The 72089-nt window shown below is 34.1% G+C and overlaps 2 protein-coding genes across 6 annotated transcripts in view; one reads left to right on the forward strand and one right to left on the reverse strand.

Annotated features, from left to right (window-relative positions):
- Positions 1 to 14353: 14353 nt before the first annotated feature.
- On the forward strand, positions 14354 to 37713 carry LOC145296727 (uncharacterized). Of its 2 annotated transcripts, none has more exons than XM_080142734.1 (2): positions 14354 to 14999; positions 35316 to 37713. In XM_080142734.1, the coding sequence occupies exon 2, from the start codon at positions 35384 to 35386 to the stop codon at positions 36050 to 36052; it is 669 nt and encodes a 222-aa protein (XP_079998860.1). In that variant the 5' UTR covers positions 14354 to 14999; positions 35316 to 35383; the 3' UTR covers positions 36053 to 37713. The 2 variants fall into 2 exon arrangements, with proteins under 2 accessions (XP_079998860.1, XP_079998859.1); XM_080142733.1 differs by lacking the exon at positions 14354 to 14999 and adding an exon at positions 19236 to 19378.
- A 31602-nt stretch (positions 37714 to 69315) lies between these two features.
- Positions 69316 to 72089, reverse strand: part of LOC145296728 (uncharacterized) — a 52713-nt gene continuing 49939 nt past the window's right edge. For all 4 annotated transcript variants that reach the window (XM_080142736.1, XM_080142735.1, XM_080142739.1 and 1 more), the window contains exon 2: positions 69316 to 72089. This exon is cut by the window's right edge and continues 1791 nt beyond it. The gene's annotated coding sequence lies outside the window, so the exon portion shown is untranslated.

Below are 72089 nucleotides of genomic sequence, written 5' to 3' on the forward strand. Positions count from 1 at the left end.
CTTGGTAAACTTAATTGTAATTCTTATTTCATTATATATATATATATATATATATATATATATATGAAAGAAAATGGAGGTGGAAGGACCTGGATACTCAATGTTTCGCCCGATTTATGCGGGCTTCTTCAAGAGGGATGGTCATTGACGTTGAGTATCCAGGTCCTTCCACCTCCATTTTATTTCATATCGTCGGATTTAATCCAGCTCAACAATCATATATATATTGTTGCTATAAGCAAGAAATATATATGTATGTATACACACTTATCTGGTAACACGAATTCTCTCTATATACATATTCCATATTTTCATAACTTATCTATCTATCTATATATATATATATAGATATAGATATAGATATATATAATGTATATATATATAATGTATATATATAATATATATATATATATATATATATATATAATATATATATATAATGTATATATATGATGTATATATGTGTGTGTGTGTGTGTGTGTGTGTGTGTGTGTGTGTGTGTGTGTGTGTGTGTGTGTGTGTTTATATAATTATTTTTTACCCACAGACACTAGTGTTTTATCCTTATGGAATCAACAGTGCAGGAAGTTATGATTGCTTCTGGTAGCCATCTCTGTTGCTATAAGCAAGAAACAAACTACAGGTCCACCATCAACCACAACGATATTCAAGTGAAATTAAACATTTATAAAGGCATAAACGTTATACAAGAATGATCTACGGTGATTGGGCAACTAAATGTTATGAACTCGCATGCAGGCCAAAGACTAACTTTTACATTTCAACAGACAGTGCTCAACTGTTAAGAAACTTACTTTATAAAAAAGCGGAAACAATTATATAAATAATTATTTTAATGCCTATAGACACTAGTGTTTTCTCCTTCCGGAATTTTTTTTTTAATTTTTAAATATATATATATATATATATATATATATATATATATATATATATATATATATATATATATATATATACTAGCAAAAGTACCCGTCGTTGACTGGGTTCAAAATCAGCCTACAGAAAATGGACTCTGATTTATGAAAGTATGATAGGTTACGAAAAGAAAGGGTTGTAAAGAGATAGCTTCGAATTTGGGGGTATCAAAACCAAAGCAAAATATGATGAAAGTAAAACTAAAATAGATAAACCCCATAATTTATTATACCATACCTGTTCACACTGAAACACTTATCACAATATTCTGTGGATCTATATTAAAAAACCTTGTTAAACTTTATGACATATTTCCATTCTATGGTGGTCAGGCGCAAACGAACATCCCATAATTTTATTATACTATATTTCTTCAAACTGAAACATAATTATCAAAGTATACTTACGCAGATAGATATGAAAAGTCTTTATTAAAGTTTGTGCCTATTTCCATTCTATGGAGGCCAGGCACGAACGCAGACCCCACAATTTTATTATACCATCCCTATTTATGTTAAAACATACTTATCAAAGTATTCTTATGTACATCTATATCAAAAACCCTTGTAAACGTTTTTTGTTTAATTTTTAAATTTTTTATTTCCATACTTTGTGGACCAGGCAACGAACGCAGACCCCACAATTTTAATGAACCACCATTTTTCCAGATCAAACATATCCATTCCTGTGTCTCGTTACATCTTCTATCATTATATGTGATCAGTTTTCTATAATAGTCAACCATATAGGAGCCTATTTGTGACCACACACACACACACACACACACACACACACACACACACACACACACACACACACACACACACACACACACACACACACACACGCGCGCGCGCGCGCGCGTTCAGCTTTATATTATTGAAGATATTCTACTGTATTGGACATTTAAACCTTATACTTCACCAACATCTGAAGGAAGACGTGCCAAGCCTTACCATCCCCATGGCACATTAAAAAAAGTTATATTTTCCTGACGAAGATTCTGTTATGAATCGAAATATCAAATTTAATTTTAATAAATAAATATGTTTATTTATTGAATAAGATTCTGCTCTTGTTTGGCTTTAAACCATTAATTTTTTTAATTTTGTATTCCATGTCAACAGTGCTTACTATAAACAGTGAACTTTCTATTACTTAACACATACGCTTCTCAGACTGATATGAGAATATGTTGTGCACACACACACACGAACCTTATTCAATACTCACTGGTTATTTCCCTTTGTTGTGGTTGTCTGAAAGGTGGCGTCTCTACTTCCTGTTTCGCTCTCTTTATCCATTTCCATTCTGTATCTATCTCATTCTCTTTCACTCGAATCGTCGATGTAGACAGACGCACTTTTCTGTTCGCCTCGACAGGCGATACCTTCGTTTTAAGATTAAATGAAGGTACACCCTTTCTTACCACCAGACAACTCATGCATACATTAACGAACTTCTGTGAACACTAGACACACAAATTCATAATGAACTCACCTAAACTTTTCCTGTTCACATACACAACAAATATACATACACAACGAACAGCAAATGACATTACAAATTAAAAAGCTTGTTTATGCGTGTACACACACACACACACACACACACACACACACACACACACACACACACACACACACACACACACACATGCACACACACACAAACATTCTCTTGTTTTTACCTTGTTCGTTTAAATAAATATATTCCTTGTACATATTGTAACTCGGCTTTAACGTACTCCCTTTTGATGTCTCTCTTTTAAATGTACTTCCCTTAATGTTGTCGTTTTTTTTTATCCAGAGTCGTACGAACTTTTTACCCAGAGTCATATCTGGCATATACATGATCGGTGATGAATATCCCTCTCCTCAACATGCTTACCGACCTTCCACAAACTGATCAACAGTCTACGCTACGCGCTTGACTGGCGTCTTCTACTGTATCGAACGTTTAAACCTTATACTTCACCAACATCTGAAGGAAGATGTGCCAAGCTTTATCATCGCTGTAGCACGTAAAAACATAAAAACAGCATTTTTCTTGATGAAGATTCTGTTAATCAAAATATCTGTTTATTGAAAGAGATTCTGTACTTGTTTGGTTTTAAACCGTTACATTTTTTTATTGTTGTATATATATTTATGTTACTGGCATAAATACACTTGTTTTGCGTTGACAAAAATGTGTTGATTCTGATAGTGCTCATTTTGATCAATAAATTTTTGTTTGAGCCAAGATATGCTCATCTGAATTTAAAAGCTAAAACCGCAAGAACTTTCTTGTCAACCTGCTAGCAGTTCTTTCACTTGGACGTTCTTGAATTCTTTCAACTCCAAATCATTGCCAACATTTTAGTTTGCATTGCCTTAACAAATGGTCAAGAAAATTCATTATTTTGTATGAATAAACTTTGTTAAATCATCTATCCTCGGAATTCACACTTTAGATCAATTGTCTCTCTTAAAGTCGTTTTTTTTTCCATCACTCCAAACACTTTTCACACATCCGAGACTATTCTCCATCTCTACAAATCTAATATCATGAATGAAGTATTATTGTTATACGTGGATCTCTGTCTAATTTTAAGGTTCTTGAAAAGATGTAGAACTGTATCTGTAATTTGATTGGCTCCAATACTTTCTTTTTCTCACCCTCCTTCTCTCCCTCTCCCACAAACGCGAGGTTACTAGTCTTTTCTATAAGTACGCCCATGTGCTCTTTAGAATTGTGATTTATTCCCTGCTTCCTTTGTTCCAATTAATTTAGCTCAGTGCTCGGTGGACTTGAGAATTTTCAACAAATGAAAAGGATTGTAAGAGAATTCACTTGGAGCCTCTCGGAACTGATTTTTATATAAACAGCTAATACTTAACTGTTATGCAGTGAGGTGCGTTATCTATAATATAAATTTCACCTGTCTGTTTAAATGTATGTATTTAATGTATGTATGTATGTATGTATGTATGTATGTATGTATGTTTGTTTGTATGTCTGCCAAAAATTTTCGATAGATTTTCACAAAATCAGCATCATTTTGAAGATCGACGTTTCGGATGGCAAATATTGAAAAATTGGCGAAAAGTATTAATTCCTTCACCCTCAACTGGGAAGTTTTCTACAATGAGGGGTCGATTTTTTGTGAGCCACTTTTTGCAAGTCATCGTATCGTTGGATTGATGTTGTCTAATTTTAACGTCCTGAATTTCCGGTCGTGTCATGGAGTAGCGGTAAGATGTAAGATGCATCATAGGTTCGAGCCTACCTGCCTACTACCACTTTTTGTTTTTGCTTAACACACACCTCCAAACACCAGGGCAACACCGGGCACCCAGGCTAGTCATTAATCTATACTATAAATATCACTAGTCTGCTTAAATGTATGTAATCACATTCTTTTCCTCCTTCATGGCATGGGTTCAAGCCTGCTTGCCTACTACCACTTGTTTTTTTTTTTTTTTGCTCAACACACACCTCCAAACACCCGGGCAACACCGAGCACCTATACATAAGGTTAATAATGCGAGTATTATAGCTGAAAACGGACGGGAATTATCTTCGTTCCACCATTTTAAAAGTTACTCTCCTTCCCCTACTCTCTCAATTCTGGTTGTTAATCTTGTGAGAAGTTATGAGAATTTAAAGGCTTGGACTGAGACAAGCGAGGCAATTTTGCCCTAAGAGGTAAAGAGTTACTCCCCTTATATTGTACTTTTTGTATCGTCCTAATACTACCACCTCTTCCCCAAAAAAAAAGAAAAAGATTTCTTGGATACCCATTACCACCACTATCAGGAGATAATGGTGGCTAAGTTCATTCCACAGAAACACTTTCACTTATGGGTGTTGATAACGTTCATATGGTCCCTCCTGTGAGTACCTAATGTCTTTCTAAAGAGAATTCTATTTAGAAAAATATCAGGCAAACCAATGCCAAGAGTAGAATCGTCTGATTTATATAAAATGAAAGAATAATGCTGAACAGGAACAACCACCACCACCACCACCACCACCACCAATATCAAACAAAGGCATAAAGCACACTGGACTTATCACACACAAAAAATTCCATTGAGTTAGGGTTAGAATTAGGGTAAAGATTAAGGTTAGCTCTCTATGTCCAATTACAGTACAGCTAAAAAAATAAAGACCTACAAGCGCGCACATGCACACGCACACACACACACACACACACACACAATGGAACTCTAAGCAAACGCATGCATATTTTTAAGGCCTTTCTCTTAAGCCAAACGTTTGTGAACAAGGAACTTTCCAACACTGACAAACGAAATTTTCTCACACAAAATATCTTTAATATCTTTATTGTACATTTGTTAATTGTGTAAATATGTTTTGTCCGTGTTTTTATCTTCTTCATTCACAGCAACCATTTTTGTCTGTTATTCTAATACATACTAGCAGAGCTATCAGACATGGCTTGGGGCAAATGTGCAGCAGCAGCAGCATCATCATCATCATCATCATCATCATCATCATCATCATCATCATCATCATCATCATCACCATCACCACCACCATCATCATCATCATCATCATCATCATCATCATCATCATCATCATCATCATCATCATCATCATCATCATCAAAACAATAACTTTAACTGATGACTCTTTGGTAGAAACAAGTCTTTTTTGAAAACAAAACAAAAAGAAAGATAATTTAACAAATGATCAACAGATACAGAAAAAAACATACAAAAAAATGTGTGTGAAAACAAAATCTTTACAAAACAGAAGAAAAATATTTGTGTAATGAACGAAGCATTGGAAGAAAAGGAGCAGCAATAGTAACAACAATGGGAAGGTGATGGGGGAGGGAACTAAGTGGTTAATGACACGAATTGACAGTCTGGATGTGCCAAGTTCGAATGGGACAAACTTCACGCAAATCTTCCACATCTTCAGTTCCTCCTGAATAATTGTGCATACAGTTACCACACTGACATCAAACTGTGCACTTAATGTCTCCATAAACACACGGTGGTCTTATCCATGAAATTCTTTTTATACTCTGGTGTTCTGACATCCTTACTCCTCCCACACCTCTCATCATCCCTCACAAACTCCCACACTTTCCTTGAATCTCTTATGCCACTCAAAAAATTGTGCCTGATTCATGCAAGATGATCCAAAACCAATCGGATGCATTCCATACGTTTCTGTGGCATTTTTCCAAGTTTAAAACAGAATTTTATTGCATATCGTTCTTCTAAAGTGTCCTCACATCAAAATTGCATATTTTAAATTCACCAGCTGTGACAATCAGGCTTTAGTAGGGTGTATTCCAATTCCTGCTGTAGCTATTCATTTAAACCTGAAATCATAAAAAGTCTATGACAATTTTAAATGTCTGTACAAAAAAGTTTGGAAACTTATTGAAAGCACCTCAAGCAAACAACGACAGACCGCCCCCTCCGCAAACTCTCTTTTATCGTGACAGGGCCAGTGGCAACATAGTTGGGGCGATAGTTTATAATTTTGTTTACAAAAGAAAAACAGGAGACTCCTTCCTTCCATATTAGTTGTTGGTCAAGTATTCCACTTGATTTATCTTTAAATTTGAAAGTTTCAAAATGACTTGTTTTTCACTTTTCAGACTAACTTGTCAACAGCAACTCCTGGATTTACTCAGTTTTCAACACGAATGTTAGTGGAAGCCATCTTTAATTTCACCGAAAATGATGTGATAAGATCAAATCCTAATGATTGCCAACACGAAAAAAAAAAAAAAAATGGGACTTGTAGATAACATACCACCAAATTACTTATTTGGTGTGTGGGATGGAATTAAGAAGTCATTTTTATTTTTAAAACGAATAAAATAAAAATGTAAAGAAATCACACGAGACGAAAGAATGTCGAACTTACTATCACAAAAATAACTTTTAAACACCGTTGTCACTGGCTAAATATCGACAAACTATATCACACTAGTGGGGAGGGGTGAGGGTATCCGGGTTTTTCCAGTCGTAAAATACGCTTAAATATGATATTTTAATTTGTCCAGATTTCGTATATATTATGATAGTCGTAATTTCAAAAGTAAAAAAGAAAAAAAAAAAATATTTGAGTGCCATGACCTGATTAAAAATAAACTAAGATAAATGTAAAAAATGTATAACGATTTTTTAAATTTTGATTCCTTAAAAACTATTTTAACCAGCTAAAGACCCATAAAAGAACGGTCCAAAAAAAAGTCTAATCATTTGAGGCCCCTAGTGCGCTCTGTGACTTTTAGTTTTGGGAGAGATGGAGTTTGAAAATATGGAGACAAACAGACAGACAGACATAATGAGTTTCATAAATTAGATTTGGTTTGCACTGAACAGTAAAAATATTTAACTAGAGAAAATGGCTCAGATCAAAGTGCAGTCTATTAGTTAATCAAGTGAATGTTCCTCACCCCCACCGGCCAATATGAAGCCTGCCCAAATTTAAATTTTTTCTTTTTGCTCCTGGCCTCTCCCATCTTTGCAGGACATCATTCATACTCCAAATTTCTCACCTCCACACTTTTCTTTCTGTTTTCCATTTAGATTTCATTTCCACTTAGAGATTGGCATGCTTGTTTTCGGTTCCAAACAAACCGGAAAATAGTGGGTAGTCCATTATTTAGAAAGGGTTGTGTAAAGTGGACTTAAAAGTCTCCCGCGTCTGAGACCAGCGCTGAATTTATTGCACCAGATGACAACCGGTGTTCGACTTTTTTTTTGATCCGTCTCACCAGTCGTTCCCATTTTCTACATATGCAACCCCTCACTCCCCACCCCACTTTATGACCGCAACACCGGTGTTTTGAGGTAACTTGTTGGGAAAGTTCTGTGTAGTTGTGAGTTGGTCCTTGCATTTGTGGGGATAATGGTTTTGGTGGTTGTGTTACTGTCACGCTGCGTTATGAGATCAGACTCATTATTGTGCCTGATCGGTCTTGGTTATCCACCTCCATATCTGTGTTGGATATGTCGTATACCATCACTACATAATCAATCTTTGTTTTTTCCGTACTCCATGCTAATGAAATGATTATATATAAACGCTATTATTTATTTTCAAGAATGTTTTTTAAAAATAATTTGGAAAATTTAAGTAGGCGCCCTCTGGAGTAAATGTAGTAATATAGTAATGTTGGGACAATTATCGGAATCAGAATCGAAAATTGGAACATTTGAGGGCATCAAAATCGGTATCGGAATTGAAAATATTGGTGCCAAAACGATTCTTTTAATTGTCTTTTTTACTTGATTTCGTTTAAAGCAAATCCTTCTATTGCTGGTAATAACAATAAAATAGTAAATATTGATTGATTTTAAACTACCAGTAAATCAAAAATTGAGAGAACATCCCCCACAAGTGTATTTTTATGTTTAGGAAAATATTTGCACATTTAACATGTATTTTTACGGTAACTGGGGGAAAATAACAAATATATAGTTAAATATATAGAGATTTGTATATCGGAATTGGAATCAGTAATTGTATCGGAATCGAGAATTTATTAGGGAATCGGTAATTGTATCAGAATCAGGAAAAATATTGAAATCGTCCCATCACTATATTATAGTGATTAATAATTCTAGCTAAGATTAGGATAGATGTTTTTGAGTTTTGGCAACAAAACATGACCAACGACACCCATTTTCCCACACTTCAAATGGGGGAGTGACAATGTTCTACGGCAGGGACATGCAGGCGGGCGGGTACATGGAGGACAAGGCCATCAAGCCAGATATGTTGGTATGGAACGGGCCCGAAGGGATTGCACTCATTGTCGACGTCACAGTTCCAAACGACTTTGGCCTTAATGGAGCAGAACGGAAAAAAATGGCAAAATATCAGGACCTAGAGGGTGATCTAAAAACGACATGGTCTCTGAAAGAAATAGACATTATACCAGTTGTGACAGGAGCGACTGGCCTAATAAAAAGGAACCTTTATAAATACTTAGAAGCAATTCCTGGAAAACCAAGCTATAAGGAAATACAGATAGCAGCCATAAAGGGAACAGTGTCTATTCTTAAAAAGCCCTTGGATATAAATTTAAACTGTAATAGAATCAAGTGTTAGCCCCAGGAAGGAGCCCCTTGATCTCTTCAAATTAACAAAAGTAAAATCAAATGGCCTTGTGCTTATTTTGTTTAAAATGTAAATTTGTTAATATTTTTTGCAAATAACACAAAGTGTGGTATTTGTATCCATCTTTGATCCCGGCTCTTCAGGGCTTTCCACACTTTGGGTAATGAGACAGGGGAATGTTTAAAATATCTCAATATAAAAAAAGCCTTGGGTCTCTCACATGAAATCGACCTTCTTTCTTGCTGTATGAAGTCTGAATTCTACAAAGTTGGTTCTAGGTGTCTGGAAAGAATTGGTCAGAATGCACTGTATGCTCCCCATCCACATCAATTTGTGTGTTTTATAGAGGCGTGTATATATAAGCCGAAGTTCAACTCTGTTGCTGTTTAGTTGGGAAAGTTATAGATGTACGAACAAACGTTTTTTGTAAATTTTATTTAGATTATTTAGTTTAGCTTGGTTTGATTAAATTTGGCTTAATTTTAGTTTGGTTTGATTAAATTTGGTTTGATTAAATTTGGTTTGATTTAATTTGGTTTGATTTTAGTTTGGTTTTGTTTGGTTTAGTTTGTTTGATTTGATTTGATTTTGTTTAATTTGATTTGGTTTAGTTTGATTTGGTTTAGTTTGATTTGCTTTAATTTATTATAGTTTAGTTTTATTTGGCTTGGTTTGATTTGATTAAGTTTGATTTGATTAGATTTAGTTTGATTTGATTTGAGTTGATTTAGTTTATTTGGTTTAATGTATTTTGTTGAAGATAAGACATTACCAAAAATACATAAATAAATCTATCTGTATATCTGTAAAAGTGAAAATGTGTGTGTGTGTGTGTGTGTGTGTGTGTGTGTGTGTGTGTACCTTTCCCTACCAAGTAACTGTCAATTTTCAGTCTACAGACTTGAGATTTGACATTAGGTGTATTAGGATTTGGGAAAATCTTTTTAATCGGTTTTTAGCCAGAAATTTGGCTGTCAAGAAGTCAAAGTACAACGATTTGACCTTTGAAAACTCTACCAAACTCCTCCAATTTTGGGTCTAAACACTTGAAATTTTAAATGTAGGTTCCTTGGATATAGATCAAACTTTTTAATTTAATTTGAGCCCAAAACAATAAAATGTTAAGGGTTGAAAATTGGGATCAAAGTTTTTAAAAAATTGACCTCTGCGGTCTCTACCAAATTATAATGCCAATTTTTAGTCTAAACATTTGAAATTTTACATAAAGTGTATTCAGACATACGGCAAGCTTCTTAATTGTTTTTTTGCCGAAAATTTGGCTGCTAAGGAGTCAAAGTTCAAAAGATTCGACCCTTGCGGTCTCTAGCAAACTATTCAGCTAATTTTATGTCTAAAGATTTGAAATTTTACATAAAGAGTATTCAGACATGCAACAAGCTTTTTAATCAGTTTTTGGGCGAAAATTTGGCAGCCAAGAGGTCAAGGTTGAAAGATTTGACCTTTGCAGACTCTACTAAACTCCTCCGCCAGTTTTGGATCTTAACACTTGGAATTTAAGATGTAAGTTATCTGGACATGAGTCAAAGTTTTTAATATATATACATATGCACATAAAGTTATGAACAGTACTTATCCCTGAGTAGCTTCCGGGCTTTGATAAGTGGTGATCACTGTGTAAAAAACAAAAACAAAAAAAAAAACATAGGGGCCGAGCAAAGCCAGGCTGAACTGCTAGTAAATAAATAAAGTTTATTGATACAAAATAATTAATTGCTATCAATAACTTGTTATAACAATGCAAACCAAAATGTTGGCGGTCCTGGATATGACCTTAAACTATATCCGATGGTGAGGCCCCAGCTTGTGGGCTTTGGGGAGTGTGGAGCCACCCTTTAATTGCCATTGCTCTCAGGTCCACTCTGATCCGGAGTGGTAGTGCCTGTTAGGGTCCCAACTATGGGTTAAATAGAAACCGACTTAAAAAACAAATATACTCTATTAAAAAATTGTTCTTTAAAATCACTGGATTTGGCATTAAATAACCCAAAAGGGTTGATATGCCATAAAACAAAACAACCAACCAACCAACCAAAATGTTGGCAATGGATGAGAGTTCAATGAGTCCAAGAACGTTTGAGGCAAAAGACGTTGTTTTGTCTATAAGAAGTTGAGTAAGCGTGTTCATTTCGGTTGATGCTGTATGAGTGTGTGTAAATAGGATAGTCTTGTAGATGTGTGTGTATTAGCATGCCTGTTTTGCCACTGTGAGGGTGTATGTACGTATATTTATGTACTTGTTTGGTTAGTGGTGTGTGTATTCTGGCACTGTGTTTAGTAGTCCGTGTGTATCACTCATCATGTGTGCGCTATTTGCTGAGGGTCTGTAAGACCCAGGTTGGATTGTGTTGTGGGTGGGAGAAAAATCCTGGAAACTCACAAGCTTTTGGGACTAAATATTGCTTGTGCTGTGATTTGTTGAAAAAAAAAAACCCTACTGATTTGAGCTTTTGTCTAATCGACAAACAACGAATTACATTACAGGATATTTGAGCTGTGAACTAGCGAGACCTGTAGAAATCCCACAGCGGCACCCTTCATATGCAATATATTGCTGCTGGGTATTGTGTGAACGTTCAGCGTGAATTGAAACCCCGCGATATTATTGTAGCCTTTTTGTTAAAACTGTACAATTATTTATCTAAGTAATCTGGCTAATGTAGTGTCAGAATATACCTGGTTATTACGGTTTATCTCCAATATCCTTATAGGAATCTGTGACATATTTCCACTGTATGGACGCCTAGCGCAAATGAAAAACCCACAGTATCATTATACCTTCTTTAGACAGAACAAATACTACCCTTGGATCCTAGCCAGAAGACCAAGAAGATATATTTTAGTTTAACGTACAACCCAAAAGCGACATCATTTTTTTATTTTAATTTTTTTTTCACATTGCACCTTTGGTAATCGAGATATCCTATTTATTTATTAAGGAGGATGTAATTTTAATATAATTAATATCGATAATGATATCATAACTTTTGTACCATTTAAAAGAAAAAGCTTAAAATATACTACTACTACTACTACTACTACTACTACTACTACTACTACTACTACTACTACTACTACTAATAATAATAATAATAATAAAAATTTTTTTCAACCAACAAAAATAATGAAAATGTGAGACTAAAAGTGCTTTTACATTATTGACATCTTAAAACAATGTTCCTATATAGTGGATATTTGGCAATTTGGACTCTTAACTCATTGTTTTAAGGGAGGTAACTCTATTTTAGTAAGAATTTTAAGAAAAAAATTATTTTTTTCAACTACTTTATTTAATGTAACAAAGTTTTATAACATTAATAACAAACAAAAAAAAAAAAATGTAGATGCAACGATATTGCAATTTTTCTTAAACAAAACATTCAAATAATTGTAAGAAAAAAAAAAGAAGATTTTTTGCCACTACTTTAGTAAAATAGAATTACCTCCCCTAGAACAATGAGTTAAGATTCCAAATTCCTGGGTATTTTAAAGATGCAGACATACATGTGTTCAATAAATCTAACAAAAATCAAATAATGTTCAGATTTTCATGAAAGTTCCAATGCTTATCCATTTTTGGATTAATTTATTTTTAAAATACAATTTTGGTGAAATATATTAGGGGTGGGGTATATTTTTTTATCTCCCTAAACCCATAGTTCAGTTTGCAAAATCTGAACAAAATATATTATAATCGATCAAAATTTCAATATTTTGTAAGGCTTAAGAGATTAAAAAAATTGAATAATATTTATTTTTTTTATGTTTAATTGACCTACTCTTTAATCATTTAGCATGGGAATAAATTCAATATTATTATTAGTGTTGGGACGATTAATTGGAATCGGAATCAGAATCAAGAATCAAAAAATTTGTAACTTTCTGGGGCATCGGAATCGTTATCGGAATCAGAAAGTTTTATGCTTATTTTCTGATGCCAAAAACGATTCTTTTAATTATCTTTTCTAATTTGATTTTGGTTCAAGAAAAATTTTAGTTGCTGGTAATAATAATAAAATAATAAGTATTTATTGATTTTAAACTTTTAGTAAAACTAAAATTTTTAGATCTTAACCCTCACAAGTGTGTTTTTACGTTGGAGAAAATATATGCACATTTGAGATGTGTTTTTACAGTAATTGAGGCAAAATACCAATTTTATAGTAATATATTTAGAGATTTATAAAGAATCGGAATCAGTAATTGTATTGAAATTGGGAATTTAGTACGAAATTGGTAATTGTATCAGAATCGGGAAAAATAATGGAATCGTCCCATCACTAATTATTATGTTCTGCAATTTCTCATTAATATATACTATGATCAGTTGAATTGCAAAGGAAAAACATTCTTAAAATAATTTATTTTAAAAAAATTTAAAAAATATAAATTCCATTCTTCTGAAATATCTAGTTTTAAACAGAATTTTTAGTTACAGTTTTGTAATTTAAAAAATATATTAATATAATATAAAAATAACTATTACCATCTGTAAAATAGTGATTACTCACCATAAAAAATATATTACTGTAAAAACATGATTTATTTGTCACTAGTGCTGAAATGTTTTAGTGGATTCCTAACCTCCAAAATATGGAAACCCATAATAGATATCTTATTACTATGTTAGCTGTTTGAATCCACTTATTTATTGTATAAGAAAATATTAGCTCAGTTGGCAATTATATCTGTAAATATTTTAAAATATTGAATTTATAATTTTTAATAAATATATTTGTGAGGTGTGACTCAATGGTTAATAACACTAACTGAAACCCTGCATGTGCCAAGTTCAAATCCAGTTCACTCCACAAACACTTTCATCAAGTGGACACTTGACCTTTTGTCTAATATGGAGAAGAGATAAATCAAAAGGGTGCTTATCGTCAGATCGATTTTTTAAAATTGAATATGTCTTTGTAAGTAAGAATAATATTACTTAATTGCCATGTCAAAAATAGTAACATATCCAAATATTATGAAAATTCATCGAGTAGAAAGTTATTTATAGTTGAAAGCATTTTTTACGAAAAATGGGGAAAATTGCATTTTTCATATATAGCGACTCGTTACAAATGTTAAGTGATTGTACAAACAACATTTCGGCTCCACGTACATCCTTTGTCTAGACACAATTTCCACGAACACAAAACTAAAACTTATCTTGTTTCACCGACGTAGTTGAAGGCACTTTACGTCACAGGGATGTTGCGTTTTTCATCCAATCAGATTGCGAGGAAAGCAAATTCAAAAAGATTTTTTCAGCAGCCTTCGCTGGGAGCCGGTCTGTCCACAATAAAACAGGCGAACACGCCAAAAGCAATCAGTCACAGTCAGTCAACCAGCATGGTGTAATCATTGACTCTGCCGGGTCTCCTGACATTAAACAACCACCTTCGCGCGCAACATTCATCAAACTTCTCCATATGGAAATACCAGAGCAGTGAGAAGTAATATTCTTTTCTTGAACATTTTAACTTTATTACCTTCTTGACTCTTGTGCTGAATCAATACATGCACACATAAAAATACATCAACACAATAACATCATTCGCCTCTCTTCTATTGTTAAATAAAAGTCATATTGCACTTTTAAAATTCGCCTTTGTCTTAATGCCATTTCTGACAACCTTATCTTTTTTTTTTTTTTTTTAATTCTTGTTGGAGGTTGGGAAACATTTACCTATGCTCACATCGCGACGCCGCGACGGTGATACAAGGCATCGGTGAATGTCGACCAAACTCCCCACACATAGACGTTTTAAAATAGACGGTAAGATTTCAAATACAAGGGACATAACTCAGAGAGACTAAAATGTTGGCCGCCATTCATTTTTTTTTTTTTTTTTTTTTTTTTTTTACTAAAAACACAATAGCAGTTTTTCTACTCGATAAGATTTCGTAATATTTGGATAAATTACTATTTTCGGCACGACGATTTAGTAAGTAAATATCATTTTTGGTTACAAGAACATATTTAAAAAAACTTGATCTGTCGACTCTATCTTAACAAGCACCATAAAAAAAAGTATGGAATGTCCTAATTCTATGATTCTCCAGCCAGCTCTACTGACCATTTGATCTGCCTGCTGTAAGCAAAAAAAACAAAAACAAAAAAAAAACGAAAACAAAACAAAACCCCAAAAAACCCCAACAACAACAACAACAACATCAAACAAACAAACAAGCCAACAATTGAGATGCCTAATTGTTATTTAAATAGGATTTTGAAAGTTAAAATCAATCGTCGTGCGTAGAAGAAGAAGAAGAAGAAAAAAAAAAAAACAATGGCCGATTTATTTGGAAGTTAAGATCTTCAATGTAGTCAGCTATAGGGCACGGCACGCACATACATAACCGAGCTAGGGCAACAGGAAGTATTTAGATGAGAAATCCTTATCGACTCAATTTTTATTATTATTTTTTTTTTTATATATAAGGTCATTGATCTGAGGGAGACAACTCCATTTTACTAAGAGATTCATTTATTTTTACATCTCATAATTTAGGACGTAAAACCAACGATTTTTTTTTATTAAATCAAAACATGAAAAAAAAGAAAAAAAAGCTTCGACGGTTATTTTTTTATGTAACAAAGTTGATAACATTAATAATACAAAATGTAGTCTTTACACGACTATTAAGAGAATCGTTTCTGTTTTTATATCACAATTTAGGGTGGTAAAACCAATGGTATTTTCATTAGAAGGAAAGATTCGAAAAAGAAAGTTGCGGCAACTTTTCTAGCTTTTTTTTTCAACTACATTTTTATTAAAAACTAAATATTATGGTGAGGTTCTATAAAAAAATTAATCTTTAAGCTTAAAACCCAAAGAATGAAAACATTAGAAAAGAAATGCAATTTTTACGACTAGGTTTTTTTTTTTAGCACTTTTTAAAATTAACAAATAAATATTATGCTAACATTTTTTGCAAAAATGAAGGAAAATGCAGCGATAGTTGTAGAAGAAATTGTGATTTTAGCAAACAAACTTGTGCGAACCTTTTCTAGTCTCGCACAAAAAAACACACGTTCACATCTCAAGCCATATTTCTTATCATATACATACGCGCACACAAACATATGCGTGCACGTACACACACGTACATATATTCACGTTCGCGTACATACACTCACATTCACATGCATACACACACACGCTAATGTACACACATGTACGCACACGTATGCACATATGGGCAACGTCACTTCCCCTTTGAAGAAAATCCACACATGCGCAAAAGACCACCGGAAACAACTATAAAAGCAAGAGCAATAAGCTGCTTCCTCCTTTCCGACTCGCCTCCCTTGTGATGCGCGTGCCCACGCACCTCATGCCACCTGCTACTGTATGTGGGGCAAGAACTAACAGACAGTACATACACTTTATACGCTTTTTCTCTCCATGAACTGGATTGACATTCTCACTCTCTCTCTTTCTATATACAACTTGTGCCTGAGAATACCTCCGCGTAGCTGACTGCTAACATGGCACGCAGGTTTACTGATGTCAACCCTCTCTCTTTCTTTTTGTACATGCCGGACAGCCATTTCTCGTTTCTCTACTCTAATACCTTTTCTTGCCATGCGTGAACAAACGATGGTGACCCGAACGTGAAATGAACACGCATTTCCATTTCTTTCTATACCACCAGTCCTGCAACAAATGATGGTGACACCCGAACGCAGACATGAACACGTGTTATACCTAAAACATTAAATTTTCAACAGAAAATAAACGACATGTTTATTTTATCCAGCAATTGAGTTTTTGTTTCCTTCATTCCATTTGTTTCATTATTATCATTTGTAGCGAGTTAGGATATTTATATCCTGGCCCACAACAAACTCTTTAATAAAACAAGGATGGAACTGGATGCTGTTATAAATATTGTAAGATTTGTTCAGTAAAAAAAGCAAAAAAAAAAAGCTACGGCAGCTTTTTTTTATACTTTGTAGGGTTTCCGAAGTTAAAGTAAAATTAAATTTCTTCGCCCCAAACAAAATAATAAAAAAAAAGGAATGAAACAAAACGACTCCTGATTTAAATGCACCGCATTTATTTTTTAACAAAAACAATAAAGTGATTACACAAAGGTCCAATTGGTGAGAGTTCTTTTGGAGTTACTAATGATTAAAATGTTAGGTGAAAGTCCTTCGTGTGATTAATGAGTTTTGAAGGTTAAAGTCCTGTGTGAAAATAATAAGATTAATTTAAAGTTTGTAGTTATCTGTTGAAATTCGCCTTACTTAAAGAATCCCATGAGGAAAAGTAATTTGAGAAGAGAGTGATTTGTTGTCATTAATTTAGAAGATGTGCAGAATAAATGCATGTGTGCATAAGTGATTTTTGAGTGTCTGCGTGGCGTGTGTATGGCAGTGTTGGCGGTATTGGCAGTGATGATATTGTGAACACGAGAGGCATATTCTCGTTGTGTCATTGAAGCGAGCTGAAATCTCTCAGTAGATGACTCTTTTATACATTTTGGGCGACTCCAGAACACGATTGCTACTGCTGATATTTTGGTTTTTGGAAAAGCGTAAAAAAGACAATCTTCTTAATTTTCTCATTGGTTGCTTGTGTCACATGATGGTGCTTTCAACTACGTACGCCAAAAATATGTTCATTTTACTTTTGTTGTTTGAGAAAAGGGTGTGGGCGTATTTGAAATTGTGCCGTTGCTGAAAAAAGATATTTTTTTGCAAAATGCGTAGGAAAATTGAAATGAATAAAGGTTTGTTTATTTGCGTGCGACCGTGTGTGTGTGTGTGTGTGTGTGTGTGTGTGTGTGTGAGTGACTGCACAACTGCGTGAGCATTTTCTAGTCTCACACAAAAACATGCGTTCACATTTCAAGCTATATTACTTGTCGCATACATACGCGCACACAAACATACGCGCCCACGTCCACACACGTACATATATTCACGTTCGCGTACATACACTCGCATTCATGTGTATATACACACACGCTAACATACACACATGTACTCACACACGTGCACACGTACGCACACAGATGGACAACGTCACTTCCTTTCAAAGGAAATCCACACATGCACAAAAGACCACCGGAAACAAGTATAAAAGGAAGAGACAAGCTGTTGCTAACCCTTTTAGGCCCAGCTTTCGAGCTGGTCGGTCTACGGACCGACCGTGCGTACCTCACTCCACTTGCTACTATGTGAGGCAAAAAGCTAACAGACAGTATGTACACATTCTCACTCTTTCTCTCTCTCTCTATATACAACTGGTCCCTGAGAACACTTTCGCGTAGCTAACTGCTAACTGATGTCAACCCTCTATCCTTTTCTTTGTCTACACGATGGACTGCCATTTCTCGTTCTATTACATTACTCACTTCTTTTCTCACGCGCGAACAAACGATAGTGACCCGAATGTGAGATGAACACACATTTCCTTTTTCCTTCTATAATACCAATCCCGCAACGAACGATGGTTACACCCACGCGGACATGAATACATGTTATATCTAAAGCGTTCATTCTTTCAACAGTAAATAAACGACGTTTATCTTATGCATCAACTGAGTTTTTGTTTCCTTCAATTCCATTCGTTTCATTATTTTCTTGTAGCGAGTTAGAGTTTTATTATATCCTAGCCCTCTACACAACTTTCCTCCTTGTTCTACTAAAAAGTTTTTTTGAAAACAATTATACTTTCCTTTTTAATTAAAACAAAAAGGAGTCGAAAAAAATGAAGAAAAAAGTTGACGCAACTTTTTAAAATGTTTTCATCTAATGAAAATAAAAATCATTGGTTTTAGCGTCGTAAATTGTGATATGAAAACGAAAATGATTCTTTTAATAGTCGCGTAAAGACTACGTCTTGTATTATTAATGTTATCAACTTTATTACATTAAAAAATAACCGTCGAAGCTTTTTTTTTTTAAATGTTTTGATTTAATAAAAATATCGTTGTTTAGCATCCTAAATTATGAAATGAAAAAATGACCGAATCTCTTAGTAAAATGGAGTTGTCTCCCTTAGATCAATGACCTTGTATAAAAAGGCGCCCAATTTTTGTTCTAATCCAAAGTTTGGGGAGAGCTGGATGCCCTTTCCCTCAACATTAAGCAGACACCACATGTGAAAAGACAGTAAAGTGACCTCACAGTGTTTCTGTTTTTCTGGATTATTAAAAAGTTACCGCCAAAGTTACCTCCCCGTAGTCATGGTGATGACCCGATTTTTTTTTTATTTGCTTAAAACTTTTTGAAATCGAATTTTTCGTAGCGTGAAGTTGTTTGCGATTTTCGGATGTCGATTGATTGAATAATTGAAGCATCACATGAGAGGTGGGTTATCGATTCATTACGCATTAGCATTTCTACAATACTTTTAAAAGCGTGTACGTTATTACAAATATATATATATATATATATATATATATATATATATATATACAAATATATATATATATATATGCGAATGTTTTATTTTTTATTGTTGAATATATATATATGAATATATACATATGTATACACACACATGTATATATTATATATATAATATATAGGTAGATATATATATATATATATATATATATATATATATATATATATATATATATATATATATATATATATATATATATACAGGATACGGTGACCTCAGGATACGGTTTTCAGGTTATTTTCCGACCCCTGGTTACAGTATTCACCCCACCTTACGGTGTTATTTATAATGTTATTTGATTATATGCATGTGTATTATATACTGTACTGTATTTTATTTTGTTACTAATTTTTAATGCTGTATCCCTGGGTAGTACTGTTTTGCTGTATCACAACTCATCAATGCAGCTAGACTATCACCTTTCCCTAGCCGAGGATATGAGCAAAAACTATCACATTGATAGTCGGCAGTTCTATCCATCGGCTGATGGGTTTGGTGCTCGCAAATGACCTCAACAAATGTCAATATAAATAAACACATGCCCACCACTTTTACAGTGCTCGAATTGTTTGTTTATTTACAAACAAACAAACAGTGAGCTTTGCTTTATAGCTTAATGAGTAGCGGGTGAGATACATTTACGAAAGTGCTGTACCCAAAGAGGGGGGGAGAGGCTTAAATATATATAATCATCCACATACAGTACTGCTTTGTTGTATCATAACTCATCAGTGTGGCTATACTAGCCAGGCCACTAATATATATATATATATATATATATATATATATATATATATATATATATATATATATATATATAGCAAAACTGGTAAATAGTAAAAACTTGAAGAAGGTGCTCAATACTATTGCAGAGCAAATATATATTTTTTTATTTTATTACTGTTTTATCTGTTTAGTTACACATGTTTCTGTTACCGATCAAGTAACTTCGTCAAACTTGAACAGAAATGGTAATAACCACTTCTGTTCAAATCTGACGAAGTTACTGGATCGTTGATACGATTCGGTAACAGAAACATGTGTAACTAAACAGATAAAATGGTAATAAAATATATATATAAATATATATAAATATATATATATATAAATATATATATATATATATATATATATATATATATATATATATATATATATATATATATATGGACCATCTTCTTCCAATTACGGGATTTCCTTGGATTTTACTTGTACAAATGGAAATTCTTTTAACTTTCTTGAAGTTTTACATTTGGATTTTACCGTCATGGGATTTTTTATTTTCCACCAGACTATCCATTCATGTGTAACCACCTTTTTCTTCACTATATTCCCTCTACTTCACTTTTTTTGTTTTCAAGTAAGATCTTTGACTTACTTGTTGTTTCATCAAATACTTCTGCATGCAAAATCCGATCCCGCATTTTGCTAATTCCTACCCTCTGATGAGAAGGAAAGTATTTCTTCGAAACTTCGCGGATCAAGGACTATCCATTTATCTAGTGTTTCCTTTTCAGATTAAATATGTTTTTAACTCATTTCAAAGTGTTTTTAAACATATTTTATTAACTGTTTGCTCATATATTTATATATATATATATTAGTTGCCTGCCAAGGTTACAGAGGAGACAACCAAAGCAGGAAAACTGAAACTGGCTTGCAGAACACTATATATATATACAAATGCAGGCAAATTTGGACATACTTTATTGGCTTGAAAATATAGGGTTTTTTTTTTACCACTTGTCATAAAATGTTAGAATAGTATTATAATCTTCAAAAAGCCTGCAAATTTTCATGTGGTTTTGTCCCATAGAAGCAAAGATATGAGCATTTCAATATTCAATTTGGCTACCAGTATCCCAAAACTTCTGACCTTGATGGAAGGGAAACTAAAACTTGCTGCTATGATTTTAAATGATCTGAAATAACAGCAAGGGGAGACTTGATTCAAAATATTTCTCATATTTATCTCCCCTCTTTTGGAAATCGGGTACGATTATGAATATCTCCAGTATCAAATAACACTGTGAAATTTACTTACGTATGAAAACCAAAGAGGGATGATATAACCTATGAGAAATATTTGGAATCAAGTTTCCCTTTGCTGTTATTTAAGATCATTTGAAATCATAGCAGCAAGTTTTAGTCTTTCCTCCATCAAGGCTAGAGGTTTTGGGGAAATATCAGATATTTCCAATAAATTTCCTTGTAAATTTTAATTTACGGTCTTGATTTCTTTTCCTTATGCGCGTGCGCGCGCGCACACACACACACACACACACACACACACACACACACACACACACACACACACACACACACACACACATATATATACATATATATATTTAGTGGTGCCAAAAAGAAAGTCCGCACTGATCATTGTTTTTCAAAAACCACAAATTTAAGCTAAATTGAATGTAACTGTTTAAACAACCTATACTTCATTTGATTCGCCTTTTATTCCTCTATAATTTTACCTTTTCATATTTGACTTTTAATTTAAGTATCCTAGTGTTAACGTCAATTTAAAAAAATTAACTTCAAATCGAGAAGGCAAAAAGAAACTCTGCACAATGGAAAATTGTTATTTAAACGTGATGTTAATCCAGCACAAATACAACAGGAACACAATGAACTAGTTAATATTTGGTAGCAGAGCACTTCTGCAATTTGACATCTTAACAATTTGGAGCTCTCTCCGACCTGACGATTGGCCCAAAATGCACTTCTCCTCAATAATGTACAATGCAGTTTCAGTTTTTTGGAGTCGTCTGCTTGTCCCCGTTGTGGAACAATGGTTGTAGAAACGACTGATCATGCTTTCTTTGATTGCCAAAACTCTGCCGGTACTGGTAATATGTCAGCAAGGTGACAGCTTGCATCGATCCCGAGCATCGTCGCCCGATTACTGTATCCAATGTTGTTGACAACGTGAGGCCTCCATAGACCAGGAAAGGCAAATGGTCTACATCACAATCTTTGCTATGGCGAAAATGGTGATTTGGATGTTGCGACTGCAAGGTGACCGGGGGGGGTGTTTCTTTTTCTGATCTTTAAACACCAACTACGGGTGAAGATCAGATGTGATAGAAGAAGGCTGCATTTGACAAAAATGGATACACATAGCAAGTCTGTGTGTATGAAAAGGCGCTAAATTTGAATACGTGTTTCCCACCTAGGTGTGGAGCGCAGTTCTGGGGTCTATCGGACCCACCCCGATCCTACTTTTAGCCTCTTAGCTAGCCTCCAAGATCCCCACCCCCTCCTAATTGCAAGTTTTTCTTCCTTCTCCTCTAAATTTCACCCATCTTAGAAAGAAAGAAATCAATCACTAACGCCCCCCCCCATTTTTCTTTTCTCCCTTTCGTCCCATCTAGAGGGCACACCTATTTAGAGACTGTCCTGCAGGACCTCAGGTTCCTTTACAACCCAAAGTGAAATGGGCGGTCTATTGATTTTGTATTTATTTTCCTCCCCGCCCTCGACACAAATGAATAATTGTAATATCATTATTTTTATCTTTTTTGTTTTTACACATGAATAAAAAATGTTTTAAATAATTGGGTTCCAAGTAGAAATCCTCCATCACAAATGGGTGAATGCGGTATCATGCTGAAAGCAGATACTAGTGAAGAAAATTTTTTGTTTAGTTCTGGAGTGACAAGGATGACCAACAATCCCATTCCAACCCTTTTTTGAGTTGGCCTTGTGCCTAAATTTTTTATTTATGTTTGTATTTTTACCCGAATAAAAGATTTAATACATCAAAGTGTAGTATCTGTTCTGATGCAACACTTAAGTTAATTTGTCTCAGTCAATGGAGAAGAAACCCTCTATACTGAGACAATTATTATTTTTGGTCCCAACCAGAGTGCCCCCTTTGCCCTTCTTTTGGGGAGCTGGTTTTCTCCCACATTAAAAACGACCTTGTGTCACATTTTTTATTCGAGGGGAAGCAAATAAATACCAATAGAAAAAAAGGTTTGTTATATGAATATCAATACAAAAAACAAATTGATAGGAGTATAGATATGTGTGTGTGTGTGTGTGTGTATAATCTCTAAATTTTAAACTTTCAATTTTAATAACGGTTTTCTCTCATTTCATTTATTATTCGAGACTGCCAGTTGCTTATTCACATTTTCTGGTTTGTGAGATTTTCAATAATCTTGCATTGAACAGCTTTCTTAATTTTATTTTTTTTTTTGATTATAGAAAAGTTTCACTTGATTTTTACTGCTCCCCTCTATTGAATTTGACACAAATTGTGTGTGATCCTTTTTGGACTAATACTGCACTGCTTTGAAATCGTTTTTAAAAACTTTTTGATATGTATAAATATACATTTTTATGCACAAAGAGCGCTGATACACAATTCTCCTGTGAGTATATCTTTATTCAAAAACCGAGATTCGGATTACTTCTTTGGATTATATATAAATCGTCAAGAATGAACGTGCGGCTTTATACAAACAGACTCCTTTCTCCAAATTTACAACATGACAAGGAAAAAGAAAAGGAAAAAACAAAGAAACAAAACAACACACTGAAGATGGAGTTTACCTCCGAAATATATTTGTGATAAATTTCAAACAAGTAAAATATTTGTTTATTTCCTTAATATTATGTTGTGATTTGGTTTCAAGTGGACTTGATGCGTATTTTATTGTATTATATATATAGTCATCCACATACAGTACTGTTTTGGTGTTTCACAGCTCATCAGTGCGGCTAGACAGACAATTACCTCAAGCCAGGATTGAAACCCGACCGTCTGTATGACAGTCAAGGCTCCTAACCACTACGCTATTGGTGGCTGCTGAGTGAGTCATGAGTTTAACGATGTTTTTACATCGTCCGAAATACCTAAGCTTGATTTGTTTACACAAAGAGCATCGCTTACACGCTAATGATAATTCGTGTATCACTTCTCCATATGCTCAACTCAAGGTGAGGAGCATTATAGTCATCCACATACAGTACTGTTTCACTGTTTCACAGCTCATCAGTACAATTATATAAATGCAACTTTGTCTGTGTGTGAGTTTGTTCCTTATAAACTCTAAAATTTACAGAACTTTAGTGTATAAGTCTGGGAGTGATCTTAGTTAAGTTTTGTCTCAGAATACCCCTGATAATTGCTGATAATCGAAACTGTTATTTTAATTTATCGATCACCGGTAAAGCCTTTTTTTCATGCTGTCACTTAGCAACAATGATAGAACAACTGACCGTGAAAATTCTACTGTGGGTAAGTTGATAGTGTGGTTTTATTTTTGTTTTTTTTTGCATGACGTGGTTTGTAGGTTCAAACTCTGCACGTAAATTTTTAATTTTTTGTATTAACAGCAAAGAATTTTATAAGACTTTAAAATTTACTCGTTATTTTTTTTGCATGACTTGGTCTGTAGGTTCAAACCCCGCATGTAAACTTCTTAATATTGCTTTTTTTTGTTAACTGTAAAGAAGTTTATATAAAATAATTTTGTAAAAGAAACGGTAGGTTCTCTAGAGTGCAATATAGAATAACGTATTTTGGACTAAGTTACTGCATGGAGATATGTGAAGCTTCCTCCCGGGAGATTTCATGGATTTCGATGACAATAAAAATATAGGAGTATGAAATATTCTTTGATCATTATTCAATCCCGGGCAAGATCGGGTCTCCCTGCTAGTATATATATATATATATATATATATATATATATATATATATATATATATATATATATTACTTCTGGATACTTTTCTTGAATTTTACCGTTATTGGATATTCTACTCTTCACTCGACCATCCATTCACGTGAAATCATCTTTCTTTTTTCTCCATTCCTTCTGCTTCACTATTTTTTAAAACTTTTACCAAGTAAGCTCTATGGCTTACTTGTAGTTTCATTAAATACTTTGCAAGTAAAATCCGATTTCGCATTTTATTAATTCCTACCCTCTGATGAGAAGGAAAGTATTTCTTTCGAAACTCTGTGGATTAAGGACTATCCACTTTATTTGTGTCTCCTTTTAAATATATTTTAAATATGTTTTTAACTCTTCTTAAAGTATTCTTAACATGTTTTAATAAATCTTTGTTCTTTCATATATATATATATATATATTATTATAGTAAAAAAATAATTATATATATATATATATATATATATATATATATATATATATATATATATATATATATATATACGAGCAAACAGTTAATAAAACATGTTAAAAACACTTTGAGAAAGAGTTAAAAACATATTTAATTTGAAAAGGAAACACTTGATGAGTGGATAGTCCTTAATCTGCGGAGTTTCGAAGAAATACTTTCCTTCTCATCAGAGGGTAGGAATTAGCAAAATGCAGGATTGGATTTTGCATACAAAAGTATTTTATTTTATATATATATATATATATATATATATATATATATATATATATATATATATATATATATATATATATATTGCCTGTACACAATTTTTCATCACATTCTATTCAGGCTGCTAAACTAGTCTTAACATAGAAATTTACCCTTTTTCTTTTCAATGAAGTCACCACTATCCAGCTCGAAAGCCATTCGAGGATAAGAGTTAATGAGATGGAATAGTTGAAAGGTTACTTGTGGGGACGGTTGATAAAAATTTAGATCATTCCACTAAAAATCCTCAATCTTCTCAGAGTTCTTCATCTTTCACTTATCATTCCATCTCATTAAACTTTTTTATCCTCAAGTGAATGATAAGCGGTAGGTACATGCAAAATGAATGCCGATGCTCAAAATGTATTTTAAACATTTTTACTTAAAAATTCACCAACAATCAGGAAATTAACCAATTTTAATGAAATTTTCAGTCTTAATCAAATAATGATTATGGAATATAATGAACCCATTATTTTTATTTAAATCTTAGTGAAAATGTATTATTTTGTTTAAACAAAAAACACCATTTTCAGACAACCTTTTCACTTTCTGACATTTTAGGCTTTTGTAGAATCCATGCTTAGACAATATTGTTTGTTTTTGCTAAAGCAAAGTTAGAATCTTTCGCTTTTGGAGGCTAATTAAGCTATTTTTGGTATTGACAAGGTGTTTTTTTGTTTTTTTTCAATATCTTAGGACTTTATTTTACTAATTATCTTTGAAATAGACCCAGAAAACTAATATTTATCTCTGAAAGGATTTTTTACAATAAATTCATTTAATTTCAAAATTTAGCTGAATTAGTCAACTTCCGAATATGATTGTGAAAATATTGTTCATTATACTTTTTTTTTTTTTTTTTACGTGTACAAATATGTTTTCCTTTTGGAAATTAACTTAAGGCTTTAATCTTTCAATATAATCGAAACCTACAAAAAAATTATGATAAACCGGCTTTCAAAACTATGTTACCCTATTTTTTTCCGCCATTATTGCCCTGTGTAGTATTCTATTTATTTTGAAAAAATCAATTCCAGTTCTCGAAAAGTGCAAGGGGGGTGGGTAATTAAATTGTCAATATCTATACGTTATAAAATTGTTTTCTTAGTCCACTCTTTTTGCTAAAATTAAAACTTATTCCCTTGAATTTGATGAACAAGCATTTCTAGTTTATTTAGATGTAACAAAAAAACAAAAAAAAAACAGAGCTAACCAAATCTAAATTTATTACCGGATCAATTCATGTCACATAATTCAAGGGAAGTAATTAATAAAATTTTCTTGGCATTTTTTTTTTATCTCCCCTTGCATAGTTTGTTCCACTGTTTGCATTATCCCAAATTTTTCATATGCTTTCTACATTCCAATTTTAAAAAGAATACTAAATTTAAAGACATTAATTGTTCATTATTATTCAATCACAATCGGAGAAAAATATTATCTGTTTCATGTGAATCATATCCTTTATCAGACATTTTAATTACCTTTTTATTTTAGTTTTCAGTAATGTTTAAAAATCACGTTAGAAAAATAAAGTGAGCCAAAAAGTGGTTTTATATTGTTGTTTTTCTTACGTATTAATAAATAGAGCTAGGACAACAGCATATTCTTTTCATTATTTTGACTCTCGAGTGTGTATCTGCTGATATCATATGCTTTTATATAGTGATGTGGTTCTCAGTTGGTTAACTATGTCTAACTGTGTCAGGTTGGTTAGTTGTTTTTGTTTTACGGCATATCAACCCTTTTTGGGTTATTTAATGACGAATCTCAAGATTTTGAAGAAAAAAATTTTTTAGGTCAGAGTGGACCTGGGAGCAATGGTAATTAAAGGGTGGCTCCACACTCCCCAAAGCCCACAAGCTGGGGCTTCACCACTGGATATAGTTTAAGGTCATATCCAGGACCCCCATTGAGGGACTTTTACCCTCTGCAGGGGTGCAGTCGGTGTATTCTAATGCCCCACCGACAGGGCCAACTGTGTCAGATATATACTCGTGAGTCCAAACAATGAAAAGAATATGCTGTTGTCACAGCCCTATTGATAAATGAGGCATGTTTTCCATCTAAAATTCACTTAGTATTATACATGTAAAATTAAAAAAAAAACATTATGTGAATCCAGAACAAATCTTTAGCAGGAACATTTTTGTAGCAATCACCATTTTCAATGCCCACGAGTATGAGAATGCACAAGCACACAATGTTGTGCTTTGACCACACACACACATGGAACAAAGGAACTATGTTACGTGTAGTGATACATTAAACAGGCTGGAACTTTTGAGAACATCCCTATATAAAGATTTGCCACGAAAATCAAATCAGTTTATTTCAGTTTTTCTCTTGTCTTCCCCAAGACTGGATGTCAGGATAATTCCACCACTTTGAGGTATTAAAATCCTCCGTCTTAAATTTGCACGCCACGCCAATGAACCTTAATTCTCATCATTAAATGAGTAGCACACCTTTCCTTAGTCGATGAGGCATGGGCGAAGAGACTGACGAGGGTTGATTACACACAGCACTGACGATCTTGATGAAGTCTGAGTGTGGCCTCCAAGTTCCATACAAGTTCAGTTCCACTAAAGAATGCTGGGCGTTCTTTTTCACAACATGAGCATGGACAATCAAAATTCTGATGTTGAACTTAATACAGTTGCTGACAGTTTCTTCTATTTATATCACAATGTGCGCTGTTCAGACTATTCTCACTTGCACAAAAACTAAAAGGTTCCATTTCAAAAAGTATCTGCACAAATACTCACAAACAGCCGTAATTTCACCCTGCTCGACATGCATTCCTCTCCCCCACAAGTTCGCGAGGAATTTCGGGTGAGTGACGTGAAAAAGAATGCTGTTCACTCTACACTCTGAAACAATAGAGAAGAGGGTTGGTGAGCTTATGTCCTAGGTGATGAGAGGAGACATTTACATTAGTTATCTCCCCCACCCACGGTGAGTTTTTTACGGGCACAACAAAAAAATTCTGTACAAAAGTCTTCTGAAGCTATATACACTGTACAATGTTGACTGGTGATGAAATCACTAGTCTTGGTTGCAGCGGGGCCGCAACCTACTCGCTGGTGCAGTTTCTGAAGCACCAGGAGCGTTGTGTGGCATCAGTCGGCTCAAGGCCCTGGGGAAGGGGCTTCTTGGCAATTGCATGCATGTTCTTGGGGGTGATGTCGTTTCCAGCATTTTTGGGAGTGGTCGCATGTGCGACTGGTACGGAGTTCTCGGGAGTGCCAGAATCTCTAGCTGGGTCAGAAGCATGAGGAGTAGCTGGAAGGATCTCAGAAGGGCTCGATGGCACATCATAAAAATCTTTATTGCCAGACTTACGTATGGGACTATCTGTTGGATTACCAGCATGGACTTCTGGCAGGGTGGCAGGAGAGTCCTCTGGCGCCCCTGGTAGCGTGCTGACAGAGGCGTCTTCCGGTAGCCTGGTGACTGGTAAGAAGGACTCTATCACGTCTTCGCCAGTTGTGGTCCTGAAAGGTTTTCTAGCTTTCCTCTTCTTTATTCCTCCTTCCTTCGCTCACAATAATCAACAACTCAATTATTATCTTTCCTCTTTCTCTCCTTTCAAGACGTCGAATAGTCATTTGAACTGCAGGTGCGAGTTTTATTCATTTATTTATTTTTACAACCAGAAGAACCTTGAAGACACTTGGAAAATGACAAAACGCCAGCCTTCCGGGACTAGGATCAAGGAGTAGTACCTGTTCTATTCTCTGTCAGAAGAGCAGAAATCTGTTTAAACTGAGGCAATTTACAAAAAAAAAAAAAAAAAAAATTATTATTTCTCCAATTCAGAGCCTCCCCCTATTGGGGAGCTGATATATTTTTTCTTCTTTTTTTTTATATAAAAAATCAACCTCGTATTACATCCAACCCTCGTGGGGAGTCTGTTAAATCGGAGCTCCCGGAAACGGTGGAGAAAAGAAGGGGGAAGCTAGAAAACCCCTGACGATGGAGGGCGAGGAGGATTGTGCTCTTTTTTATACTGGTTCAGTCCAGCTGTTGCCGCCTTCTTCGTTTCGCCAATGATGACGGATATTTCTTACCTGATGAGCATTTCACGGAAACCTTGAATAATTAGCGCTTCTGAATATTGCAATTATTTTTTGCTTTATTTGTTTAACATAATAATAAGCCAGACGCAAAAAAAAATATTGGTTATTTTAATTTAAAATAACTGCTTCGTTTATTTTTTTTCGATTTTTTTCCTGGTTTGTTCAATGCTTGTCCCCACGACGACGAGACCCGGGTTTCCTCACTCGTTTTTACTATGGGGAATTGCATCACACGATGCTGCGGAAAAGACAAACGAGTGTAGAGTGAACAGCATAGATGAGTAGCACACCTTTCCTTAGTCGATGATGCATGGGCGAAGAGACTGACGAGGGTTGATTACACGCAGCACTGACGATCTTGATGAAGTCTAAGTGTGGCCTCCAAGTTTCATACAAGTTCAGTTCCACTAAAGAATGCTGTTCACTCTACACTCTGAAACAATAGAGAAGAGAGTTGGTGAGCTTATGTCCTACGTGATGAGAGAAGACATTTACATTAGCTAATCATGGAAAATTACCACACTGAACAAGAATTCTTCTTTTAAACGTTATTTCGAAGTACTATTTCTTATGTGATGAATACAGACACCACATACATTTTGGTTACTTTAATGACTGTTTTTCTCTTAGAAAATAATTGCATTAATTTCAAGCCAGTGTGACACTCTATTAATAAAAATCAGTAATTTTAAACTCCATGCTATTGTCACAAAATCCTCATTTCACTAGTGCATAATAAACACTCATTACAAGAAAATACTTACATTGGAACGATTTGAATTAATATTCCAAACACATAAATAAATGTTGTTATTTCATATTATTGCAGTGATTTGGAGTTCTTTGTCAAGTGTTGTTATTTTTCGGTGTTATTTTTATATTTTAATTTTACGTATATGAGGATGTGATCCAGTGACACCTTACTATTAATCGGCGGTCTCATTAAATTTACCTTTAATGGTCCTGTGGATACCCTACTACTTTCAATTTCAAGAGATTCCTGCACCTGCAACCTTAGTCCTAAAAATTGATAGATCCCAATTATAAATTGGTGAACACCGACTCACACCCCTGCAAATTAGTGACTCACGGCCAGAGTACTAATAAGTAGTAACCCCCTTTACCATTAGTTACTATAGTCTAAATCAAAAAATGGGCACAGAATTTGACCCGATGTCGTGTTTATCTAAGAACGAATCTCGAATTTTAACTTGAAATGATTTCTCGTTAAATAATATTTATTAAATAATATTTATTAATTTCTCTCTACATAAATTGACCTTGTGTGTGTTTGTGTGTGTGTGTGTGTGTGTGTGTGTGTGTGCATGTGTGTGTGTGTGTGCATGTGTGTGTGTGTGTGCATGTGGAACAGTTTCTACTAAACTACTCTCTCAATTTTTAGTTTACAGACTTGAAATTTTGAAACTTCGGACTCGTGGTAAAAATTCGATTTGGTTTTTAGCCTGTAAAAATAGCTGCTAAGGGGTCAAAATTTAAAAATTGGAACTTGGCATAATTCGACTTAAAGTGCTCCTCTATGCATGTGCAAGTACACGTTAAACTGCTTTGATTTTTAATTCTTGATATCCATGTATCCTTAGGTTATATGGTAGCAGATATCACTGGAAAGCTAAATGTTTTAGTTTCGATTCTAGCTGATGGCACCCAAATCATATATTTTTAATTTAAAATTTTTTAAAAAACTTTTGAAATCACTCAAATGTACTATGGTATAATAATCAGTAGAGAATTGTCTCTATAGTAATAAATACGAAATCTGCATAAATTAAAATATAATTTTTAAGCGTATTTTATAACTGGGAAAACGGATGTCACAAAAACCTATTTTCTCTTGTGAATCATTGCCCCCCCCCCGTCCCCGAGCTGTTCGGCTATACGCTAGCCAATCGGCTAGCAGGGCGCATTGATTCATCGGTTCCCTAAAGAACTACTTTTTGGAACTACAGTTAGTCATCACTCAGGACCTGACCGTTAGCCAAGCAACCTCTCTCCTTTCTCGTCCTCTGTCCATCGAACACCTCTACCTAGCATCCTGCCTGGAGACAACTGCTATCAACTGAGGACGATGCTGACCCCAAAAAGAACTTTCTATTCCTTCTTCCTCTACCACAGTCCGGCCTTCAACTTCCTGCTGTGAAATAAATTCCCTTTTTCATCATTATTGTTGAAAAGAAGTTTTGTTGTTCACTTTGTGATGTGTTCTTTATTAAATATATTTTATTAAGTGTAAAACATAACCTCAAAACGGATTGCAGCCTAGTAGTGCTAATATAAATTAATAATACTTAACAAAAACAAACAACATAAAACCATTTTTAATATCTACACAGAATTGTTCTTGTGTTCCCTAATCTAAACCTTTAATTATTACCTAATTCATTTTAAAAAAAATCTCTGAAAATCAAATATTTGTCAATAGGTCTCTTATCATGCTTTTTTTAAAATTAATTTATTTTTTTAGTTTTCTTATCAGTTTGTTCAAGCTGGGGATGGAGCAAGTATTCCCACTGAGAGATCTTCTTAAGATTCTGACTATCTCTTTAAGTGCAACTGTTTGAATCTCTCTTGCACTTGGTTCATTGGGTATATTTGCCAAGAAGTTTTTGGAATTCTTTTTAACGAGTTCAGTTGCTAACTGGAATGAGAGAAATCTTCTTAAGATTCCAGAGCTGCGCTATCAAGTAGCCTTTAACATCAAAGGGCATGAATTAAACTCCCTCTTTGCTTCAACCGGATCATTTGAATTAATCGGTAGAGAATTATCTAATGGGTCAGGAGATCAAGGTTCAGTCATAATCGAGTCATACCAAGACACAAAAAATCTGATTTTTTTTAATTTTTACACACTCACGTTCACTCCTATCAAGGCATGTCACCACTTGGACGTAAGGGGCTACTATTTGAGACCATGCCTAAAAAAATATTAACAAGATGTTGGTTTATATTACATTTAAACTTCTGCATGTCAGTACAGCCAGGAAAGCAGGTAGCAGGAAGGGAATTGCAAAATCTAGCTGTTCTAGGGGAGAAACTATTGGAGTAGAAAGTGTTAATTTTATTCTAGCATTTAGGGACCTCAACAGTGAAGGGGTGAGATTTTGTTGCTAAGCGAGTTTGTCGGAGATATGTACATCGAGGGGGCACAAGTGCAACGAGTTCATCAGAGCACATTCCATTAAAATACTTGTAAAACAGGCACAGAGATGTAAAATAGTGGTGATGGGACATCGGTTGAAGCTTAGTAGACAAAGTGGGATATATTAGATTGAAAACTATAATTTGGACTCTATCCAAGAGGGAGAAGCTAGTAGTAGATGCACCAGCACAGGTGTGGCAACAATACTTTATGCATTGTCAAATGGTGGCCTTGCAGACGTAAACGTACAGGTGTGAATTGTCTTCTAGTTTGATAGAGGGAACCCACTTTCTTTGCAGCAGCCTTTGCAATGTCCTCAATGTATTTGTTCAAGTTCATATTACCTGATACTTGCTAAACACATGGCATTATAAGATGAACATCAAAGGTAAGTGGAGTAATCCTAGGAAAAGAAGTATCGCCCTCCCCTATATCTCAGTGTAGTAGCCGATGAAAAGGTAGCTTTCAGGTCGCCCTTGACTGCATTCGATCAGTTTACTTTTACTTTTTTACTTTCTTTCTGAAATAATTTGATATGAGGTACCTTAAATAAGTTTCCAGACTTTTTTTGTACAGGCATTTAAAATTGTTGTAGACGCTTGAAAATTCAGTATGTTATTGCTATAAATCTTATGAGATGACTGACCAATTTGTATGATTTCAGGTTCAAATGAACAGCTATAGCAGGAATTGGAATACTCCCTACTAAAGTCTGATTGTCACAGCTGGTGAATTTAAAATATGCAATCTTGATGTGAGGACACTTTAGAGAACGATATGCAATAATATTCAGTTTTAAATATGGAAAAAAAATGCCACAGAAACGTATGGAATGCTTCAGACTGCTTTTGGACCATCTTGCATGAATCAAGCATCAGGTTTTGGGTGGTATAAAAGACTCAATGAGTTTGTGAGAGATGATGAGAAGTATGGGAGGAGTAAGGACGTTGATTAGCCAAATAAAGAATTTCATGGACACACTAACGTAATGTACTTGCAATAACCCTTATCCCTGAGTGGCTTCCGGGCCTTGATAAGTGGTGATCACTGTGTAAAAAAAAAAAAAAAAAAAAAAGGACCGTCGTGTGTCTATAGAGACAATAAGTGCACAGTTTGATGCCATGCTGGGCCCAACTCTCTTCCTGATCTACATCAATGATCTCCCAAATCATATCCTAAGATCATTAATAGACATTTATGCTGATGACATTACCATCTATAGCAACACTTTGGATACTGTAAGTGACCAAGTTCTCTCTGATTCTCTCTCCTCTGATCTTGAGTATGTGGTACAATGGGGAAAGAGGTGACTGGTTAATTTTAATGCATCTAAAACCAAGCTTCTATCTTTACATCATCAACGCTCTGACTTCTGTCTAGCCATCAATTGAAGTAAATGGCTTTCGACTTGGGGAGGCTCCATGTTTTGACAAGCTTCTCTAACCTTTACTCCTAATCTGAAATGGAACACGTACATCAAATCCATTGCCAAGGTCGCTTGAAAAAATGGTGGGATCATTCTACCGCTCCGGTAGATATCTCACTGCTGATGCAATTCTCTACATGTATAAGAGACAAGTACATCCTAGGATGGAGTACTGTTTCCACATCTGGGCAGGAGCAGCTAGAAATATCTTATCCTGCTTTGACAGAGTTCAAAATAGACTTCGTAGCCTAGTAGAGGATGTCCTTTTTTTCCCTGCAACCTCTTTCCCACAGAAGAGATGTTGCGAGTCTGTCTCTGTTTTATCGTTATTTTCATGACAAGTGAAACCACTATCAATAATTTCCCCCACTCTTTATCTGTACCTAAACCTAAACGTAAATTCCATGAACAAAGGTTCTTTCTTAAAACTTCACACCTGTGGAAATCTCTTCTGTCTCCCTGTTTTCCAGCTGACTACAATATGGTCATCTTCAAGTCCAACATGAACAAGAGCCGTCTCCTTAAGTAATCCAATTTACACTTCTAACGATTACAACGATATTGTCCCATTGACTACCAGACACTCATTAACCCTTATCCTCGAGTGGTCTCCAGGCTTTGATAAGCAGTGACTCCTTTGTAAAAAAAAAAAAAAAAAGTGCTCATCCGAAAAAAGTCTGGAAACTTATTGAAGGCACCTCATACTTTGTTTAAAATATTCTCATTTAATGTATTTTTTAATAATCTTTCAGGATTTTTGAGCTGCAAAATTATTGCCTTCACACTCTGATTAGAAAAAAAGAAAGGATTTCAATTCACGATGGAGGAGGAGAAGACTGTAAAACATACGCTCACAGGCAAAAATGTATCAAAAAAATTACACAGGAGCAGAAACAGCCCAAAGGCGAGTACAAGCAAAGAAGAAACGATTGCATTAAATCCAGGACGTTCCTCAGAAATAAAGATGTCCGACACAATCTCTAATTCTTATCTTTTTGCCAAAGACAAACCTCATATAAGTCCTCTCGATTCAAATTCTAGCTTCTTATATCATTATTTTGATGGGGATAACAATGATGTGTGTACATATGATAATAACGAGCGGAAAGCCTTAGGTAAACTTATAAAGAATTATCTTGATGGTGATAACGTGCTTCGTCCATCTCTTCCAAGTTGGACGGAGCGGAATCCCCGTTCCAGTCAGAAGCTACTTCCGTTAGATAACTCTAGTCTTCCATTAAATACTCGGATACTAAATTCATTGCAACCCGGACGAATTGAAAATGATAATCGCCCCACGTTAATTTCTCGTTCTTATAAGCCGGAGATTTATAATTTAGATCCGTTTGGAAACGACTCGGCTGAAAAAGATCATCTCCGTCAATCGATAAAAGCAGCTTCTCAAAAGTATGAAACTGCATTAAAAACCTTGCAAAATGTGATCAATAGACTGAGTGAACCATGGCCGCAACGGGAACAAAAAGATTAACCAATCAGGTGGTAGATTAGAAGTCAAGGTGTGAGATGAACAGACATGGGGAAAGTTACCTCTCTGTTTTCTTTGTTCATTCGGCTTACTCTTTCTCCTTTTGTTTTCACTTCTTTCTTTCTTTTGAAAGCAGAAGTCATTAATAAACTCAACTGCTCTAAATGTCAGATTTTTACACTGATATCCAATTCAAACTAATGCCAACACATGAATTGCTTGAATAGCCACCCTCTTTCTTCAGTTCCTGAGTTGATATAAGTTACTCCTTTTCTTTTGCTGTTTATTATTACATATAACCTAAGGACACATGGATAGCAAAAATTAAAATTAAAGCAGTTTAACGTGTAAATGTATACTTGCGCATGTGAAGAGGAGCGCTTTAAGTTGACTTACACCTGCCAAGTTCCAACTTTTCAATTTTGATCCTTTAGCAGCTATTTTTACAGGCTAAAAATCAAATCGAATTAATTCCATAGGTCCAAAGTTTCCACAGTTTCAAGTCTGTAAACCAAAAACTGAAAGGGTAGTTTGTAAAGACCGTTCTACACACACACACACACACACACACACACACACACACACACACACACACACACACACACACGCGCGCGCAAAAAGGTCACTTTAATATATAAAGAGAATAATAAATATTATTAAATGGGAAATCATTTCGAGTTGAAATTCGAGATTGATTTTTAAATAAACACGACATCAGGTCAAATTCTTAATTACCTTTTCACATTTCTTTCTTCTAGAAAAGGGAATCATTAATAAACTCAACTGGTCTAAACGTTTCATTTTTACATGGAGATGCGATTCGAACTAACGCCAATACACAAATTGCTTAAATAGTTACCCTCTTTCTTTCTTCGGGGGGGGGGGGGTTTCGACATGATATAAGCTACGTCCTTTCTTTCTTTGTTCGTTAGGCTTACTCTTTCTTCTTACTTTTGTAACAGAGCATGGATGCGAATATGGCAGCTATATGCAAATACTGAGCCATGTGCGAAATACCATCATGGTACGAAAAAAAAAAAAACTATAAAAAAGAGAGAGAGTTCACATTAGAGATAGGGGTGACGTCACGGCTGTAATGAGAAGTTCCTTGTAGCATAATCTGCTAAGTATTGGGTCTATATGTTAATATATTGTGGACAACATTATGCTTTTTCACTTCTTTTTTCTAGAAGAGAGAATCAGCATAAACTTAAATGCTTTAAAGTCAGATGTTTACATCCAGATTGAATTCGAACCAACGCAAAAATATGAATTGAATAAACAGCCTTGAGTTTGTGACGCTTTCCTCTTCACTTCCAAAAGAAGGTCAGAGTTAACTCCATATTTTTCTAAGTGATAAAAATTGTTTTAACCCCCCCCCCCCCCCAATAATAAGTCTGTGTCAAAAGTAAACAAACTTATAAAAACAATGACTTGGTCACCAAAATCAGAGTTCTTCCAGAGGACACCTACAACGTGCCTTAATTCTCAGCATTAACAACACCCATCCTGGGAACATCGACTGGAATGCCCCATGCTGAACTTCCTTTGATCCTGTTGTTATTTTTCCAGAAACGACTCAGCCATCACACACACACACACACACACACACACACACACACACACACACACACACACACACACACACACACACACACACACACTAGAACTTGGAAACAAACTTTCTGATGTTCTTGCCTATTTTTTTTATTCAAGCACTTTTAACTTTTTCAACAAACTTTTGTTTTTTAAAGTATATTTCATATCCCTGTAAAATTGTTGATATATAAATATGTTTTGTTTGTTAATTCATGCTTTCTTGCTTTCATTCCCCAAATCCTGTTGTTAAATTTTCACTTGCCAACTGGTGACCCATTCATGTTTTCATCCATCTTTTTTATTTGCCAAATTAACTACATGTATATTAATTGTTAGCACAGCATTTGGCACTTTTAAAAGACGTTACTTTCGTCAAAATACACTATCTGAAGTCGCCGAACTGCTAATACATTGCTAATGTGATTAAAATAATGACGACAAACACTCATGTATAAACATGCAATGATATATCTTTTGTTAATCAGTAGCGAATGAATGGGTTAAGTGAAAGGGGGTGGGTGGAGAAAGCATGAGAATTGACAGAGGTTGAGTTCTTGAGCTCAATCGCCGGTTGACTCTCCTAATTTTAATCTGGGCTCGTTTACATAACATTTTGGACACACACACAACTGCAAGTTCTGGGATTTCATCTTCACAGTCAATGTACATTTATTTAGTGATGGGTGTATTCCTGCCTGCAGATAACGGTTATGGGTAGTTTTGCATTAATCGCCAGATATTTTATTTTCTGAAGAGTTGTTTCCGTGTCAATCAACACTGTCAATCAATCATGTTTTGTTTCTTCTGTATTCTTGTCAGTGTCAAGTAGATTTTATTCCTGTCGGGTGCCATTTCTGATTCACCAGACCCAATATTCAATACTACAATGCCACTCAAGAAAACGCATACCTCCACCAACATCGAGAAGTACACTGAAAATTATGCAAAGTCAGCAAATATTATTAAAAAAAAAAAAAAAAAATCGACACATTTCATGGTGAAATATGTTATTCACCATTTTCTGCTTACATTAAGGTTAACGGCCAAGGGACATAATTCAACACACAGTCACCATAATAATACTGGCTAGCAATCGTTTAAAGATCAAATTTGATTTGATTTTATAATAACTAAAATATTGGATGAATTTGCATAAGTTTTGGTGTACAGTCCTTTTTCTTTTAACCTAACAAGTATATATATAAAGTTTTTGTTCAATTATATTTTATTAATATTGAAGAAAAACTAGATAAGTTTTTTCAGTTGTTTTGGCAAGGTTTGCATCTGATGTTAAGTCAAATAATAAAAATAATAATGACATATCAACCTTAACTCTAACACTTAAATCTAACCTAACCCTAAATTTATAACACATTCCGATTCTATTTATTAAAAAACACCGTTTAATTTATTTATTTGTTAATTAATTAATATTTAAAAATGAAAATGAAAAAGTAAAGAATTTGTTAATTAATATTTTCAAAATAAAAATTAAAAAAAAAATTAATTCCATTTTTAGTATTTTTTTTTATTAAAAAGTCCCAAATCAACTTATCATCTGTAAAAAAAAAAAAAAAAAAAATGAAAAACAAAAACATTTTGTAATATTCCTTTTTTGTTGGCCAATGTAATACGGCACATTGTTTTTTGTTCTTACACCGGTCGAAATATGTGATGTTGTTGTGAGTGGGGGGTCGATAGGTGAGGGTGTCAAAGAGACTAGACATAAAGCAAAGAGGTAACAAGAATAGGCAAGTGATGACAAACAAAGATGATCGATTAAAGACGATGTGCATAGTTTCTTTTTTTTTATTTACTAACACTAAATCGAATGGCAATGGTATTAGTATTATTTTGAAGTAAGAATGGGAATCTCACTGGGTTGCAATCCTTGCGTCCATGAGGTAGTATGGTGTGGCTTAGGTTGGTCCAGGTCATGTAAATAGAATCTGATGCTGGAAAGAATAGCCAGACATTCGACAGGGTACTGGAGCTGATAGCTGGACGTCAGTGGACACAGGAAACGGGTAGCTAGATGTCGACGGGCACTAGAGCTGGTGTTTGGAACCAGTAGAGGTGCAGAAATGAGCTAAAGTTGCAGGAGTGAGTTGAAGGCTGCTGTAAGCTGCAGGAGCAAGCTGGAGCTGCTCTTTAGCTTTGTCAGACGACTAGCGTTCTCTTTTTGGATGTTATTTTTTTTTATAATGTAAATTTATTTTTTAAAAACGTGTATTTCTGTTGCGGATACTTTAACCATTTTATCCCGAATTTTAAAGAGAGGTTTTGTACAACTTGTTACGTTTAACTTTGTATATTATTAGTATTGTTTTACATGTTACTTTTTTAATGAAATAACCAAGGTTTTTAAAAAAAATTTTTTTTAATTACATTCTCACCCCAAACAAGGCGCATTGCCACTTTGGTGTAGGGGGCTACTATCAGGGGCAGCAACTACTGGGACACTATATTGGGATTTGGGCAGCGAGATGTCGGTTCATGTTGCACTTGAACTTCTGCATGTCAGTACAGTTAGGGAAGCAGGAACTTGGAATGGAATTCCAGAGTCTAGCGGTTCTGGGGAAGAAACTACTGGAGTAGAAAGATCTTTTACATCTAGGGATCTCTACTGTGTGGGGGTGGGATTTAGCTGCCTGTCGGGTTTGTTGAGGGTGTCTACGTCGTGGGGGGGGCATAAGTGTCTGCAGTTCGTCAGAGCATTCACCATTAAGATACTTGTAGAACAGGCAGAGGGATGCAACGTTTCACCGATGGGACAGAGGCTGAAGCTTAGTTGCCAGTTCAGGGCCTATCAGATTGGTGACTCTTTTTTTAACCTTGTCTAGGAGCGAGAGACTAGTAGCAGATGCACCAGCCCAAATGTGACAGCAATACTCCATACATGGGTGAATGGTGGCCTTATAGAGGTACAGGATACTTTCAGGTGTCAGTAGTTTTCTAGCACGGTAGAGAGAGCTTACCTTTTTCGCAGCGGCCCTGGCAATGTTTTCAATATAATTGTTCCAACTCATGTACCCTGTGAACGTTAGGCCAAGCAGCTTGAAAGATGTACTCTCAGACAAGGAGTCACTGGCCATTGCTATTGGTGGCAGAGAAGGTTTCTTGTAATTATTGAAGGAAACTAGTTTAGTCTTGGCAGCATTGAATGTGACCATCCATTTATGTCCCCATTCCACTACAGATTGGAGGTCTTCCTCTAGTGTTTTTGCCATTTCTTTAGATATGTGTTCATTTGTTTTCCTGTCATGCCTGTTATAGAGTGTAGTGTCATCAGCATATATACCCATCTCAAAGGCAGTTTTGTCGGGGAGGTCATTAATAAATATTAGGAACAATAGAGGTCCAAGGATAGACCCCTGAGGCACTCCCGCATTTATATCACACTGTTTAGATGTACGACCGTTGAGGACAACCTGGATTTTTCTCTTATCTAAGAAGGATTTAATTATGTTAAGTATTCTACCAGTGATACCGTATGATTTAATTTTCCTGAGGAGACCCTTGTGCCATACCCTGTCAAAAGCATTAGATATATCTAGAGCTACTGCTCTGCCCTCCCCCGCTTTGTCCAGTGAATGGTATATGCGTTCAGAGATTACAGTAAGGATGTCAGCTGTGGAACGGGCATGTCTAAATCCATATTGTTTGTCAGTCAGAAATTTAGCATCTGTAAGGTGCCGGACTAGAGCATGGTTAATTATGGTCTCAAATATTTTGGCGAAAAGTTTGAGGAGGCTAATGGGGCGATAATTTGATGGGTCAGTTCTTTCGCCAGAATTCTTGAATACTGGTACAACAGAAGCGGTTTTCCAACAGCCCGGAAAGCATGTTTCATTAAGGCATTTGTTGTAGAGTTTGGAGAGAACTGGAGCTACTTCGGCTGAGCACTTTTTTAATAGCACAGCTGGGATGAGATCAGGTCCATATGCTTTTGAAGTGTCAAGGTTTTTATGATAGTGTGTACCTGAGCAGGGGTGATTTTTAGATCGTCTAGCGTGGCGTCTGTCCGCAAAGGAAAGTCAGGCAGGGGGTGGTTGGTAGTGTCCAGTGTGGAGTTCGAGGCAAACTGGCTGGCAAGCATATTAGCCTTGTCAGTTGCTGAGCAAACAACCTCGTGATTGTTGGTTAGCAGGGTAATTGTTGATTGCCTATTATTTACTACACTGTTGTAGATTTTCCAGAAGTTACGATTTCCTAATTTTTGTGCTTCGATGCGTTTTTTAGTGGTTTCAGTAAATTCTCTCTTAGCTGTCACTATTTCTTTCTTAATGTTACTTCTAGCTTCTATATACTTCTGTCTGTTTGAACTGGACTTATGTCAGTTAAATCTGCGGTATGCATGCTGTCTTTGAGCAATGGCAGTTGCGCAAGTCGAAGTAAACCATTGGGGAGAGTGGGGCTTGCTATAAAATTTCCGCATGGGAACATGTGCTTCCATTGCTGTTTTGAACCAGTCAGTGGTCTCATTTACACACTGTTCAGCAGGAAGAGAAAAAATATTTCCCCATGGGGCATTTCTGATAATATCTCTGATGGCTTCCCAGTCAGCCTTTTTATAATATCTCGTTGTTTTGAGCACTGGCTCTTCAGTTTTGGGTCTAGAATTTAGGGCGATATCTACCATTATCACTGCATGGTCAGCATTCCCGAGTGGGCTGTCAGAATTTGTTGTACAATCCTCGGGAACTGTAGTCAGAAACAGATTTAGAAGTGATGCTTGTTGTTCTTGCTGGTCAGGGAAACGGGTTAGAAACGTAACCATTTAGAAACGTAACCATATAGCAAAACTATGTGTTGTGCTGCCCGCTGCATCTGTGTGAGTAAAGAATCCAAGCCAGTTTTTGCGGTGGGCATTAAAGTCACCAAGTACATGTACCTGTGCGCTAGTGTCGAGGGAGAGTGCTGTGTCTATGCTGTCAGAGACTTTGTTTATTATGGTGCAGTCCTGGGTCGAGGGAGAGCGGTAGAGAAAATAAAAGTAGCTAATGTTGTGTTGTATGTTTAGTCTAAAGCACATAAAGGCTTGATCATCCATTTCTAGGTTTGTTTCTCTAGTCAGGGGGAGGGTGTTACGAATGTAGACTCCAAGTCCGTGCATATGTCTGTCAGAGTCCTTACGGCAGAGTGGGAGATAGCCAGGCATGTTAAAGTAGTTAGAGGGGATGGAGGGTGTAGGTTAGTTTCGCTTAATGCTAAGATATCCGGGGTATTTGTTAGGAGAAATGCTTCAACATCAGCTAAATTAGTTCTAAGCCCACGGATGTTAGTGAATGCAAGCCTCAAGGGAGGAGGCGAGTTGGATTTGTTTGTCCCTAGGCCTGGTTTAAGCTTATTTTTTAATTGTACTGTCATCATGTTTTTAAAGAATTTCAGTTAAGTGAGGGGGGGGGGGTGAACAAGAGGTTATGCAGGGTATCAGACATGCAACACAAGTAGACCTTGGGAAAGCCCATCGGGGATGAGTGCAGGGTCCCTTTCCATGCGTGACATGGCACTACAAACATCCTGATATTATACAACTGTTGAATGAGTAGCCGCTCTAAGCGCTACCAAAGAGTTAGGGCACCTGTACTACCAGTCGGAAACAGCAGCCAGGAACTGTCAATCTGGTACCCTCAGCCCATCAGAAGAAGATCACCCCAATCTAATTGCACAGGCATGCGTGGTACTTTGGTTTAGTTTCAGAGTTTTCCTTCTCCTAGACGGGTGATCTGGGAAGAGCTACTGGGTCCATCAGCCCTGAGAGGGTTTGCTCCGCGCCTGGGTCCTACTCCAAGTATTTCTGCGACCCTACGTGGTTAGTTAATGTTACAGGGTTAGTTTGTAGAGGTTATATATCTAATGAATAGTTACACTCCTCAAAGTGATTTAGGGGCATGCAGTGGAAGCGGTTTTGTGGGGAGGCTTGTTAGAAAAGTGTTAGTGCGGATTAGGACTCTCACCTGAGGTTTTTTTTAGTTTAGGTTCAGGATAACGTTATAGTTTGAGTAGGTATTAGGAATTGAGCTAAGAAATTTAGCCCAGTCATTGTATATTTATGTTTACAAAGGTTAAGGTGTAGGTGCAGTTATAGTTTGAGTAGGTATTAGGAATTGAGCTAAGGAATTTTGCCCAGTCACTGTATATTTAGGTTTACGAAGGTTAAGGTGTAGGTGCAGTTATAGTTTGAGTAGGTATTAGGAATTGAGCTAAGGAATTTTGCCCAGTCACTGTATATTTAGGTTTACGAAGGTTAAGGTGTAGGTGCAGTTATAGTTTGAGTAGGTATTAGGAATTGAGCTAAGGAATTTTGCCCAGTCACTGTATATTTAGGTTTACAAAGGTTAAGGTGTAGGTGCAGTACACTCCGGGTGTAACTGGAGGTACATTTTAAGTTATGGTGTATTTCGTATGTATAATTAAGTAAATAGATATTTGGGCAAGTTTTCAGTAGGTGCAAATAGAAGTTGTGTCAGTATTTCTACTATTGAGGGGGAGATAATTTCAGTTTTCATTTAAGAGTCATAGAGAGTTTTGCATGACAGGGAGTATCGGATTTGGTTTAGTATTGTATGTTGCAAAACCATATAGGAAGAAGCAATTGTTATGTATTAAAGATCGCTTTGCATCCGAGTGCATACTTTGTACGACATGAAAAGAAACTGGAATCTTAGTATAATCTCCATCATTCTCGTAATTATAAGTGTAACTGGACTCATGAAGAAGAATTTTAAATATACCCGGTGAATAAAGTGCAAGAAAGATACAAACAATTGCACTTCTAGGGACAGTTAGAATCTTAAAACGATCTCTTGGTTGAAATAGCGGATGAATGTCCGGCATCTGGTAGGATACTCCATCCCCACATTAAACAAAATGATAAGAAAAAAAAATTAGAATTCTATTTAAAGTTCCACTATTCTTATAGGAGAGTAGAAAGTGAACCTTGTGTTTACTTTCAGCAGCCTTGTAACTCTCACTTCCTTTATTTTGTCCTTTAGTTCTCACATTTTATAAGCGATGTTTCTGAAAAAGGGTAAAGAATTGTTGCTTTCTAGGTCAGAATCTATTCCATTTAACAATTATTGCTTTTTGACTTTGAAGTAACATTTTTCTTTTTTATAAGCTTTTTATATCAGCTGACATTATGTCTGGTCAGGAACCATTTTCACAAAAAAAAAAAAAAATTATTTGTATGATTTAGTTGCAATCGAATAGAAGAGAATGTCATTTAGGTGACATTCTCTTCTGTAGGTAATGCCGGACATTTATATTAAATTAACATAACGAATTGGACCAACACTCTAATCCCTTTAAAAAGCTAAGCATGCACGTTTTTAAAAACATGTTGTATAATCTGAAGTTATTGGCTGCCTCGAATGTATTGTAATATATAAAGATAGATAGATAGATAGATAGATAGAAAGATATATAGATAGATAGGTAGATAGATAGAAATATAAGTTTTTTTTATCCGTAAAAGTTTTGTAAATATTTAATATTAAAGAAAATGTTTTGTAAATATATATTTTTTTCTTTTAAATTTTTAAAAGTTTTGTAAATATATTTTTAAAAAAATCTTGCTCGCAAACATTCGAATATGTCTGCTATTTGACCTGTTTACAAGTTTAGAAACACTCAACGGCAATGTCAAAGTCGAACAAACGGTGCCTCTTGAATTGTTCGCTTATTTTTGTCGTCTGTGACGGGATATCTAATCTTTACTTGATCAAAAAAAAAAAAAAAAAAACAAACATTGAAAATTTTATATCTATATCTTTAATTGCTAGATGAAAGATAATGTTTTAAAATTGCAACAAAACGTACGTTACATAAAAAAAATCCAAGGTAATTTTTTTGATTCAATTAAAATTAAATTTTTATTCCTTACTTTGTAAAATTTATAAAAGTGTAATTTGAAGGTAAATAAATTTCAAATTGAATCTTGTACCTTTATTTTTAAAGCATATAGTAAAAACATTTTGTTTAACAATTTTCATACCTTGGATGAAATGATTTTCTAACTTGTATCTTATCTTTTAAGATTATATTTTAAAACTCTCCTTCTCTCTATTTCAGTTTGTATTTCTCCTCACACCACAACTCAATTTTGCAACCCCCTTTTTGTATTATTACAGGTCTGAATATTCTTTTTGGTTCAGTTTGTTTTTCTCCTTACACCACAACTCATTTTTTGCAATCCCCTCTTTGTAATACAGGTCTGAATAATGAGAAAATCTGAATTTTCTTTAACAAAAACTTTAAAATAACTTTTTTAGATTAAATTTTTTAAACTTCTTTCAGAATAGAAAATCTTTAAAATTTAATAAGGAACATTTTTCATATGGGTTTCATTTCAGTACATAACGAGAAAAATAGAGATGAAAATTTCAAAAGGACCGTATAACTGATTACGGTCAATAGTAGTTCTCGCTAGCGAAAGTCTTTGTTATTGTTATTCTATTATTATTATTATTATTTAAAATGTTGTGTGTCCTGCTCTTTCGCGCGAGGACTAATATGTTCACACCTGTGTAATGTGCGTAGGTTTTTTTTTTTCAGCATAAAATTTGTCTAAAAAAAAAAAAACGTTTACCTACAGAAAATTCACACCCTAAATATTTCAAATTGCCAGACGTAAACTGGCTTTCATTTTAATTGTATTTAGCCACGACCGTAAAAAGCAGGTCGGTCCAAGAAGTCTCGTTTATTTTCTGACGTCAGAGCCGGCCAAGCAGATAAACTACGTCCAAGCAGATAAACAAGATTATTCGAAAAGAACCGTTGCATGTAGACGTATGAAAGTGAAAATTTTTCTCTTAAATTATTTAATCTTTTATCTAGTAATTTGTTTCGTATATAAAAAAAAGTACCGCTGATTTTTTTAATATATCGGGCATTGCTTGACAGCCCAAAGAACATTCAAGTCTTCATTTTCCTCATTCGAACACAGCCCAACAACATTCCCCCATTTATACCAAACGGTATAGGTAATTTTAGTCAATAAACTCTTTCGTTGTTGCTATAAAAACGATTTTGGGTGCTTATTCAAGTCGGCACTTCTCATGGTGGTATTTAAAATTAAAGAATGTACGGAAATGTCTGTATGATGTTTGCACCAGTCACGGAACGAATAGAAAAATTCTAAAAATTATATAATTTAACCATTTTTATTTATAAAATAAAAAAAAAATCAAATTTTACTATTTAGATGAGAGTGAAAAAAAATGAAACCAACAAATTAAAGGACAAAGACAGGCAACCCTAATGCACGTAGAAACTGTCAAAATAATCACTGATTAACTTCCCTTATGATGTTCTCTAGAGAAATATGGTTTCGTCTGTCGCTTATTAGTAAAAAAAACCCAAAAAAAACCCAAAAACCCCACCTAATTCGTTTTTCGTAAATAAAAAACAAAATCTTACTTGATTAATTTGTGATTTTTGGAATATATATATATATATATATATATATATATATATATATATATATATATATATATATATATATATATATATATATATATATATATATATAGGAAATTTATTACTGTGAGTCCAGAATGAGTTTACAAATTGTTTCAGCTAGAGGAAAATCCTCAAAGAGGAAAAATCCAACTAGCATCGTCAGAATTCATAGATGGACTAAGTTATAAAATCAAATAAGAATGGAAAAATCGTAGATTAATAAAATTAAGGGAAAATTTTTTTTTTTATATGTATATGTATGTGTATGTGTGTGCATTTGTATGAATGTGTATTTGTATTTATATATATGTTTATATATGTATATATGCGTGTATTTTACGTATCTGTGTGTATGTGTGTGTATATGTGTGCATATATATATGTATATGTTTATGTATATGTATGTATGTGTATATATGTATATATGTACATGTGCTCTTCCCCCATTTACGTATGTGCATTTGCTGTACATATGTATGCGTGTGCTTGTATTTGTGTGTGTGTGTTACTTATTACCATAAAAAAAATCCCTAATTTTATTAATCTATTATTTAAGTTACTTAATGAAGTTTCCACATATTTTATTTTATTAAAATAAACCTGTAACGTATAATTTCTACCTGCCCGGCTAATTTATTTATTCATTTATATATATATATATATATATATATATATATATATATATATATATATATATATATATATATATATATATATATATATATATATGTGCGTGTGTGTATGCATGTTTTTGTGTACGTATATATATATATATGTATATGCATGTATATGTATATGTGTTTATTTATTTTTATGTTTACGTATCTGTGGTTTTTGTATATATACTTAGGCATGTGTTCTCCCCCCCCCATTGATGTGTCTCCGTACATTGTACAGGTGTACGCGTGTATGTGTATTTATGTGTGTGTGTGCGTGCGTGTGTGTGTGTGTGCGTGCGTATTTTATTTACTTATCATTAACGATTATTTATTAATATTTTAATTTTTAATTTATTTTATTTACTTACTGATATTCTTACCTACCATTATACTATCAAAATAAACCTGTAAAGTATAATTCATTAATTTATTTTTCCTTTTCTTTTTCTTTCCATTTTATAAACAATAAATATCTTTCAATCTCTCCCCGCCCGGCTAAATCACTTTAAACCCCATTTTCAACTCGTCCCTTCACTAACATTAACTCTCCAACCTGTTGCCATGGTGATCCTTTAAATTAACTGTTACTTATGCCGTTATAAATAAGAGTAGCGTATTTTAATTTTAAACCGTTATAAACAAAAAAAAAAAACGTATGTAAGAATTTACACATAATTAATATTTAATTATAAACCCCTCTCTTATTGTATACACTCCTACTACTTTAAATTCCAACGTCCTCTCCCTACCACTCCCCCTTTCTTTTCTAACCCCCTTCATCTACGATTTTCCATTCTTATTTGATTTTATAACTTAGTCCATCTATGAATTCTGACGATGCTAGTTGGATTTTTCCTCTTTGAGGATTTTCCTCTAGCTGAAACAATTTGTAAACTCATTCTGGACTACCAGTAATAAATTTCCTATATACTGCTCTGACTACACATTGAGCACTCTAGTCCGGTTTTTTCACCACTGGTATATATATATATATATATATATATATATATATATATATATATATATATATATATATATATATATATATACAGGGTGGGACGATAAAGTTGTCTCCTTAAATAAAACAACACTACAGCCAGCTTTATTTTAAAACTTTTATTGAAAAAATCAATTCAGTTAATTGATTATGTAGTAGAGCTAACATCTATTCAATCTAGCCGTCTTCAGCCTCAATCACCACACCTTGATACGGGTCTGGAACTAGGAACATACCTCTTCCACAAGCCCGGTGGAAGCTTGGTGAATACTCAGTGGATAGCAGCAATCAGGCTGGCTTTGGTGTTGTGGGAGGTCATGTCGGTGATGTTCTCAATGTATAATCAAACAAAGTAGCCCAGCATGTTCAGATCGGGGGAAGAGGACAGTGAGAGAAAGGTACAAAGTCGTAGCACTCCTTCTGATGTCAAGCCTGGGTCTCTTTGGATATGTTGGCCGGCACCGAGTCCTGCTGCCACACCCAGGGTCTGCCAACGGCCACCTGATTGCGTCAGAGGATCACAACACTCTTCAGTACATCTAAGTACACTTTGGTGTTGACTTTCAAGCTGACTTCGAAGATGTGAGGTGGCAGGATATGGCCCTCACTTGAAACCACTAAAGACCATAACCATGGCCGGAAACTTTGTTTTCATCACCCTAAGCATGTATCTGTTATTTGTGACGATCCAGCGATGCACTTTGAGGGTGCTGGCAATGGTCCTGTTGTCATAAGTTGGATCAGTAGAGAGCATGAGTTGTACAACGGCACATCTTCAATCTCGTTTGTTGAATTTTGTTTCACTTTCAGACATAATAGAAGACTCCAATCACTCTTAGGATTTGTACACAACTGGCCAACTAGTAGATCAGAGGTGGGCAAACCTTTCAGTGCAAGACTGCAAGGGACACATTAAAAACATCAAATTTTACTGGGCCGCATAGTATATTTTCCAATATAACTAATATCTAAAATCGACAAAATTAAAAAAATTTCAAAGAAAAAATGCAATTAATTTTCGCATTACTGAATATAAAATCCTTTTGGGCATTCAATATTCAGTACTTAGAGAAGGCTGCATGAATTCCTTTGGCCTTTGTAGTTTGCCCACCCCTGTATGAGTTGCAAAATAAAAATGAATAATACCAGTTTCCATCAAATGGAAATGGAAGCGTCTTTTCTAGTATGACAGTTTTATCGTTCCACTGTGCACTATACATTATATATATATATATATATATATATATATATATATATATATATATATATATATTAGCAGGGAGACCCGACGTTGCCCAGTAACTTAGTCCAAAATATGTGCTATTCTACATTACACTGTAGAGAAACTACTGTTTCTTTTATAAAATTATTTTATATAAACTTATTTCCAGTTAATTAAAAAGATACATTAAGAAATTTACATGCGAGGTTTGAACCTACAGACGACGTTATGCAAAAAAATAACCCAACAAAAAACAAAACAAAAAACAAAACAAAACAAATAAAAAACACTTTCAACTCTTATAAAATTCTTTGCAATTAATGAAAAACAATTAAAAAAAATACATGCGAATTTGAACCTACAGACCACATCATGCAAAAACACAAAAAAAAAAAAAAAAAAAAAAACAAGAACAAAGCAAAGATAAACACGCTATCAACCACAGTAGAATTTTAATGGTCCATTGTATTATTATTGTTGCTAAGCGACGACATTGAAAAAATGGTTCTACGTCATGCAAAAAAAAACAAAAAACAACAAAACAAAAAACCTCCCAAAAACAACAAAAAACACGCTATTAAGTTACCCACAGTAGAATTTTCATGGCCTGTTGTTCTATCATTGTTGCTAATGGAAAAAATGGCTTTACCGATGATAGATAAATTAAAATAACGGTTTCGATTATCAGAAATTATCGGAAGGTATTCTGAGACAAAACTTAACTAAGATCACTCCCAGACTTATACACTAAAGTTCTGTAAATTTGTAAGAAAATCTGTTCAGCCGTTTCGGAGTCTTTAAGGAACGAACTCACATACATAAAGAGGCAAAGTAGCATTTATATATATATATATATATATATATATATATATATATATATATATATATATATATATATATATATATATATATATATATATATATATATTAGCAGTTCAGCCCGACTTTGCTCGGGCCCTATATACTGTTCATAACTTTATGTGCATATATATATATATATATATATATATATATATATATATATATATATATATATATATTAAAAAGTTTGACTCATGTCCAGGTAATCTACATCTAAAATTTCAAGTGTTTAGGCCTAAAATTGGCGGAGGAGTTTGGTAGAGCCTGCAAAGATCAACTCTGTAAACTTTGACCTCTTGGCAGCCAAATTTTCGCCCAAAAACTGATTAAAAAGCTTACTTCATGTCTGAATACCCTTTGTGTAAAATTTCAAATGTTTAGATCCAAAATTGGCTGAATAGTTTGCTAGAGAGCGCAAAGGTCAAATCTTTTGAACTTTGGCCCCTTGGCAGACAAATTTTCGGCTAATACCAATTAAAAAGCTTGCCCTAGTCTGAATACACTTTATGTAAAATTTCAAATGTTTAGACCAAAAATTGGCTGAGTAATTTAGTAGAGATCGCAGTAGGCAATTTTTTTTTTTTTACTTTCACCCCAATTTTGACTCCTTAACATTTATTGTTTTGGGCTCAAATCAAATTAAAAAGTTTGATCCATGTCCAAGTAACCGACATCTTAAATTTCAAGTGATTAGCCCCAAAATTGGTGGAGGAGTTTGGTAGAGTTTTCAAAGGTCAAATCGTTGAACTTTGACTCCTTGACAGCCAAATCTCTGGCCGAAAACCGATTAAAAAGATTTTCCCAAATCTCAATACCCATTATGTCAAATCTAGAGTCTGTAGACTGAAGATTGATAGAGTAGTTTGGTAGGGAAATGTACACACACTCAGACACACACAGACAATTTCACTTTTATGGATATATAGATCTATTATCATACTGATTCATTCCAGAATTACTCTAACTTACTTGACATATATTCACAAGTTGTTACTAGTGCTTTATCGCTGCCATGAAACTGTTAGATTTCTCTGGAGTCTGAATGACAGCAATCAAGCCTCCCCAGATTCCTAGTACTCTGTATTCCAGCCCGTTATTATTGTAACTCAGGGAAATGGAAGTCAACAGTAATCGTCTGATACGTACAAAATAAATGAACGAGCCTCAGCGGCAACAACACCAAAACCATCTTCAAAATCTAGTGGGTAAGAACCTGTTCGCCTTTCTACTTCCTTTTTCTCACAAAAGAGACCTTGTGAGTCTATCTCTGCTCTATCATTATTTTCATGGCAAATGCTCGACTGGCATTCAATTAATGCCCCCCCCCTCTGCAAAACATTTGCAACAAATACTCTTCCACCTACAACATCTAAGGAGATTCGAAGTTCCTATCCGTCGCGGTTACCACCTGACGAAGGCTAGAGGAATAGTTGGCCGAAACGTCGTGAAAAACAACAACCAATAAAGATGAAAACAACAATTAATAAAGATGAGAATAATAGTCCGAAATAAAAATAAATTAACGTCAATCATGTTTAGAAAAACCGTGAGACAAACCGAATCAACAAATAACAAGCAACAAAAACAAAAAATAAAATCTCTGTATCGAAATAGGATTTAGACTGACCTGTACTTTGTGGACAAAATATTTGGAACATGGAATTCTTGAATAAAAATAAGCAGCCATTGAAAATGAAAATTCGTATTATTTGGATTCTTCTGACTACTGTTCTCATCTTAAGTATAATTTTCACAACGTTTCAGTTAATATAACTCCGACCTTCTTCAAGTGGATTTTGTCAAATTTGGGAATGTTTATGCCAAACTCGGTAGTTTGAACAGAATTTCAAATTGAACCTCTTATGTACTTCATATGGGTAGTATGCTCTCGTTCCGTCAGCCATAACTGGATAAAGGTCCTAAGTAATTCGCAATTGTATTTTCCAGTCGCCCATACTTTTACAGTTGATTTTTCCAAGTACTCTAACCACCATGGGTTCTTGTGGACAATCCTAGTATGGATTTTGGGAGCCTTAAACCTATTTTATTTCTAATTGTATATATATATATATATATATATATATATATATATATATATATATATATATATATATATATATATATAACTTTTAGTGGGAGGAGTTTAAAATCTATCCTTAAAAGAAGTTGTCCTAAATTTTGATCAGGAATATATATATATATATATATATATATATATATATATATATATATATATATATATATATATATATATATATATATAAAACAATGAATTGATGGAGACCACTAGGCCAACGAAGCAAACAGGCTGGAACAAAGGAAGCAGGGAATAGATCAGATAATTCTGAAAAACACATGCTATAATAGCATTTATTAAAAAGTGACTGAGACTAGCAACATTCCGTCTGTGAGCGTGAGGTGGGGCCTAATCAAATTACAGATACGTTTCTGCACCTTATCAAGAACCTTCAAATGGGATAGAAATTCACCAATCCAAATATGACAACTGTGACATGACCGACCCAAACGACGGTTGAGCTCCCCAAAAGAGAGAGCAAAAACTTAAAATTCACTATAAAAAAAAAACAGGCAAACACGACTCTTTATTAAATATGGTGTGCTCGGGCGACAGCAAAAATCTCTGCTGAGAGAAAATGATAAAATAATATATGACTGTGTTTTATTCATTTTTGTTTTATCCATCAACAACAATGTCACTTTAACAACAATGTCACTTTAACAACAATATCACCTCAACAACAATGTCACTTTAACAACAATGTCACCTTAACAACAATGTCACTTTAACAACAATGTCACCTTAACAACAATGTCACCTCAACAACAATGTCACCTTAACAACAATGTCACTTTAACAACAATGTCACTTTAAAGGTTGAGCGAAAACATCTGCGGTGAGCCGGTGCAACAATGTGGATTCATATTTTGGAGGATGAATGTTTACACCTTGAGGACGGCTCACCTGAGCTAAAGATCATGAGTGTGACTCCAAAGGTCTGGTAAACAGCTTGCAACCATTTCAGGTGCGATTGTGGGGGAATTCTAAAAGGAGACCAATCTAGACATGGCGGAAGTGACACTATAGTGGTTGATTGGTTGGAGGGAACACCCCATGTTGCCCCACCCTGCACTATATAATCCTGTGTAGAGCCGAAAGACATCAGTCAGATAGTTAGTCAGTAAGACAGTAAGAGTGATTTCGTTGAGGGTCCAATTTCGAAGTTAGAAGTTGAGAGTGATCGTGTGCCCCCCTCTCCACGACACCCCATATTACTAATGACACACTACTAAGAAAGAAAGAAAGAAAGAGAAAAGCCCTAAAGACTAATTATCGACTTATATGAACTCAATACTTGTGAACTGTAAAGAGAATTTATATATATATATATATATATATATATATATATATATATATATATATATATATATATATATATATATATATATATATATATCTTATTTTATTTTATTTTATTTTAATTTATTTTTATTTATTTATTTATTTTTTTTCGCGACGCCGGAAACTATCGTCTTTCGCTAATTCAAAACAGCTGGTTCTAACTTAGCTGTTAAGACCTCTCCATACGCAACTCTCCCCTGGGACACGCGTCTCCAACTGAAACTACAGAAAATAGAACGCAACTGTATTTTTTTGTTTGAAAATTAATTAGTAGACTAGAAGAAGCTGAGTTTGTTTTCTTTTCTGTGTGCACTGAGTTGGCTTCCTGCCGGAAGGCAAATTTTGAATCACTGTTTCTTTTTCCTTAGCAGACAACCGACCAGCGAGGCGATGGCATATCCACCCTGACGTGAGAGGAACTAACAAGCACCGGCCGCGAATGGAAGATTGATCAGTGCGACCAACAGGTCCTACTGCATTTGTGGCACTATCAACGGCGAAACATTAGGGGACTTTTTATATTATACTGGTTGCTGAAGAGAGCGTAAATCCAGTAATTGAAATCATGAGGACCTGAGTACTCATAAATTTCAGAATGCATAGGGAGGGATGTGGCACTTATTCTCAGTGCTACGGTTGCTAACACACTCTACAGCATGGCCGAGTGGTGATTTGGCTATAAGCATAGAGATACAAAGAAATGCATTCCCAGAATTCCCTTTCTAGATCGACCTCTTTCTGTCTGGACCGTCATAAGGTGAGCACGCATATTTCTGTCTTTCCGTAAATGAGAGGGGAGCGCCCCCCTCCCACAACACCAGTTAGGGTAGATTAGTTAGTTTTGAAGAGCCTATTGCCTAGGTTTAATTGTAAAAATTAATTATAATTTGTATATTGTATTGTAATATATTTTTTGTAAAATAAAGAGTTAAGATTATACAATATATATTACAATTGTGTCGCATGTTGTTTTTTTTTGTGTCTGTCATAAATGCCTTCATTGAAAAAGCGGCCCTGAGGAAAAGGAAGATTCCAACCCAAATGCCACCAAAGGTCAAGACGTTTCCTGGGAGAAGAAGGAGCCACACAGCCACATCCAACATCTCAGGTATGCTTTTCCTATTGATACTCAGGCCCTAATGACTGGCTCATCTTCACATCATCATGGAACCGTGTCTAAGACGATTAGTGTAACAGGTGAAGCCAGTCACATGCCAGTGACCGGCTGATCGTGTTATACATTGAAAAGGTCATATCTGGTCATTGTCAATTGAAATAGTGACTCGGACGAGATCAGAGATCACACAACAGTACTCTATACATGGTCTAATAGTAGATTTGTATAGATAGAGAATAGCCTCAGGTGTGAGGAAAGTGTTCAGAGCGATAGAGAGAACCAACTTTACGAGACGCAAAAAGAGCAATAGATCTAATACAATTTTAAAGCTAAAAAAAATTAATACTTAAATATTTCTCAAATCTTAATTTATTTGGAGTAATTGAACGGTGTTTTAGGGGTCATAACATACCTCCCTCCATTTTAAAAATTCAAATCTATCAGACTTGTATTTCGTCTATTGTCATTAGAACCAATCTATAAAATATTCTGCTTCCTTAGTCAGTTCATATGTTATGCTTTCAAAAAAGGCCAAATACAATTTTTGAAGGCCAAACTTCTTTTAAAAAAGGGCAAATACAATTTTTGAAGGCCAAACTTCTTTTAAAAAAGGGCAAATACAATTTTTGAAGGCCAAACTTCTTTAAAAAATGGTTAAATACAACTTTTTAATATAAAACTGTTTCAAAAATAAGTAAATAAATAAATAAATAAATAAATAAAAAGCCAAATTTGCAAAATTTAACTTTTAAAAGGTCAATCTGGCAACCCTGGACAAAAATATAACAGTGATCTCCTTTTGATGTAGACTCTTTTTCGAATATCTTTATAATCCTAATATATGACTAGCAGAACCCGTGGAAATTCCACGGTAGTTGAAAATTTAAAAAAAAATATACATCAGTAAGAAACATCTTATCACATAATCAAACAATTGCATTGTGATTGAACCATGTACCATTAAAGACTTTTTTTTTACAAAGGGGGTCACCACTTATCAAGGCCCGGAGGCTACTCGAAGATAAGGGTAATTGAGTGTACAGTAGTCAATGGGATAATTTCTTAGTAATCGTTAGTAGTAGAAATTTGGTAAATTGGATTATTTAATGGGATGGTTCATCAAGAATTTGTTTACGTTAGACTTGAAGGCAACCAAATTGTAGTCAGCTGGAAAACAGACTAACGGAAGAGAGTTCCACAGGCATGCAGTTCTGAGAAAGAAGCTTTGTTTATGGAATCTACGTTTTGGTTTAGACACAGATAAAGAGTGGGAAAATTATTGACAGTGGTTTCAGCTAGTTGGGTGTATTTTGTGAAAGTTGGCGAGGAGGGACCATAGATTGGAGTTCAGACGAGCACTTGCCATGGAAATAACAATAAAGTAGAGACAGGCTTGCAACATCTCTTCTGTGGGAAAGAGGTTGAAGGGAAGAGAAAAGGGCATCCCCCACTAATCTACGAAGTCTATGTTGGACTCTGTCAAAGCAGGATAAGCTGCTTCTTACAACTCCTGCCCAGATATCACTGGACGTACTTGGCTTTTATACAGATAGAGAATTGCATCAGGAGTGAGATATCTACTGGAGTGGTAGAAGGATCCTACCATTTTTCCAGCGACCTTGGCAACAGATTTGATATATGTGTTCCTTTTCAGATCAGGAGTAAAGGTCAAGCCCAGAAGCTTGTAGAAACATGCCCCCCCCCTAAGACGAGAGCCGTTCTTTTCAATTGATACCAGATGGGGATCAGAGCGTTGATGATGTAAAGATAGAAGCTTGGTTTTAGATGCATTAAAAGTAACCAGCCACATTGTACTATGTGCTCAAGATCAGAGGAGAGAGAATCAGAGAGAACTTGGTCATTTATTGCCTTTGATGTGCTGCCATAGATGGTAGTGTCGTCAGCATAAATATCTACAAATGATCTAAGTATGTGTTTTGGGAGATCATTGATGTAGAGCAAGGAGAGAGTTGATGGACCCCTGAGGAACTCCAGCATTAATACTGAGAGCTTCCGATTTCTGCCCATCAACCACTACTCTTATGAACCTATCAGAGAGAAATAATTTAATAATTGAGAAGAGATTTCCAGCTATACTGTAGCTTGAAATCTTGTGAAGTAGGCCTTTATGCCATATCCTATCAAAGGCTTTTGATATTTCAAGAGCAATTGCCCTAGAAAGGAAGCCTTTGTCGAGAAATTCGCTAATCCTATGGGATATAATCGTTAGCACATCTGCTGCAGATCTAGCAGAACGGAAACCACATTGCATATCACTATTTATGCTGCGGTGGTTGATTACTTCTTTATTTAACACGGATTCAAGCAACTACTCATAACGCACAGGATATTTATTGGTTTGAACTGAGAAGGATATGACCGGTCACCTGAATTCTTAAATACAAGGCATACTGATGAGGTTTTCCAGGGTGTTGAAAAGCAATTCTCTTTAAGACAACGCTTAAACAGCTTTGTAAGTATGGGGGCTAGTTCTGGTTGAAGCTTTTTCAACACTATAATTGGAATGCTGTCAGGGCTAGTTGTTTTACTGGAATCAACGTTCTTGATTACCTTGGCAACATCATGCACAGATATTTGTATGTCGCATAGTGTGTTTTCTGATACAGAAGGAAATACAGGAATCGGTTGATGACCTTGGTTGCATAGGGTAGAATTACCTGCAAAGTTCTTGGCAAAGAGTTTGGCTTTGTTTAATGCTGACGAGATTACCTCAGGTCCATTGATGATAGTTGGGATAGAGCACACACTTCTGTGCAGGACCCTGTTTGCTATTTGTCAAAACTGGTTGGAACATAGCCGGTGCTCAGCTACTTTGGATTTAACAGACCGAGCATACAACGCTTGCATTTTTATTACTCTTTTACAATGGTTACTGGCAGTCCTGAAGGCGGCTTTAAATCACGAATATCTGGAGCTTCAGGTCCTGGTATCTCTGCTAACAATTGCATCAATTTGATAAACTGGTCTTATCTTATCCTGATCTCACAACATTATTATCATGTGGTAGCCGTCTTTTTTGAAATTCAATAACATAAACATTTGCAAATAGAATTCCCAGTACATGTCTTTCTTTAATGTTTTTCAAAAGTTCAGGCTGATGTGCATGATACACAGGTAATATTAAGTCGGGTCGATTTTATGTAAGTTCTGATGTTGTTTATTATTTAAGCACATCTTAGATTAAACGTCTATGTAAGGAATAGGTGTGGTTTTTCCGTATTTACAGAAAACTGCTTTGTAATAATTTCAACATGACGTGTAAGTAGTTAATATAGTTTTCACCTGAAATGCGGAAGTTTAAAAGAATTCTAATCAACAAAAGCACTCTATGATTTTACTTATTTCAACATGATATGTAAGAAAGTAATAATGTTTTCACCTGAAATGTGTAGGTTTAAAAGATCCTTAATAATAAAAAAAAGCGCTCTTTGATTTAACTTATTTCAACATGACACTTAAGTCGGTAATAATGTTTTCACATGAAATGCGTTGGAATTTGTACTAATTTAAACATGACATGTAAGCGAGTAATAATGTTTTCACCGGAAATGCGTAAGTTTAAAAGATCCTTAATCAACAAAAGCTACTTTGATTTAACTTATTTTGGCATGACATTTAAGTAATTTAAGTAATAATGTTTTCATCTGAAATGCGTTTTAATTTGGATTAACTTCAACATGACAAGTAATTAGGTGATAATGTTTTCGTCTGAAATGCGCAAATTTAAAAGACCCCCCAATCTAAAAAAACATTATATGAGTTTACTTATTTTGACATAAAATTTCACCTGAAAGGCGTTGGAATTTGTCCTAATTTCAACAGAACATATAAGTAGGTAATAATGTTTTCACATGAAATGCGTAGGTTTAAAAGATCCATAATAAACAAAACCATCGTATTATTTTACTTATTTTGACACAACTCTTTAGTAGGTAACGATGTTTTCACCTGAAAGGCGTTGGAATTTGTCCTAATTTCAACAGAACATATAAGTAGGTAATAATGTTTTCACATGAAATGCGTAGGTTTAAAAGATCCATAATAAACAAAACCATCGTATTATTTTACTTATTTTGACACAACTCTTTAGTAGGTAACGATGTTTTCACCTGAAAGGCGTTGGAATTTGTCCTAATTTCAACAGAACATATAAGTAGGTAATAATGTTTTCACATGAAATGCGTAGGTTTAAAAGATCCATAATAAACAAAACCATCGTATTATTTTACTTATTTTGACACAACTCTTTAGTAGGTAACGATGTTTTCACCTGAAAGGCGTTGGAATTTGTCCTAATTTCAACAGAACATATAAGTAGGTAATACTGTTTTCACATGAAATGCGTAGGTTTAAAAGATCCATAATAAACAAAACCATCGTATTATTTTACTTATTTTGACACAACTCTTTAGTAGGTAACGATGTTTTCACCTGAAAGGCGTTGGAATTTGTCCTAATTTCAACATGACCTGCAATAATTTATATCAGTTTGAAATAATGTAAACTTAAAAAAGAAAACATTGAAAGTAAATATTTATTACGAGCCCGTTATTAAAGTCACACAATAAACGACGGGCGTTTAGGAAATTGAGCCCCACCTCCAAATTTGTAGCAGAAACAAATAGAACTCTTTTCTTGTGCGTCAGTGCCCCCCCCCCCACCTCACTGTGCGATATGGCACATACTGACCAATCAGAGGCTTACCCCCTTAAGGAACTATAACTGCTTCCGTCCCTGACAAGAAAAACTCTTCCTTTTTTACAGCGAGACGTCAAAGAGAGCGGACCCCTTTCCCCTCTCTCTCTCTCTCTCTCTCTCTCTCTCTCTCTCTCTCTGCCTACATCGGTATCGACGATTCTCACTGGGGAATAACTACCGGGCAAAGGCAGACGAGTTCTACCCCAGGTATATCTAAATGGCATCTTGCCTTACTTCAGTAAACCTTTTCCTTGCACGTTTTACGAAGTTGTTTGTTCGTTTATTCAGTAGCTTGTGTTGAAATATTTATTTTATTAGGGAGTGCCCGTGCCCGAAAAGCATTAACTCCACTCCCTAAAAATTCCATAATTTACACTTTTTTTCTTTTTTCATCGATTACAAACTTAACTTTCAGAAAAAAAATTTTGGAAAAAAAAAAAAAAATTATGACTCTTATCGGCGGGGATCAGTTTTCAATTAAAACGTTTTGAACACGTAATTTTCTGACCATCACCGAGAAAATTATTGCGACTCTTTCACGCAACCGGTGTTTATTCCTGTCTAAAAAAAAAATGAGGGTAAGGAAGGGAACTTTTCTTAACCCCCTTCAACCCCCCCTCTCTCGTTCATCTAATCTATTTCATCGGTATCATCTCGCTTGAAAGACTCCTAACTATAAGAAAATGCCCCCCCCCCCCAAGTATGGACCTTTTGCAAAATTTTACGGAAACTGTGTTCCAGTAAACCACAGTAAACTTAGACCCGTTAAATTGTCAGATGTTTTTTTTTACTCATAACCCCCAAAAGGTGCTTTTTTTTTAATTTTTTTTTTTAAAGTCAGTTGTAAAATCACGTTTTTTTTGTTTTTTTTTTAAATTTAGTAATCAATGAAATTTTTACTTGATTAAATAATTTCGGATCAAGTAAAGAATAGATACCCTGTAGCAGACGACGCCGCCTGGCGGTGACAAGCGCACATTTCAACTAACACCGGTGATTCGACCTTGACATTGGCACACGCACATAGCGTCGGTTGTTTGTAAACACGTCAAATAGCAAACATGCTCGAATATTCGCCAGCAATTTTTTTTTTTTAATATACTTACAAAACTTTTGAAGATTTAAAAGAAAAAATATATATTTACAAAACATTTTTTTTAAGTAAGTAATAAAATGAACGTATTTAAATAAAAGATATTTAAATAAATGGGTGTCTTCTGTTTCGGATTTTTTCGATCAAGATTGATTTTAATGTACCATGTTTTTTTTTGGGGGGGGTCTGTATGCGTTTTTAAGACAATTCAATATTTATTTAATTATTCTTTAAAACATTAACTTCAGCGACAATTAATATATTTTTAAAATAATATTTTTAAATATTAAATTTTGACGAATATTCGCGAGCAATATTTTTTTTTAAATAAAAGATATTTAAATAAATGGGCGTCTTTCTGAGTGCGTTTTTAATATATTTACAGGACTTTTTAATATCTATTTTATTCTTTTTATCAAGCAAAAATAGAACTTTTATAATGACATATATATTATGGATTGTTTTTCAAACATCGAAATTTTCAAATTAAAGTTAGTTTTATTTAAAAAAAAAAAAGACGAGGTGTTTTTTTTTCAATTAAATTATTATAAATTTTATTTGAACTTTCAAAAAACTTTTACAGGCATAAAAAATAGACTTTATAGATATTTTATAATAATTTTTAAAAAATATATTTAACGAAAAGTTTTTTTTTTATTATTTCATTGTTGAATAAAATTTCAAAATGATAAATGGTGAAAAAAAATATCTCGAAAAGAAAAAACACCTCGTCTTTTTTTCTTTTTTAAATAAAACTTTAATTTTAAAATTTCGATGTTTGAAAAACAGTCCATAATATAGATTTCATTATAAAAGTTCTATTTTTGTTTGATAAAAAGAATAAAACAGTTAATAAATAAAAAAACAAACAAAAAAAAACAGTCCATTAAGTTCAAATAAAAACTGTTTGAATAAAACTTATTAAAAAAAAAAGGTTCATTATTATTTATTATTATAATACAACTCAATATTTATTTAGATTGCGATGTATGTCGGTGGTCAGTAAAGGAGAAATTCTTCTAGGTCGAGACAATTTTTATGCATAATAAAATCACAAGTATAAACAATCGAGATTTAAAGATTTGGTCGAAAACATCCGAAACAGAAGACACCCATTTATTTAAATATCTTTTATTTAAATACGTTCGTTTTGTTACTTACTTAAAAAAAATGTTTTGTAAATATATATTTTTTCTTTTAAATCTTCAATAGTTTTGTAAATATATATATATATATATATATATATATATATATATATATATATATATATATATATATATATATATATATATATAAATATATATATATATATATATATATATATATATATAAATTGCTGGCGAATATTCGAGCATGTTTGCTATTTGACTTGTTTACAAACAACCGACGCTATGTGCGTGTGCCAATATCAAGGTCGAATCACCGGTGTTAGTTGAAATGTGCGCTTGTCACCGCCAGGCGGCGTCGTCTGATACAGGGTTTCTATTCTTTACTTGATCCCAATTGTTTTTCTATATATTTACAAAACATTTTTTTTTTTAAGTAAGTAACAAAACGAACGTATTTAAATAAAAGATATTTCGTCGTCTGCTACAGGGTATCTATTCTTTACTTGATCCATAATTTCAAATAAGAAAAAGATTTTTGTTTGGATTTAATTATTTTTATTGTGCAGTAGGTACCGCCAAAACTGGTGGGGGGGGGGGCAGGTAAGTACATTTTGACGGACCGTCTTTTTAAAAATCTACCAAAAATCAGGTAATCATCCAATCAATACGAAATTTTCAGCGATTATTAAGAGAAGAATGAACTTTATAACAGTACTTAGTTTTCATAAACAATATTTATATATACATATTTTTTTGCTTACAACCCCCCCTCCTTGTTTTAAAGGGGTTCCAAATATGCTTAAAATAATCATCTGAAACTGAACAAAACATATTATGTTGTTGTAAGGGACGGGATTATAAAAAAAATCTTGTTTGCATACCTTATTTTGATGTCTGAATATCAGAGCTTCGATTGTGTTTAATTATCTCGCTTTTGAGTTTTGAAGTGTGAAATTCGGTGAATATGTTAAGTAAAATAATTACTTTAAGTTAAGCAAAACAAAAAATTTTTTTTAATATTTATACGAAAAAAGCCATTTTAAAATCTTTGATAAATAAATTAACAATTTCTTTTTAGCGAGTCGAATAATGCATGACCATTATTAAACAGGGCATGCTTTGAAGAATCGATACAAAAAAAGAATTGATAAATATTGTGCCCTTTGTGTTAAAGATATCATTATTTTTTCGATCAAGTTTGGAAACGTTTGCCGCCTTTCGACTACGGTGGACCAAATGCGCTGAAATAATTTTTTTTATTCTGCTTTAAATTGCCCCCCTCCCCATTTTGGAGAGCCTGACCCCCACACACATACACATTAAAAACCAAACTCATACACATGGTCACACATCTGGTACTGGCCAGCCTCAGCGTTAATAATACATTGAAATTTTCGTCACTGAAAAATAAGTTGTTTTTTTTTGGCTTTTTGGTCTTCCATAGTTTGTTTTTTATCAAGTCCAAAAGTAAACAGTAATCAAATCGACTCGAAGTAACTGGCTGCCTATATGAATAAGTGGAATTATTTGAAATCCAGGTACTTATATTATAATATTTTTGCATATTCTCATAGAAAATCACCCTAAATCTTAGACAAGAAATAAACAAATTAATTCTTTCAAAAACCATTTTTTAAAACTATTTATATACGTTTCTTGTGCAAAACAAAAAACGCCAATTGTTAACTTTTGGGGAAAATTTAACATTTAAAATTTAATTAAAAATAGTAGAAAAAGGTTTACATTATTCTGCTTTCTATATGATAAAATTCAGGGTTTTATCTTTCTGGAAGAAAAAACTTACTCAGAAATAATGGATTTTAATAAATGTAATTTCGTTTTAAAAAACAACAACAACTTGATTTTTCGGCCATTATTGGCGGTGCCTATTGTGCAGTAATTCATATCACTACGAAGTAGGTAAAAAATTAAAAAAAAAAAAAAAGTCCATCACTACGAATTTAAAAAAAACCCATCGAATTTGGTTCTTGAGTAAATAACGCGAAATAAAAAATGATGATACTTATGCATCTATGTTACCGCACTGAAGTCGTTATTTAGAAAACCATTCTTAACATGGGAAGGGGAGAGTGTTTTTTCTTTTTTTAACTATGTTGTACTTTCACCTAACAATTTAATAAAAAAAAACATCGTAAAAATTAAATTAAACTTGTAAATACTATAAAAAATAGTGCAGTAATATAGATGCACAAACATCCAAATGATTTTTTCTTTTAATTTAATTTTATTTACTGTGTAATAACTCCTATTTACTTGCCTCCCCACAAGGGTTGAGTTAGACACAAGTCGGTATTTAATGTTGGGAAAATCCAGCTTCCCAAAAAGGGGCATCTGGATAGGAACAAAAATAAAAATTGTCTCAGTTATTTTTCTTTGGTTTATTTTAATATATAAAATAAACCAAAATAGATAAACAAACAAGTTAAATTACCGGGAGAAAGTAGTTTTCAATAAAAACAGCAAATAAATTCGATAGAAAAAAATGGATGCTATTTTTTAAAATTTTTCTGTGTGTTTCTTGGCTAAAAAGTTATTTGTTTGATTTCTTTTGCATTTTGCAATTTAAACAGTTAATTTTAAAGGATTTTCCAAGGGTAGAAAGAACCCCCACAAAAAAATCATCGCCACAAAGTGGGTGATCATTTTACGTTAAATTATTATGAAAAAGTGATCCTCCACTTTTTTAAACTAACATTTTTCATATCTGGTAAACTACTCGTTTGCCTTAATTATAAACGTTATTTTCGTTTTCAGCGACCCCGAAAATCTATAAGAGTGATAATTTTAAAGGAATTTTCGAGGGTGGAGTAATTCTTCATATTTACCTTTTTTTTTTCCAATAAAATAAGAAATTAAGAATTAGACAAATTTATTTTAGGTAGGCTTCGCAAGGAAAGCTTTTAAAAATAAAAAATTAAGATAAACAAATGATGCTTAGTGCACTTACCGATCCACGCTATTTTTTAAATCGTATTTCCAAGTTCAATGAAAGTTTTATGATATGTTTTTTTTATTCAATTGTAAGGTTAAAGTACAATATATATATATATATATATATATATATATATATATATATATATATATATATATATATATATATAATTAAAAAAATAGGATTTTTTTACCCATCTATTAATTAGATAGTTAAATGTTGTAATTCGAAAGTCGTCCACGTGTGGTGCACGTGAAAGGCTAATTTCTACATGAAATGAAATGACGAACAGTCTCGCAGTTACGAAAAATATTTTTATTTTATTTAATATATTTTTATAATTTGCGATCTTAATGATCTTAATGTATTTTAATAACATGCAAACATTCATTGACTTTACAGATAAATTTTCTGAAAATTTCAATTAAATTGGTAATGTAGAAATATGGTTCTATCGATTTTGAACGAACCAAGAATTACATTTATATATATATATATATATATATATATATATATATATATATATATATATATAAGAATATGTAGTTAATAAAACATGTTAAAAAACACTTTGAGAAAGAGTTAAAACATATTTAATTTTAAAAAGGAAGCACAAAATAAGTGGATAGTCCTTAATCCGTGGAGTTTCGAAGAAATACTTTCCTTCTCATTAGAAAGTAGGATTTAGCAAAATGCGGGATCGGATTTTGCTTGTAAAAGGATTTAATGAAACTACAAGTAAGTCATGGATCTTACTTGGTAACAAAAAGTGAAGCAGAGGGAATAGGGTGAATAAAAAAGTGATTTCACGTGAATGGATAGTCTGGTGAAAAGTAAAACATCCAATAACGGTAAAATCCAAAAAAGTTGATTAAATTTCCATTTCCACAAATAAAATCCAAGGGAATCGCGTAATTGGAAGATGGTCTAAATAATCTAATATATATATATATATATATATATATATATATATATATATATATATATATATATATATATATATATATATATATATATTATCCAAGAAAATTAAACAACGACAAGCCTGGCCAGTATTATATATGTGACCAGTTGGGAATGCTAGGCGCCAAGCTTAAGAATTTGTAAGTTGGTATCTGGAGAAGAATGCACCCTCAATCTTCATTAAGACGTGCATCTAGAAGGAACATGTGCTCTGTCTTGTGGTAGCCATTGCACCGACCGAGATTAGCAGTTGTAGCAAAAAGTGTGGTTGATTCTGCACATAGCCTTCATTACTATAGACAAATCATCAGTGTGGATTTTCGAACAAATTTAGTTGTTATGGCAGAACTCATACGACAAAATCGATGGGAGGGTCCATCATATAGTATTCACAGCCAGACGATTTCATTTTATCACAGTTCTTTAGTATGGTTTTATTAATGCGATATATGTTTTGTTTTGCTCTCGAATTACTCCCGATTACAACGACTCAATATGCTCAACTGAATTAAAGTTGAGCACTTATTTGACGAACAGAATTTTTCCCGAAATATCATATGCGAAACTTCTATCAGGCCACACTGATACAAGTAAGAATATAATACGATCTAAAAGAGAATTTGTAAAGATCATTCCACTGTCATATCTTAATTTGCTTCAGTTGGTGTCGATCTGTTATATTTCTGCACTGTATTGTATTCCAGAAATTACCTTTATTTAAATCTAACGTGTCGAACCATGAACTATAAAAATCGGCACAAATATTCTGGACAGTCTGATAATTTTATCATAAAAATACATTTACAAAAGAAAACAAAAAACACAAAACACAAAATTTTTTTAAATATATGTATATATACGACGTTATTTCAATTAAGAGATTTTAAATATTTTCATAACAATAATAATAATAATAATAATAATAATAATAATAATAATAATGATAATAATCTCTAATACAAAGGGAAAAATGAACCACATGGACGACCTGAAACTTTTTGCAAGGACCGAAAAAGAAGAGTAGAAAGTGGACATTGGGTTTACTTCTGCCAGCCTCATATCTAACTATCGCTTCCTTTATTTTTGTCCTTTAGTCCTCATATTCCACAGGCGATGTTTCTGACAAAGTGGAAATAATGACTGTTTTCTGGATCAGAATGTATCCATCTAACACTCATTGTTGCTTAGTCTTTGACCTTGAATATCATTTTTTAGCTCCTTACATCAAGTGGCTCCATGCCTTGTCTGGACCGATTTCCATAAAAACAAATAAGGATTCTAGATGTAGGTTCTAATTGCATTATCTGTTGATTTTAATCCCCCGTAAATGGACAAAGGTTGGGCAAAACTGTAAAAAGCTTACCATTTTTGGAATGGATATTGTTCTTGTGATCTAGATTTAATCCTCGGTTTAGGAGAGGTGCTAGTCTCGCCGCACTGATGATATATATATATATATATATATATATATATATATATATATATATATATATATATATATATATACAATTATTGTCGCCTCTTTAAGAAAAATTAAAAATAAAAAATTCTTCAAGTGAGCACTGTCTGGGAAATTGAAAAAATGTTGGTCAGCTAGCCTTATGCGCGAGATCGTGACTTCCTGTTACTTGATCACTCTAATATCGCCTGTATTAAACATTAAGCTTCATTAATATTAATAATTTCTCTTAATTTCGTTGCGGTGAACAGTGGTCCTAGGGTATGTTGCTTGCTAGTGGAGTCAAAAGTGGTTTTGTGGCAGAGTTCGAATCATTCAACCAGCATTGATTGTCATCTCCTGCACTGATGACTGTGTAACCATGAAACACTAATGTCTGTCGACATAAAAATAATTATATGATTCTTTCTATTTATAAAAAGAAATAAAACATTATATTCGATATAGTGTACTAACCATAGGATTAAGGGTAATATTAATTTATGCTAGTGCCATCATGTCTGAAGAGGGGATGGATATAAGATTTTTCTTACTTTGGTATTATTATTATTATTATTATTATTATTATTATTATTATTGATGTTTCTCACCAGTTCTCACATGGGTTATCATCAGAGGTTGCTCACTGACAACAACTGGTGGTGTTCTCTTGAGTCTGGGTGACAATAAATCTCCTCAGATTTCCAGTACCTCTTTCGATAACCTTTGCCGATTATATTGCATTATTGCAACAGCCACTTGTCATCGACTTCTCGCTGGCAATGACCATTGGTCTTCACTGGAATTTGGGTGGTAATAAACCTCCCCAAGGTCCCATTCCTCTTAGCACTCGTCCAGTGAAGTCTGGTTAGTGCTTTATCTTCACGGCCTTTCCATCCTCCTTGACTATTGTGTGTGATGCCCTATATTTTTGGTGGTGGTGGTGGTAGGGGGTTAACTTATAATTATACAGTTTCAATTATTATTATTATCATTATTGGCTCACAAGGAGCTTTCACACAGGTCATCAAAGATCTCTCCTTGAAAATAACATGTAGTGTTCTTTGGAAAACTGAGTGACAACAAGCCTCCCCAGGTTTCCAGTACTCTCCACCTCTTTCGGTAAAATTTGCAAATGACTTTGCGTTATCACAACAGCCGCTTACCATTGATTTTTCACTGGCAGTGGTCATTGGTCTTCACTGGAATTTGAGTGTCAATAAGTCTCCCCAAGGTCCCAGTTCTCTTTGCACTTGTCCAGCAGAGAGAGCTCTCTTCTCAGTCTTTCCATTCTCCTTGACCCTTCTCGGCTATTTGGCATCACTATTTTTTTGTGGGGTACAGTGATGGGACAATAAGAGAGGATGGGAAGGGGATAGTGAACTTATAGATATGCAGCTCTAATATTCTTGGTTCCATGTAACGCTTCTTCATGTTTTGTCTCTGTAGCAGTTTGTCTAGCCCTCTCAAGTGGCTCATGTGTTTGAGTCTTCGCATTCAAGGGTTTTCATTAATATTTCAGCTGTTTTCATTATTGTTTGTATCTTTCCAGCCATTCCTCTGATTCCAATTTTTGCCATTCTTTTTTCAAAGCTTTTCAGAATTTTTCCTAGTGCTCTTACTATTATAGGTAATATCCTGATTTTCTTCATCCATATCTCTTTCAACACTCTGGCTAGCTCTGTGTATTTGCTCTGTTTTTTCTTTTTTTTTGATATTCACCCTGTGGTCAGCTGGACAACAAAGTCTATGATTTGACAGGATTTTTCTTTCTTGTTAATTATTACGACATCTGGTATTCTTGCTTGGATGGGTTTGTCTGTCTGTATGTCCATGTCCCATAGGATTTTGTGATTCTCGTTTTCAAGCCGGCTTATGTTTGTACCTGTGCATTCGAGATGCAGTTGTTTGCATAATTCCCAGTGTACAGCCCTTCCCACTTGACCGTGTTTGTTCTAGTATTCCTTTTGGGCTAATTTGCTGCATTCACTTACTATATGGTTTATCGTTTTGTCTCTTTGTCTACAGAGTCTGCATTTACTGTTTTCTTGTGTTTTATCGATCTTTGCTTTGATGCGGTTGATTCTTATCGAGTTATCTTGTGCTGCAGTTATTAGGCATTCAGTTTCTCGGCTTATGTGTCCTTTTAATATCCATGTCCAAATGTTTTTGTTATTCTCATCTTTATGAATCTTCCGTGTAGTTGTTTTTCTTCCCATTTTTCTTTTTCTCATCTTTTTCTTTATCTCTCTGTTTTCTATTTTGTCAATTTTCTCAGTGTTTCTCGCTGCTATGATTATCCTTTCCGTGTTTTGCATAATGTTGTTTTCAAATTCTTTTTTGTGTCATGCACACAGTCTTCCATACAAACTAGTCCTGTCCCACCTTCTTTTCTTTTTACATAAAGTCGGTCAGCATCGTCCTTTGGGGTGTAATGCATTGTGCATGGTCATGAGTTTCCTGGTTTTCTGATCGAGGTGTCTCAATTCTTCTTTGGTCCATCCTATGAACGGTTCTGAGTATTCTATTAGTGATACTGTCCATGTATTTATACCTTTTATTAAGTTTCTACTATATAATTTAGTTTCTAGAAGTTTCCTTGTTCTGCTGAGGTATTCTTTTCCAATTCTCTCTTTCATTTCTGTGGCTTTGATGTTGTCTGCTTCCAGAACTCCCAGGTATTTATAGGCGTCTTGTTCCCCTGGGGCCCTCATCTCTATTTGGTTGGGTAGTTTCATGCCCTCTGTTGTCCTAAGTTTTCCTTTTCTTATAACTAGTAGTGCACACTGTTCCATACCAAACTCTATTTGTATATCCTGACTGAAGATCCTGGTAGTATTTATTAGTGTCTCTAGTTCCTTTTCGGTCCTTGCAAAAAGTTTCAGGTCGTCCATGTACATTAAGTGGTCCCTTTTTCCCTTTGTATTAGAGATTATTATTATTATTATTATTATTATTATTATTATTATTATTATTATTATTATTATTATATAAAAGTCACTCTGGGTGTGTGTAAGTTTCTTTCCTCATAGGTTCCGAAACGACTGAGCCTATCTTTTGCAAATTTTACGCAAAGGTAATTTATATGTCTGGCAGTGTTCTTAGATATGTTTGGTACAAAAATTCATCTGATAAGCACCGAAAAGCGAAAAACTTCGACCTTAAAAATAGTCTTTCTTATAGATAAAAAAGATCTTTTACAGGGGAATATTTTTCAGTTACACCGCCAAGGGAAATAATTCTCAGTAAATAAAGGAAGATTCAATTCTCAGCAAATCATTTCTTAAAAAAAAAATAATAGCAGAACTATTGCCATCTGGTGATATAGCTCAGTGGTAGAGTATTCGACTACAGATCGAATGATTCTATTCAAGCCCGGGTTTATTTTTTATTTATTTTTTTTTTTGCGAATTAGTCCACCGGGCAAATTATTCCTCATAATATATAATATTCAATAGAGGATTGATTCTATAATAATACATACGCAATCTGCATAAATTAAAATATCATATTTAAGCGTATTGTACGACCGGTCAACGTCGGGCATCCAGCTAGTTATTAATCTATATAATTATAAAACTCAAATGACCTTGTAACAAGTGTTGTAACCCAACATCCGGTTTACGACTTCCGGTTGCGCATGCGTACACAAACATAAACCCATAACAGTGTAAATAATCGTTTTCAGCGTCGCAATTGTTTTTTTTTTTTTCGTGTTTAAATTATCCAAACAAACAATTATTAATACTTTCTACTTATCTTTTTGCATCGTTCATTTCCACATTGTCTTAATTAGTTTTATTGACCTTATTATTAACATATAAATTAAATATTTGACCCAATGGGTCATTAATGCTTGTTTAAGATAAATGAAAAAAAAGTTACATTTTATTTTAATTTTCTATTTAAAAAGCTAGTCTTAACATGGGGAGAGTGTTTTTAACTATTCTGTACTTTCAACTAACAATTTCATTTAAAAAAGACATATCAAAATTAGAATTTAACTTTAAATATTATGGTATCTGTTCAGTGCACATTTATCTATAAGTATGGCAAACAACTTATAATTCAATGGCTGTAAGTTTTTTTTTTCCAAAATAAACAATTATAAACAGAACGCCCCTTAGAAATCTATCTATATTCTTTTTTAATTTTAATATACTTTCATAGAAATGTTTCTGTTACGTCACAAAAAACTATTTTCTTTACGTCACAAGTGTCACGCTCATACATTAATTCCATATCTAATATAACATACTGACCCAACAGGTCAGTGGTAGTCTAGTTATTATTATTATTAATTGTACTTGCTAGAAGTTCTAACACAGACCTTCGTCAGAGTATTTTTAGCACCTTACATCCATGGTAATCAACATTGAAGTTTGGGCACTTCACGGGACGAGTTATCGCCTCCTGTTCTTTGA

This window comes from Euprymna scolopes, chromosome 17 (assembly GCF_053919585.1).
Source record: "Euprymna scolopes isolate OS-2025 chromosome 17, ASM5391958v1, whole genome shotgun sequence".
Lineage (NCBI taxonomy): Eukaryota > Metazoa > Mollusca > Cephalopoda > Sepiida > Sepiolidae > Euprymna > Euprymna scolopes.

Coding starts and splice junctions, on each gene's coding strand:
- LOC145296727 (XM_080142734.1), top strand. CDS start 35,384: ATGGAGGAGGAGAAGACTGTAAAACATACGCTCACAGGCAAAAATGTA.